Source organism: Pecten maximus, chromosome 2 (assembly GCF_902652985.1).
Source record: "Pecten maximus chromosome 2, xPecMax1.1, whole genome shotgun sequence".
In the NCBI taxonomy this organism is placed as follows: domain Eukaryota; kingdom Metazoa; phylum Mollusca; class Bivalvia; order Pectinida; family Pectinidae; genus Pecten; species Pecten maximus.
Window position 1 is genome coordinate 31,851,733 of NC_047016.1, and position 68,399 is coordinate 31,920,131.

The 68,399-nt window shown below is 35.1% G+C and overlaps 8 non-coding genes across 8 annotated transcripts; all 8 read right to left on the minus strand.

Moving 5' to 3' along the window:
- Nucleotides 1–22,144: 22,144 nt before the first annotated feature.
- Trnaw-cca lies at nucleotides 22,145–22,216 on the minus strand. Its single transcript has one exon. It is a non-coding gene; the product is annotated as a tRNA-Trp (tRNA).
- Nucleotides 22,217–23,700: 1,484 nt separating this feature from the next.
- Trnaw-cca lies at nucleotides 23,701–23,772 on the minus strand. The gene has a single exon. It is a non-coding gene; the product is annotated as a tRNA-Trp (tRNA).
- Nucleotides 23,773–24,158: 386 nt separating this feature from the next.
- Trnaw-cca lies at nucleotides 24,159–24,230 on the minus strand. The gene has a single exon. It is a non-coding gene; the product is annotated as a tRNA-Trp (tRNA).
- Nucleotides 24,231–28,204: 3,974 nt separating this feature from the next.
- Nucleotides 28,205–28,276, minus strand: Trnaw-cca. Its single transcript has one exon. It is a non-coding gene; the product is annotated as a tRNA-Trp (tRNA).
- Nucleotides 28,277–28,912: 636 nt separating this feature from the next.
- Trnaw-cca lies at nucleotides 28,913–28,984 on the minus strand. Its single transcript has one exon. It is a non-coding gene; the product is annotated as a tRNA-Trp (tRNA).
- A 711-nt stretch (nucleotides 28,985–29,695) lies between these two features.
- Trnaw-cca lies at nucleotides 29,696–29,767 on the minus strand. Its single transcript has one exon. It is a non-coding gene; the product is annotated as a tRNA-Trp (tRNA).
- A 363-nt stretch (nucleotides 29,768–30,130) lies between these two features.
- On the minus strand, nucleotides 30,131–30,202 carry Trnaw-cca. The gene has a single exon. It is a non-coding gene; the product is annotated as a tRNA-Trp (tRNA).
- A 2,338-nt stretch (nucleotides 30,203–32,540) lies between these two features.
- Trnaw-cca lies at nucleotides 32,541–32,612 on the minus strand. Its single transcript has one exon. It is a non-coding gene; the product is annotated as a tRNA-Trp (tRNA).
- Between the last annotated feature and the right edge of the window lie 35,787 nt (nucleotides 32,613–68,399).

Below are 68,399 nucleotides of genomic sequence, written 5' to 3' on the forward strand. Positions count from 1 at the left end.
AGGCCTGTCACTCACGATATCGGGGTATCTCCCCGTACTTAAAGGGGTGGTCGGGGATAAAACTAGGTCCTCCGATGATTGCGTGGACGTATTTAAAAACCAGCTGATTTAAACATTTCTTATTTGCAAACATACAGTTGCCCTCAAATATCGTCATCGGACATGGGGATGATGTTTTTCTGAACGATTTTGTTTCAGTGTCAATAGGAAAATTTATTACACTTTACTGTATAAAAAATCTTCAAATCCAAAGACATTTCTTTATACCGCCTTGATACACACCACTTCAGACAAATATTTTCAGAGGGTGTCTTTCTGTTTCGACAATAAATTTATAGTTTATAAAAAGTACTGAACAATAACAAAAAGCCGTGCTCACCGATTTGGAGAGTTGTAACTGCATAACGGATCAATTTGTCTTGTACATGTGTAACGAGCGATTCTATTGATACGGGTCTATCAGTTAGGGTACACGTGATTCAGACGCTCGACTCTGTCTCTAATATTTGTTCAAAAACACTCGACTTGCATATTTATGACGTTTTGTTTCCAACGTCAGACTTGATGTGTACTCCCGCACCGGGATACACAGAGAGTTGTTCATGCAACCATATGTTTCTAGAGAGCGCTTACCAATAACATCCAATGGCCCATTCGGTGTTGCTCTCACGACACAAGCACCCGTAAAACATGTTCCTGTCAAAAACCCTTGATTAATGACGACATCAATGGTATTTTTAATTACAAATGTAAATACGGGCTGCAAATCCGAACTGTTTCAGAATAAATTGTACAAGTAACCGGCATAGCAATAGTTATTATCGTAACTTTGTATGTATTTTTTAACATCTCTAAACATTTTTTTGTATGTATCATATGTCAGAAATATGTCAGAAACTTTGAAATGTAAATATATATTGTCCATATTACTATTTGCTTAAATTATCTTTTTTTTATATATCGGAAATCGAAAGTAAGAGCGAAAAGCGAGAGTGAGAAGGGGAGGGAGGGACACACAAACACATACACAGACAGAGAGAGAGAGAAAGGGGGGGGGGGGGGGGGGGGGCACACAAACACATATACAGACAGAGAGAGTGAGGGGGGGGGGGGGGGCACAGAAACAAACACACAGACATGTACAAAGAGAGATGAGGAAGAGAAGTAAGATGGGGAGAGAAACGTTTAGTAGGTGTATATATTAATACTACAGTGTATATATCATAGTGTAATACAGATGTACACACCCATACATACAAGTTACGTCATACATATATGGACACATTATATAATGGATACATATGTATGATTATAAATATAAACAATTGCCTAACACTTTTGAAGAGCATTCTTCCATCCGGGCTACTTTCCATTGTCTCTGAATAACCAACTGCTTCATGACATCACATTTCACTCCATTATTCGTTTGCCAGTGCGTTTAGACATTTAACTTTGCACACATATTAACTGTAGATAAATATATGTCGAGAAATTTAAACTCTACACAAGTATTAACATCAATATACACACGAAAAACAACGAAGTTTATATATATCAATTGACGGATACCTGAGAGATTAACAGGTGTGTACACTTAACGTAAACAAAACGATGAGTGTCTTTAATTTCTGTCAGCGTAGAATGGCATAGTAAGCACCTTTATCAAGACTAAGGTCGCACCTTTATCAAGACTAAGGTCGCACCTTTATCAAGACTAAGGTCGCACCTTTATCAAGACTAATGTCACACCTTTATCAAGACTAATGTCACATCTTTATCAAGACTAAGGTCGAACCTTTATCAAGACTAAGGTCACATCTTTATCAAGACTAAGGTCACATCTTTATCAAGACTAAAGTCACATCTTTATCAAGACTAATGTCGAACCTTTATCAAGACTAGGGTCACATCTTTATCAAGACTAAGGTCACATCTTTATCAAGACTAAGGTCGAACCTTTATCAAGACTAAGGTTGCATATTTATCAAGACTAAAATCACGCCTTTATCAAGACTAAGGTCACATCTTTATCAAGACTAAGGTCGAACCTTTATCAAGACTAGGATCACATCTTTATCAAGACTAAGGTCACATCTTTATCAAGACTAAGGTCGAACCTTTATCAAGACTAAGGTTGCATATTTATCAAGACTAAAGTCACACCTTTATCAAGACTAAGATCACATCTTTATCAAGACTAAGATCACATCTTTATCAAGACTAAGGTCACAAGACTAAGATCACATCTTTATCAAGACTAAGGTCACATCTTTATCAAGACTAAGGTCACATCTTTATCAAGACTAAGGTCACATCTTTATCAAGACTAAGGTCACATATTTATCAAGACTAAGGTCGCATCTTTATCAAGACTAAGGTCACATCTTTATCAAGACTAAGGTCGAACCTTTATCAAGACTAAAGTCACATCTTTATCAAGACAAAGGTCGAACCTTTATCAAGACTAAGGTCACATCTTTATCAAGACTAAGGTCGAACCTTTATCAAGACAAAGGTCACATCTTTATCAAGACTAAGGTCACATATTTATCAAGACTAAGGTCGCATCTTTATCAAGACTAAGGTCACATCTTTATCAAGACTAAGGTCGAACCTTTATCAAGACTAAAGTCACATCTTTATCAAGACAAAGGTCGAACCTTTATCAAGACTAAGGTCACATCTTTATCAAGACTAAGGTCGAACCTTTATCAAGACTAAGGTCACATCTTTATCAAGACTAAGGTCGAACCTTTATCAAGACTAGGGTCACATCTTTATCAAGACTAAGGTCACATCTTTATCAAGACTAAGGTCGAACCTTTATCAAGACTAAGGTTGCATATTTATCAAGACTAAAGTCACGCCTTTATCAAGACTAAGGTCACATCTTTATCAAGACTAAGGTCGAACCTTTATCAAGACTAGGGTCACATCTTTATCAAGACTAAGGTCACATCTTTATCAAGACTAAGGTCGAACCTTTATCAAGACTAAGGTTGCATATTTATCAAGACTTAAGTCAAACCTTTATCAAGACTAAGATCACATCTTTATCAAGACTAAGATCACATCTTTATCAAGACTAAAGTCACATCTTTATCAAGACAAAGGTCGAACCTTTATCAAGACTAAGGTCACATCTTTATCAAGACAAAGGTCGAACCTTTATCAAGACTAAGGTCACATCTTTATCAAGACTAAGGTCGCATCTTTATCAAGACAATGGTCGCCAGAGAGTAAGTGTTCGTTAGATATATCATTATTCCAGTCCAAATCGTCAGCTCATTAAATTCAATGTCTGGTTACAGTAGAGGGGACAATTCATCAGAAAGTGCTCACTATCCTCGCACTCTCTACCACACTGATACGATGAGTTGAGCACCAGGTGTAATAAAGGGGAAACAATAGCCCGGTTTCTTTACAGTCAGTGTAGAGCATTTGTCTTCCTAGGACCATACTTAGAAAAGACAGTTAGAACAAGATTTTGTTTTTTTGGGAGTAGTGTTTGTTTTAACAGATGGAGATAATCTATTTCAAAGACTACACTCAATCGTTATAAGGAGAAATTGTAAGATGTTGTTTACTTGATTTTGGAAGTGATCTCTATTTTATGAATCACAATCAGAAAAATCAAAACCTGAAAGAGGTAACAATGATCAAGATATTACGTCGCATTCATTTATGTATGTCATCCCCCCCCCCCCCCCCCCCCCCCCTTTTTTTACGTGTTTGCTCAAGGGATTGCCAGTTTAATTCTTGATACAGAAACATTTTCTTGGTAGAACGTTTAGTAAGTTGTTTTTAGGTAAAAAGTGTTTACAATACCAAATTATCCCAGACTTCACATGACTATTCTGATAAAGGGCGTATACAAGTCAAATAAAGATTTTGTCTGAGTTCTTCCTGCTAAGGGTACGTCAGTTTCCGTAACGTTGCTATATATTTGACAGCGTTTTCAACTATCTTGGCTATATGTACGCTCCAATTTCTATCAATACTGTCTGATAACTAGACCCTAGATATTTGTGATGATGGACAATAGGTATAACAGTATTGTCAAAGTAAAACTCTGGGTTAGAGTTGTAACCAATATTTCATATTATTATTTACTCGGTTTTTTAGGTTGAAATTCAGCAGCTATTTTTTTAGACCAAATGTTTTTAACTCTTTAAGGTTATGATTTTAAACACACTCGATATCACAGAAGTTTTCAAATGAATAGCTTACTGTAAACAATATCGTAATGGAAAGTAACAAGTGGAAAGTATCGTTTCATGTACAAAATAAAAAGTAACAGCCCCAGGACAGAACCACGATGAACGCCAGATTTCACTTTTGTTTCAGACTTATATCAGAATTATAGGTACTAAGAATCACAGTCTGTTTATTATTCGACTGTAATCGTCGGTACCCACGTTATTTGTCTTCGTATAGCTGCGATCGATCCCGTGGAGGCACTGCCACAAAAAGTTTCGTAATCTTGAATCATTCATGAACCAAGTCTAGTAATCTGGTTGGTTTCGTAGAAAATGGCTACGGAAATTCTGACCAATCAGAAACGTCGTTTTTAAGTTGTGTAAAGTTGGCTCAACATTCAACATACGACATTCAACACCAGAATTTGAATGTGGAGAGAGCTTAACACACGACATTCTGAATGTTAAATGGCGTTTTTTGAATGTTGATCCAACTTTACAGAGCTCTGTTTATATGTTCTTCGGTTTTTTGGTAAGATATCAAATAACAGACAATGCCGACACATGGGCGCAGCCATCTTGGTATACAGTTACTATTTTTTAGACGATATTATTTAGAATTTCAGATTTAGAAGCGTCGTCGGTGACCATGTGACCTTTCACTGAGTTAAACACATCTGTAGACATTTTGCCTTTTACCAACACCCGCATGAGTTTATGGATATGCCTTAGGGTATTTGAGTTTCTATCAATAAAATTGTTTATTTTTTTAAAATAAAATCTATTTTTGGCACATATTTACACATTGCTCATTTAATTTCTTAAATCTGGTATTCCATTGTACTGCTTTCTTAGTTTGTTTCTCTTTCTGATTTCTGTTCTTAGCTCATTCAGGGCTTGTCGTTGAGCCATACAGATATGTAAGTTAGGTTGTTTTTTTCTCAAAAATTTTAACTAGTTCATTTCAAATATAGTTTGCCACTTTGTAGAGATAACTTCGAAACACAAACTCAGCTAAAATTTAGAGTATTCTGAAGTCAGGTTCAAATGCCAGATGCATTTCTTTTTTATTGAGGTTTATAAAAACACCTAATATAATTTTCTTATTTTGTGTATTCAACTCAACCAAAATATCATAAAAGTATGATTATTCACGAGAACTGTACAAATGTGTCGTTTTTGACAGACATTATGATGATCATTTTTGTTGATTATGTAGATTTTTGATACGTTTGTCTCGTTATTTATTCTGTTCCCCGATTGTCATGCCAATTTGTGTCTGTTAATTGACTATGGATTTTCCTTTAGCTGTTAGATTCTACCAGTTTATCCTAATCTACATATGCTGATACTGTTAGTTGTTTCTTTTCGCGTATCTAATATTCCAAGTCGGATCCAGTTCATAGGTATTAAATTTCACGTAACACCGCCTTGTTAATATTCTGCAGCCAACTGTTACATTTGTGTACATATATTCGCTGGGTATTTATTTTTTCACTATATTTCTTTACCGCAAATATGGCGAAATTAAATTCACCGCGAATATCTCCAAATATCCCAGTATCCCAGTAGTGGAATTTTTTTATAATGGTGTGAATGCAATCTTTGTGATGAGCATTATTTTGTTTTGAAAGGTGCTATCATCTTATGTGTTTTTGTGCAATCCTTTGAGGTTACGAGTGGTCGTTAACATTGTCGGTAGATTTTTCAGTTCCCGAGGTTTATCGTAACATACTTATTACGTTTTAATTCCTTGCATAGTAACAAGGTTCGCAATACATACATGTATATAAGTGTTCTTAGTGTTCTTTTGAAATGAAATATTGAGAAAAAATGAAATTCATTGGTAGATATCAAATTTATTGAATCATGGGTCTTTTACATCTCTCTATCCTGAATTTGTCTTTCCTGTCCATCTATTTCGAGTTTTGTTTCTAGTCGCTTCCCTGGTCAGCTATTTAGACCATTTGCATCACTGACGAGTTTTAGAAGGAAGAAATAGCTGTTCGGTGCAGTTTTATTCATTTTGGCTCAACTGTATCTAGCTCCCAATTTATGTTTAAAGGTGATAATATCATGTGTGTAATCTGTACAATTATTCAAAGTTCAAAAAGTAAGTGCAGTCGATGTCATATTTTATAAAGACACCAGTGTGCCCCGTTAAGATGGATACCTTGATCATCAAATTAACGAAAATCTTTTGAACGGTGATCAAATAAGTTGAAACAATAGTTCATGGCACGCACCATACGCCCACTTTATGTCTAATGAAAGGTGTCTATTCCATACCAACGATATACATGTATACTTATATTGTCAATGAAACTCCTGCATATCTGGTACAACTCATACCTTCATACGATACAGTCAGCATGCTGTGCATGAAGGTCTCATTCAAAGGTGTTTGGGTGGTGGTGGCGGGGGTGTCACTAGGATGGAGAGCTTTTAAAGTTATCCTGTAAACAAACCCCCACCCCGTATCTTGTGACGTCATCATTTGAACAGCTGGTGCTTGTTAGTGTAAATCGCCTTACCTGGACAGATGGACAGATCCACCTGTCCATAATTTAACAGCTATATTTTTTTATAAAATCATATGAATGGTTTATACGCGTAGTTTACGGCTTTTCACACCATAAAACTATGGTTTTAATCCGGTTGACCCTCAAGTACTTGATCAGAACATTTATGATGTTTCAACATAATTTTGGAAATTTTTAAAATTGTGTGATTAATTCTTCAGTACTCACACGGGATACTGATTTAAACTATTTTTAAACGTTCCATTTTTAAAATGGAAACTATAAATGAAGTTAGAGTTGTAAGAGATATAATTTTAACAATATATGAAAACATGAGTATTGATCTTCCAATCTCTCCATGGCATGGTTTTGTTCTGTTATTGCACGAGTTATCTTTCTTAGCGGACGTGTTCCGCAATAGATCCAACAGCTGGCGTGTGAGGGTGAGTGTGAGTATGCGTGTGTGTGACATTCATTTCAAAATGAAAGGGAAATGAATCAAACACATGTTGAATGCATGATTATACAGTCAAACTACAAATTAATGTATTTATTCTGGGACACCTATCAGTAAGGGAATCAAAGTTTTAACAATGGATCCTTTTGTCCTATATATTACCATTTCACAATAACAATGCATCCTAAATGTATCAGTTAAAGTCATATATCGGAGATTCGTGATCAAAATAATCTAATTACCAGAATATTTGAATATACGCAACCAATGCATCATTTCAAAGTCAATTCAATAATTACTATGAATTTCAGATTTTATACTTATCGCTCGGTATACTTTAAGTTTGTTGACTCATAACAGTTTATACAGAATGTATATTATTCATAAAAAATCGTATTTAAGGAATTTTCCTTGAATTCTGTTATGCATTCCAATGGAACATTTTAACAACCATCTAAAATGATAAAATACTCAGAAGTTATCGGACAATATCCTAGAAATCAATACAGAATAGTAACACTACAATTATCCGGAAAACAATATAACATAATGGCAATAGCCATGACAAAGACAAAGGTAGGCTAGCAACCTCGTTGGGAGTGTTTGATTAATAGGACAATTAGAACGTCATTTCATACTAATTATTACCAGGTAAAATATAACACCTGGCATACAACTAACACTGTATGTGAATGGTATCATTATATGATCTATACAAAAGACATACAAGGTATTAGCACCATTTAAAACAATTAAAAGTTAGATAGAGTAGAGCCAAAATATATATAAGTTATGCTGTTTTGTCCTCCTAGGTCTCGTCAGTAATGCCGAGGAAATAAATTTTAAGATATGTAAATTTCCATGGATGTTAATATCTGTTCTAAGTATTAAAGTATTTGATGTTAGTATAAAATGACGAAATATCCAAAATACAGTTATTCATTTATGGGGTTAAATTTGTTCATTATAATGTTTATATTTAATCATTTTAGGGAAATTATGATTTTTGTAAATTCCTTTCGGATTTCGACATTTTCGATTTCTGACATCACTGACCTAAAGAATAAAACAGTTGTATGACGCAGTTATTTTTAGAATTAATATTTATGTAGTGCATCACCTAATTTTGGACTGATTTAGGGCACTACGGATGTTGACTTAGCAAAAATTATATATACCAATAATATAATGTAAAACACAAACAGAACATTAAGTCAAAGGAACATACTAATCAGCTCTTTTAGAGATGCATGTATGTAAATTATAAGGAAATTATATTCAAATTAAATTCTATCTAATTTTTACATCAAAGAAACATGATATTCATTATATTACGTATAACATAAAGTTTGTCAATAAAACAGTAAGGAAGGAGATATGTTGTTGAATAACTACCAAACGTAATGTGATAATTAAAGACAAGGAGTTTGCTACTTAATGTGACCATGGAAGACAAGACAAATAGTTTGCCACTTCATATGACCCTGAAAGACAAAGAGTTTAAATTGGATATTCATAAGTTAACTAAATACTAACAAAAAAGATGATTAAATGAATAATTTAATAGAATTTAACCATTTCGAAAGACAAATATAGTATGGCTATTAAAAAGCATCATTACATAGAATTAGCAATAAGGCACGTGTTAGTAGTTCACGAGTAAATTGCGTCATACACAAAGCCTAGAACCAACAGAGCTTTGCTATCTGGTTCAGCCTAAAGTTAGATAATTAAAGCTGCAGATTATTTTTGTTTAAAATAACATTAGTATTTTTTTCATAACTTTTAGTTCATAAAATTTCGAACATATATATATTTTTTTCATTTACAAACGTTTAAAACTGACGGACCTTGAGAGAGTTCCACCTTCAACAGATCCAATCGGTCACATCGCGATTTCCAGATTTCAGCCAAGTAGAATAAAGATATGATGATAGAGAATAGCGGAAATGTTTGTGAATATAGATTTCACTCCCCATAATTTGTTTATCACGTTTTAATTCATTCGAATAACGACACGGTTCAAAATATAAACATGTCCCTTACGTTATTTTGAAATGCAATATTGAAAATCATGAAATTAATTGAAAATAGTCGAATTCTTTTGCACCTCTTTTTCGTATATCTCTCTCGTTTTAGACAAGCAAATATTGCATTTCTTCACGTCTACATTAAAATGACGTCACGGCGACAATTCCATGACGTCATATACATAATTCAACTACGTCACGTCAACATATATTGCATTGATGTAACGTCCCTATTGGATACACAAGAGGGTAAACAGGGTAAGAGAAAAATAATCATTCATTCCAAACAGAGGAATCTCAACCTTGGGTGTAAGATTAATATAATGAAACAGAGATAGGGATAACTCAAGCCCAGGGCTGGATTATACTTTATCTCACCCAAGGGAAAAGACAAGCTACGCGTGCTCTTTTCACGTTCTCAACAATTGCATTTCATCACATTAACAATACCATGACGTCATGGCAACAGTAGAATGACGTCACGTCGACAATCCAATCACGTCGCGTCAACATTTCCTTGCATTGATGTAACATCAAAATTAGATATATAAGAGGGTAAACAGGGTAAGAGAAAAATAATCATTCACCTCCATGGAAGCGAGAGAGGGGAATCTCAACCCTCGGGGTAAGATAATGAAGCTGGCAAACACTCGGCAAGCCTCGTGTTTGACAACTTAAGAATCTTCCCCTCGGGTTGAGATTCCCCTGTCTCACTCCCAAGGGGGTAAAAGATTATATTAATCTTTTCCATAGCAACCGCAGGGTAACCCTGTGAAGTATGCTGCCAAACCCTGAGACTTGGCTTGCCCAAGAATCGTCCCCTTCGGGTTGACTTTCCCTTGTCTTACCTCTAAGGGTGTGAAAGATGCTATCAATCTTTTGTGAAATCATTGCTGGTGGAATTGTCAGTCCCCAAAGTTAACCGTACCACACTCATTACGTTTTAATTCATTTGAACAGTAGTACAGTTCAGAATATAAGTATTAACTTATTGTTCTTTTGAAATAAAATATTGTTAAAACATGAATTTATTGATTTTAGCAATTCTTTTGATCCATTTTCCAGTTTTGTTTTTGTCGCCTCCGATCATCAACACTTTAAGCCCTTAGCACCACTGACGAGTCCTAGAAGGGCGAACCAGCTGTTGGTTTAATTCATGTTGTTTCTTACTCTCCGTGAGCTCTGAAAGGTGCTAATATAGTATGTGTCTTTTGTACAATTCTTCAAAGTGAAAAAAGTAAGTGTAGTGGATGGAATATTTTACATGAACACATGCATGTCCCGTGAAACGTAATAAATCAGCGCAAACTAGGGGATCCTTAGAAGACTGAAGGACGTTCAAGTGGGTCATTTTCTTATGAAAGCGATATTTAAGATAAACAAACCTATTGAGCGGGCAGTATTTCTCCTGTATGTTTGACATGTTTGAAGGAACTATGTACTATTAACTAACATTATTATTACCAATGTATGTTATTCAACCTGACGGCCGCCAAGATTTAGGCAAAACTACACTATGTTGTGACTCTGTCGAAAGGCGGCATCGACACCGCGAGATATTAACATCTTTCGAAACATATTGAGAGCTAGATACAGAAGAGACAAAATTAATTAAACTGCATTGTGCGGCTGCTTCGTCCTTCTAGGACTCGTCAGTGATGCTAAGGAACATAGATACAAATTACAATTAAGGGAAATTGAACGTCCATACCGACTGTTTATCTAATGGTATTCAGAGACGACTTACCCGAGCTTCATATAGCCCTACTTTTTATACTTGAATAGGACGAGCTACTTTTTTTCTTCTCCTTTTCCAACAAGTTAGAAAGTACAACTGTACTGGTAATGGTATTCAAAATTCAAAGATGAATAAATTTCTAAATCACGTACAAATACAAATTAGCAGAACATATCTGGAACGGGCAGGAAGAAGGGTGGAATACATTAAAATTAAGTAGTTTGTACAACGCAGCAGGTTTGGTTATTAATTGTTTCCGGAAAGCGATGTCAGATGTCAACTGTGTTTGGCGGTAAGTATTCTTCCGCTGGCTAGAATGTCAAATTACACGTGTACCTGATAAAGTGATTTATCAAATTTAAATGAAGTCATGTTTGAGAACGAATATTCATACATTTAGTCTGATGTACATCATGCTAGGGTGATTTTTTGTCTATCTGGGTATCAGTGAGTTATCCTAGGAGAATATTCCACATGGGATTCGCGTATCTCACATAATCATGATGGCATATTTTTACTGAAATGTTTTTTCGTTGCCGCTATCTTAGAAAAGGCGTCTTGGTAAAGTGAGTGCTATGAACCTGGTGAGTATTTCTGAGTTTAGGAGATGAATATAGCATTTTAAACCAAATCATCAAATTATCTTCTCTAACTGATGCTAAAAGTACTTTTCTGTTTTATAATATATCTCTTATTGAAGTTCATTTATGTTCAAATACCTTGGCTTAACATCACACATGTGGTTTTGTTTGTTTGTTTGTTTTTTGTTTTGTTTTGTTTGTTTGTTTTAGTTTAGTTTAGTTTTTTTGTTTGTTTTGTTTTGTTTTGGTTTTGCTTTAAAAAAAAATATCCGTATTATCAAATGCAAATGGTGCGTTGAAATGCACTCAACATACATCCTAACATCATTAGCTTGCCTTCGTTGACCAAATTAATCAATCACGTATGTCGCGTGAGAATACATTCTACACACATCGTGTATCAATATAGACCTCTACTCGATTTTATGTAGGTTTTTTTTATCTATATGATCCCATTAACATTTGTATTAGAATGCAATGTGGCAATCACTCAACCGCATACTGTCTGAAACATGTTTCCACACATATCACTGGATTTTAACAGAACTAAACTATTTCAGGTCAGTGTCCATTAACAGAGAATATCGACACGTAAACGCATTGTAAAGCTAGTTCAAAATCGTTAAAGAAAACAACTATGCTCATTAAGGTCACTCTAGTGAGAAGAATGACTTTTGTTACAACCATAGTTTTCAGAATGTGACGTAACTCGGAATTTGACTTTGATTGGCATAGAAGCAGGTGTCGTCGACGAAGAAAACAAACTTACTCTACGGGAATTTGGTCTTACCATCCTTGTAAAAGGGTCTCCCTCCAAACTTATATTTTAGATCATATGTTGCCCTCGTTTTACCGGGTTTAAGTTTGAATGACGGTTTCGTTATCATATCGGTATACTCTGATTGTTGTAGGCAGTTGGTCTTTATATCAAATTTACTTTATTTGTAATTGTGTTGCACTGGGTACCAAAACAAATACCACGGTAGCCTTTAGGGCAAGATCGTATTTGCAATGATTACGATATCTTAGCAATAATTAAAAGTGAGACACTAAAAAGATATGATGAGCAAATATTAAAATGACGAATAAATCGAACCCACCTGATGGGAATTCGTTATCGGGCGTAATCAGAACAAAATATGACCTTGACATTAAATATTCTTTGCACAAAAGTACATGTACATCGATCAAATCATGGAGGTTATATGCGCATCTGATAGTACAGAAAAAACGGTATGCAAATAAGGCGAATATTACCGTTAGAGCATACTTAAATATGCTACAGCGCGTCAAAGTACACGCTGCTTGTCACAAAAAAAATGCATAAAACGGCACACACGGTATAATGATATACTAATTAACACCAGCAAATGAAAAAGATAAAAATGGAAAGATACGACTGAAAGACGACCTGATCCCGTAAGTGTTTCCTCTGTCATCTCTTTTTCTCCATTCTGTTCTATTAATTTATCTGTCAAATTAATTTTGCTTTTGCTTTTTTTTTTTTGCTATTGTCTTTTTGTTTCCTTGTTTGTTTGATATTGTTTGATAATATTTCACTCCTGTACTTTCAGCTTTGCTTTTTTGATACATTATTCAGTGTTTGTTAGAAATGTCTAATAGAATAGCCTTAAGATCAATCAAAATTTCTTACTTGCACGTGTATAATATACATAACATTTCTAATATAGGCTGTGTGGTTATAGCCGTATATAAATACACATATACGGAAATATCACTTGAAATACAACTCCCCAAATATATGTCGAATAATGAAAGGAGAATAAGACCAAGTGTTCTGGGAAGGTAATCGTCCTCTGTTACATAGCAGTGTATAGTGTGCATGTACAGGCAAATGGAAGGGAAACAGCGGTTTGACATTTTGTATATACAAAGTGTATATTGTATTTAAAATATGAATTTGATATATTTTCCAATGACAATGTTTACATCTGATACAGGCAATTTAAGAAAAATAACAAAAGTATGCATGTCACAAATATTAGCTTTCCATACATGAGGCATACATATAATGGTCTTTTTGACAAATACATGTACATACGTATATCCAGAATGTTTTTCTAATCACATATTACTGAATCCGCAAAGGATTTAGGAAAATATCAATTAAAATGGTTCTTTGTTGGGAGAGGATTATGGTTAACCATAAAACGTGAAGGTAAATGATACTCGATGATACAGTCCATATGGCATTTTAATGCCTATTAATGCCACCAAACCAGTTAAAAATGTAATGGATAATCCTGGTAATGTTTTACAAGATAGTTTGTCGCGCAACTTCCGGAATGCACGTGTAAAACAGCATTTATAATTAGATGTGATGACTTATTGATCATATCAGCAGAATATGGACAACGACTCTTGATGGCGTAGTCTTTTAAACAATGTACGTGTCAGTTTAATACTCGATATATCAGAATGAATAGAGAAAAGGTTTGGTATTTAATTTTTATTCTATCACAAGAATGGGGATATGTGAGTACATGTATTGTCATTTTATTGCCTTGGTCGTAATGGAATTTAGAGATAATATGAACTGAGCAGATGAAATGCACGTGTATATGATACTTTTCACTTGAGCACTTTTCATAATACAAATTCTTTTAATGATATCTATTTGATTTTTTTTTTTTTTGAATTTTGAATTAACTAAATTAGAATTTATTTTGTAGACAATATTTACCTTCTTTATGTATAATCAGAACTTCTGATACTAACATTATTTCGAAAGTACATCTTGCTATGTTTGTATCATAGATTACCTAGCTTTAAGCCTTTGTTATGGCGCCAAGTTGAATTAGCTACAGAATCACATATCAGGGTAGAGGTCCGTTTGTATTGTTAATTCATGACCAGAAAACAATATACCTTCCCCCGATAGCCGTAAATCCAAATTGTAAATTTCATTAAAAATGATAGTTGGAAATCAACATCTATTATAGATGCACATAGAGTCCTGGCACCTGTGTCAACTACGGGCGGATGCGTTTGGCTGATCATTGCCGAACCTTGCGTCAATTTGATGAATTTAGATCATGTCGATACGGACGCAATGTCTATCCATCCCGATGAAATATTTACAGTATATATTGAGGACATTATCTTTACGGCACGAAAGCAACGGTACCAACATTCTATACAATTAATTATACAGTTGTGTATTTATTTTAATAAAAGGCTTCCACTTGACGCGCTCAATCAATTATTACCGTGTCAATACAGTGCATGGATCGGTACCGGGAGAATAAGTACTTTGGGGATTGTGTAAAATCTGATATTTATCTTTCTCATCAAAAGACATAAGCGTATATATACACTGGATGGATAACAGTTTATTTAAAGACAGCTTGGAAGTAGACATACCGACAAGCTCTAGCTTCCATGCTCTTGATTTTGTTTTACCTCCATGGCAAATGTTTCAGACAAGATAAGCCTGTAACATTGTGTAACTGAATCAATGAACATCTCAGAAACACCTACGTCCTTTCTTGGCCCTTGTTCCTTTTCTAAGATTTATACAGTATAGACTTCCTAACGATAAACAACTTTTAGTTTTTTTTTTATAGCCCCCTTTATTTACGATAAATCGTTAATGTTTTCGCTTCTATGTAATGTGTACCTGGACTCCATTGGTAAGTACAGCCATCCAATTATCGGTTTATCAGGACCTCTGTTACAATGGTAACGAGGTTATCAGCACATCATTGGTAACGAGCCTGTCTCCGAGACATTCTCAACATCAAATTTAATCCCAATACATGTCGGAGTTAAAACGATTTAATATTAATGCTATTTTGATATGGTGCGGTTTCTATAATGCATTCCGATATTATATCATGAACAGATAAGCATTCCTGTTGATTTTGTGTTCAGGCATCCGTGACCAAAATCAACTAGCGTAGAAGCTGTGGCATATCAGACATATTGTGTTAAAACAGAGCTTTTCATTGCGACTTCTTGAGGCTCTGATTCCCGTTGCGTTCGATGATTTGATATTCTGGTCCAGCATTAGGGATTAAACACAGGTTTAAAACTCTGAATTGTTTTATAGATACAATTAGTGCCAAATAATGAATGAAACATGTGCCTCCAGCAACAACAACAGCAGCAGCAACATCAACAGCAACCCAAGATTTTAATACTGACCTAAACCGACTAGGCCCAGTTTCATCAACATTTCTTAACATGGGAAAGGATTCTTGGATTAAAGGGAAGGTCTTAGTTTCCTTAAATTTGTTAATGCTTTTCTATAGGAAAAATACATAAAAGAATTTCCTTAAGGTTAGGAATATAGATAAAACTGGTGCCTGGTATAACCGTATTGTACATTTAAGTTAGTAAGCTTTCAGTTCCTGGCCACAGATACAACAATGTTCTTTATCTGAATGTCGGTTCAAAAAATTGCCATCGGACAAAATCACAGAATTTAAGGAAAGTTTCCTTAAATGAGATGTTCCTTTACTTCAATAATGCTTAACTTAAGGAGCAATGTTGAAAATAATGTCAAAAGACACACGGTATAAGGACACGACAGATATATATAAGTAATAACTGGTATATTTTAAACAACGTAAGAGACATTCATAGATAATTAAGGTTATTTGAAATAATGTATGACAGACGTAATAAATAGTTACTGGTGTGTGAAATTTTGTAAAAGAGAGAAATAAAAATTGTTACTAGTATGTGAAACATTTTAGACATAAAAAGAGAAATTATTACAAGTGTGTGAAACAATGTAAGACATACATATATAAATAGTTACTGGTATGTGAAACAATGTAAGAAATACATATATAAATAGTTACTGGTATGTGAAACAATGTAAGACATACATATATAAATAGTTACTGGTATGTGAAACAATGTAAGACATACATATATAAATAGTTACTGGTATGTGAAACAATGTAAGAAATACATATATAAATAGTTACTGGTATGTGAAACAATGTAAGACATACATATATAAATAGTTACTGGTATGTGAAACAATGTAAGACAAAGAAATATGTGAAATACATAGAAACCGGAATGTGATATAATGTTTAGATATATATTAATACCAGTTCTATACGAATAAATTCCTATAATTTGACAATATAGTGAAAGAAAACAAGTTTAAGGCTTTATATTTTTGGGAAATCCACACGACTGGTCTTTATTGAGATAACGGTATGTGTGATGATACATTCGTTGTGGTAGATCTTACTTTGCCACCTGTGTATCGACATTGCAACAGTACATTTCTTTAAAGACAGAATTATGACCCATCTGATTATGACTGTGTATTTTACTTTAACACATACTACTACTAATTTCTACCCCCTAGAGATGTTTTTTTTTTTTTATATCAAATGCTATTTTTAGATACCAATAAATACGATCTACATAGTTGAAATTCATGTTGAATTCATCATCGGTTTTTAAAAAATATTTAAGATTCATCCATCAAAGTTATAATAGCAAAAACACGTTAACAAGACAAACACAGCTATGTCTTAATGTCTCACCGAGCTATCCACACATCTTAATGGACAGTGAGTGTATAACTCCTATCACGTGATCATTTCTTCTCGTTTGCATATACATGCAAGTGATGACTGTTGAGCGAGATCTGCTTTTAAGAGTTGGATCATTAAACTGATTATAGGATTTTAAATGTAAAATTGACATCCCTAATCTGATAATTTCTACATTTTATACCATTTAATTGATGAATCTGACTGGGACCGAAGAATGATTTCATGACTAGTGATTGTAATACAAAAGTGTATAGGAATTTAACGGTTCAGTTTTAGTTCTTATCGTGTATGAGCTGGTGACAGCTCCGGTGTGACATTTATATGTACATGAAACATCATATGATTTGAAGTAACATCTTAAAGCAAACATTACTTAGCGTTATTACACCCCGATATTTTAAAGTGAATATTTTAGATCTACTGGGAGCATTACGGTGATACAGTCGTATGTAGGAGGCTTAAGACAATACCGTGTGGAACAACATCTTTTGTCTTCGTCTTATTACGACAATATATGATGACAAAATATGAGTTATAAAATATCCAATATTATATGTAAGTTTGTATCAGAAAATATACAGAGTAGCACAGTGGTAACATACTTGCCTTCCACCTAGGCGGCCGGACTTTTTTTTTTGAAAAATCACTAACAAGGGTGTGAAAGTAATACCATATAGAAACAGCCCATACGTTTGTGGGACCTGTTTCTACCCCAGTGGAAAAGCTATTCTAGGGATAAATTGTTTCTTGAAAACGTGTGTTCTTTCACATTATAAGGTAGGGTGTAATGATATGACTCTAAAGTGTAATGCCGCTTATTTATATGCAAAACCGCCAATTCTAGAAATGTGCGCGGATATTACAATTTATTGCTAATCATGACGAACAATGAGCAAGTTCATTATTTTTCAAAGCAATCGATTGATAGAAATCTATATAACATGAAGTATAGTAAAAACAGTTACGGACTATGTTTTGCATGTGTCATCATTTCCTCGACCCCGTGAAGTGGCCTTCAAGTGTTAGCCAATCAAAATGCATTGAACCATGGTTAACTTATTATCAACATCAGTCTGACAGGCTATGATATCCGTCTGGGAAATATAACAATGTGGCTCAATGTGAAACAAACTTTCGTGATACAGATGTATTCATTTAAAATGTGTTTGATAATATACATTAAACGCTCTCGTTAACTTTTTTCAGCAGGCATTAACATAAGTGTTTCCCTTTTAACTCGTTGCGATTTAAATGTTATTTCTCAATAGTATAACATGAGAAAATGCATTCTCAAATAATCTGCTTTGCTTACTATTTATTATTCATTAATATTTATTTATTTATTTATATTTATTCATTTATTTGTTCTTTCATATAACGTTATTACTTTCCGTTAAAACATGCTTATCAAAATAGATTTCTGGGCCAAATCGACAATAATATGTTTATGAAAAATAAAAACATATTTTAAAATAATAAGATTTTATTTTAAGATAATATAAATGACAGCGATTTGTCATGATTTATTACCTTTGGCCACATACTTACACATTAAACATTCGTTAATTGTGCAAGTTTATTGTGATAGTGATGTCACGGTAGTGTTTTTAAGAACACAACGAGACATTAATTCATTGTGTGCTGTTGAATATTCGGTCAGTTATTTGGTGCCAACTTTCCTTCTGAGTTTTCATGCTTTTTATGAACACTTTAAGACCTTAGCCAAACAGACGAGTGCGAAAAGGTTCTGATATAGGAAATTTTTATTCCGATTTGGAAGGTACAGCACATTTATCTTGTGTGTGATTTGTATAGTATATATCATGGAATTATGTCGCTCCTTGGTATTACCGACGAATCATTGAAGGACAAAGCAGCTGTATGGCACAGTTTTGTATTCATAAGTGGCATTAACTGTACACTGTAATGATCAAATTCATTAGACCTGTGTTATATCAACAATTAATTTGAGGATTACTCTAACAGTATATCTAAAAAAATGAAAATATGTCATTCCTGTTATTCCCATGTAAAGTCATTTCAATGTGGACGAACTAACGTTGAGTTTTTGTTTTTGTTTGTTGTTTTTTTTATATATTTTATTCAAAAACAATATTCAACATCAAAAATAAAAATAATGAAAAAAATCGTAGTCGGAGTATCTTTTATTGTTTGTACAGTATAGCTTATATGTAAAATAATGCGTGTGCACTTATTGCTCTTTCATCTTTGTTAGATTTCTTCTTAAATGCAATACACCCAGTTCAAATATATGTCGTCATTTTTGCCATTCCAGGTATTCCACTACAGTCCATCGTGCATTTCATAGATACTTTAGGGTCACAGTTATGTAGCTGTTATTTTGTAACTTGTAATATTAGGACGTATTTGGTGCCAAACATATTTTATCAAATGCTACTTTTCAGACCAATAACAATATATGTTTACGAAACCCTTTCCCCAGTGTCGAAACACTGTGTATAGGGCGTAAGATCTGTACCTGTTGTCCCCATAGTATCACTCGTAACACGAACTAAATTTAAGATCTTATCTTTTCTCTAAACAACTTCCTTCTTCCTAATGTCTCCTTTAACACTGTACTTCCTTCCTTTTGATCTTTGGCTAAGCGTTCGTCCTTGTGAGGAAGTATTTGGGTTCTGTCCCCTGACCGAAAGCTACCAGATGGTGGTTAGCGCTCGGTTTTTTAGGAGTTGGACGACGGTTCGCCCATTGTCAGTATAATGTGTTCGGTTGGATATCTGGCAGAATGCTATAGTTACGCGCCTCCTAACAGAGGATACCGTCCTTTTAAGACCATAGCTGTTGATAAGATTTTATAAAAATACAAAACCTAACATCTTATTGTTTACTTGCTTACCGATCTACTTCCATCCTTTTTAGTCTGATAGGAAATGGCAAGCGAAAAGTAAATGAAACACATTAAAGCATCTCTATGTTTTAATTAAAACCGGAAACTACCTACTGATTAAGGGGAATCTTTCAAGCGGTGATTCAGTCTATATATATAGGTGAGTCGCAGATGATATGCCATGCACGCGTGCGCAAACTTGTTTTGAAGAATGGCGGACTGGCGATCAAAGCCATACATCAGAAGACCGACGTCGGACAGACGTACTGGTTACTGCCCGGCGAAAAAAAAAAAAAAAAAAGGATTGGGTAAAATCACAACACCTTCTACGACTCACAGTGTCAACGTGAGTCTATTTGTCAAAAATAAAAGATAGGATAAGGGTGAAAAGTCACCATGATTGACAGTGAAACTTCTCGGCATTTGATGAACAAGCCCATGCTTTTCTGTTAATCATCCGGGGGTTCTATGTCTAGATGTCCCATAGGGAATCATGATATATAACTTTATAAAGTTTTATATCCATAAGCAAAGAACATGGATATCTCTTTTGTCATGATTAATGATTTATTTAATCAACTCACATAAATTCACAATAAAATATTTGCAACATAGCACATCCAAAATAATGAATATCCGGCCAAATGCTGATCTTTGATATACAATAAAATCACAATATTTCAAATCAATAAAGTATCGCAAATACTTTTGAATAAAAAGACCTACTAACGTGTTAGTGAGAACATCTAAAAGTTTATCAGGATTGTGACTTGTAGCTGTAGAGTTTCATAATAGCTCAATGGATGTCTTATTTTGATGTTAATTAAGAACATGTATACGTACCAAGTGTTTATGAGTTGTAATCACTGAGTTTCATGATAGCTCAATGACCACAAATACTCTTTATATTTAAAGGAAGTTTTTTTTCCTCTCTATCAGTAAGAACTTCTCTTAGTAACTAAGGATTATGACATGTAATTACCGGATCTCATAACTTAATTGACAACAAGTTGTTTAAAAGTTGTGAGCAGGTGTTTGTTGTTACATCATTTATTTGTGAGAGTAACGTAATACATTTCTGAGAAATTAAACGACGTAATTTTCTCACACAAAATAATGACGTAACACTCAATACCTGCTCACAAGAGCAGATAACTCTACATTACGAAAAGACAGAGAAATTCTCGAACTCTCTGTGGAGTATGACTCCTTAGTGTAGAGAAGGTGACTGCGAACCAAGTTCAAACTACATACATAACTGGTTACACGAACCACTGACACACAAAATGGCACCTCTGTACAAGAAAGACATGTCCATTAACATAAGTAAATATATTACATATGTTATGACATCATCAAGAAATAATACATATTTATAAGCATTGTCTCTCGATAATATATTATAATGTATTAATGATCTTTCATTTGATGTGTCATGTGCCAACCAGCCTGCATATCAAAACAAAATGCTCGTCAGATGGTATATCCTGTTTATTGGAGGAATTCGACTTGATTTAAATATGGAGCATTCTGGTCATGCATGCAGTCCACCTACGCACTAAATGTACTCGTTAGCGTTTTCTAACGTCGTCAACAATTACAGACCAGTATCATACCCTTGGCCAGTAATGTAGGTTCTCAATACAACGTAATTGTTTTTCGATATATACATATATGTATATAGTAGATAATTAATTAGTAAGTAGCAAAGACCAAAATGGATACCATTGATGTAAGTCTAGACTGGGCAGTGTGTTCTCTAGGATTTGCCTGATTCTAGTGACTGGTCAGATACGTACGAGGTTTAAAATTGGATATCCAAGACACTTGCGGGAGATAATCTACCTAGTATTAGAATTCAGCTAGGTTTTTAGGATTTTTTGGTTACAGATACTTAGGGGCTTAGATATATCAAATACTGAATAAACGCGGTATAGAATTATGCCGGGGACACCACAGACGGAATGGAGGAGCTAGCTTCGTTTTCTTGGCATAAGCCTAAACTTCGTTAATAAATTTTAATGTTCCTGGTAAAACGCTGTAGAATGCAAAACTGCTGTATACCTCACTTACAATATTCCAGGTTGATGGCGGAACTTCATTTCACCATTTGGTTATATTCGTCTCAATTTTCGAATTTAGTGTTGTGATGGTGTAAATGAAATTTGAAAAATGAAAAAAATTAATGAAATAAAAGTAAATTGACCCCGACGTGATTTGAACACGCAACCTTCTGATCTGGAGTCAGACGCGCTACCGTTGCGCCACGGAGTCGTTGTAAAATTGATCGCAGTGTGGTACTAAGTTCTTATAACGTATTATCATACAACCGTACATCCAATGTATGATGCAATGTTTTACATTAAAAGGTTTTTATGAAATAAAGCCAATATTTCATTGTAAATAATATTCACTGAACCAAGTATCCTGTACATATCTGATCCATAGCGTGTTTGATCACATCATCAATTAGAGATCATATACAATAACATTATATAGTTCTATTAAAAGTAGTTATCTTAAAACCATTTTATTACAAACACGTGATATTTTGTTCGGATGTGGGTCTGGGATAATAATGTATCATGTTTTAATTTTAATCCATCTAAATGAAAAAGTAATAAATGAGTTTATCTTAATTTCTAGCTCGCGTGACGAAGCCCAATGGAGCTATTGATGTTTGAACATCTGTTGATCATGTATAGTTTTCTATCCCAAACCTGAACGTAACCATATAACCAAAACATGTAGAAATAGCTACACTATATTGACACTGGATTTGGGAGTGGGGCTATTAGTTAATGGTGATTGATTTGGTATGTAAGAAATGTAGCGATAACAATATTTTTTGAGGAATACGAAAACTAAAAAATTAAAAAAAACAACAGAATACCACCAAATAACGAAACAATGTTTTTATTTCAAAATTGATTAACAAAGGCAAAATATAAGCAAAAATGTAGATTTGTATGGGGACATCCGAATGTTCCGGGAGAGTAAGCTTGTCCTGCGTCATCGACGACACCTGCCGTACAAGTCTAGGCCAGATCCAAGTTAAGTCGCAATCTAAATGAGAGTTAGGAGGGTGACAACGGAACCACTACCATCTAGTTTTTACATTATAATATTTGTATCATTTACTTACATATCATAAAACAATCAAAATGCTGATGGTATCGTTTACAGGGATGTAGTTACCACACTCAAATGTGGCTTAGAATAAAGTCATCATGCTTTACTATTCCTTGTAAAAATCAAAATCAAACAAACAAAAAAAAGGGTGTAATAGTACATTGTTGTATTAAGCAGGTAATCAATAGATGTACATCTAAAAAATCAGTTTAAAGGAGTCGGGCCTTGCTATAGCAACTGCGGCCTAGTGTCAATTAATGGCCTTGTAAGTCCCTGTTCATATTAATTAACCAATCAATAGTGGATTCAGAGCGATTGTGTTATACGTGGTGGCTGAATGTCGATATCTTAACTGTTCTAATCAAATACTTTTATGATGTTCACGTGATAGTATATTTATGTATGTATATTTATTGACATATGACACTTCAATAAAATAACTCTTGTGCTTGTATTGTTGTGTCCGATTGCAGATGTTACGGATGTGGCTGTTCTATAAATATTGCTGTGATATTTAGCAATTAACAGGTGACGTGCAAAATACACCGCACGTGTTCATTGTCAAATAGGAAGCATAAAATGCAAAATTTTAAAAGTTGGTCATACTATATTAGTAAAAGACAAAATGACCCCGACGTGATTTGAACACGCAACCTTCTGATCTGGAGTCAGACGCGCTACCGTTGCGCCACGGAGTCAACTTATTGAATATAGTGAGTAGGACAATTTAACTGCCTTCCAGTATTGCTTGTTATACAAATAAAGCATTATGATGCAATCTTTGATATCTATATTTAGCCATAAAATGATTTTCGAAATAAAAGTGATTTGTGTTTCATCATACAGCATTTCCATCAATTGATAAACTTTAGTAATGTTAGAGTTTATAACATCTTATTGGTATTTCTTTAACATGTGTGATTTCCAAATCTACAAGTGTGTACAATATATTGTTCATGGGTAAGCTGGAAAGTAATCTGTAGTCCAATACGTTGAAGAACTTACGCAATATAAGAATTAAAACGAATTTAATCGAATGGAGTAAAATGTAATAATTACATCATGTCAATCAATAAAATTGCTATGACCCCGACGTGATTTGAACACGCAACCTTCTGATCTGGAGTCAGACGCGCTACCGTTGCGCCACGGAGTCCACTTGACAGTTCCGTTTATCAAGTTGGCCACTTATACATGTATGTCTGGTTTAAGTACTGCGTGTTATCTATACGCTAAGAAACATCCATTTATAGATAAATATACTACAATATGACGCAATCTTTTTCGGCATAGCTTTTGGTCCCGGATATGACGCGACTGGTGGCGTTACTGGTCAAGATGAAGTATGTGATTGGTCAATGTAGCGGTAAATGCAAAATGCAGATATGCAGTTATAAACGAAACAAAGTTAAGAATGCAAGCTGAATATCTCTGCTGAAACGTTGATTTATTTCACCAGCAGTTTTACATTATAACCACCAGCATTAAAACTATGCCGCTTATCTTAAATGAAATTCATTCTTACATTAATATGCAGTTTTTTTCTTTAAAAACTGTTCATTTTTATATTATGATTATGTGATTCGTATGTGTACACAATGTGGTTTCATAGCCTACAACTTTGTATGAATGCTTCTGTGGTGTCCAAACAATTGCAGAATAAAACAATTAAATCGAATAAAAAGGTAAAGATGTCCAAAAGTTCCATATCGTGTGTGTCATATATATATATATGTACATCTATACTATACAGTATGATGCAATGCTTGACTATTGGCTTAACATGTACACAAAACATATCTTTTATTTTTGTTTCATCATATTTACCTTTAAAAATTATTGATGCTGATGTTTTAAAGCATTACATTAGCTCACTATAGTAAAGAACGTGTATATGGAATTATGGATTGTACAAAAGACATGCAATATATGAACACCTTTTAATACAATTAAGAGTTAGATACAGTAGAGACAACCATGAATTAAACTGCATCATACAGCTGTCTCGTCCTAGGATTTGTCAGTGATGTCATGGATACCATAAAGCTTCTCCATCCTTCAAGGACTCGTCAGTGATGTCATGGATACCATAAAGCTTTTCCATCCTTCAAGGACTCGTCACCGATTCTAGAGACATCATACATCTGTTTGGTTCTTCTGGGACTCGTCAATGTTGTTAGGGACATCATACATCTGTTTTATCCTTCTATGACGTGTGAGTGATGTTAGGGACATCATACAGCTGTTTGGTTCTTCTGGGACTTGTCAATGTTGTTAGGGACATCATACAGCTGTTTGGTTCTTCTGGGACTTGTCAATGTTGTTAGGGACATCATACATCTGTTTGGTTCTTCTGGGACTCGTCAATGTTGTTAGGGACATCATACATCTGTTTTATCCTTCTATGACGTGTTAGTCATGTTAGGGACATCATACATCTGTTTGGTTCTTCTGGGACTTGTCAATGTTGTTAGGGACATCATACAGCTGTTTCATCCTTTTACTACGTGTGAGTGATGTTAGGGACATCATACAGCTGTTTCATCCTTCTATGTCTCGTTAGTGATATCATACAGCTGTTTCACCCTTTCATGACTCGTAAGTGATGTAAGGGACATCATACATCTGTTTCCTCCTTCTAGGACGTGTTAGCGATGGTAGGGACATCATACAGCTGTTTCACCCTTCCATGGCTCGTAAGTGATGTTAGGGACAGCATACAGCTGTTTCACCCTTCCGTGTCTCGTTAGTGATGTTAGGGACATCATACAGCTGTTTCACCATTCCATGACTCGTTAGTGATGTTAGGGACGGACATCATACAGCTGTTTCACCCTTCCATGACTCGTAAGTGATGTTAGGGACATCATACATCTGTTTCACCCTTCCATGTCTCGTTAGTGATGTTAGGGACGTCATACATCTGTTTCATCTTTCTAGGACGTGTCAGTGATGTTAGAGACATCATACAGCTGGTTCACCTTCCACGACTCGTTAGTGATGTTAGAGACATCATACAGCTGGTTCACCTTCCATGTCTCGTTAGTGATGTTAGGGACATCATACAGCTGTTTCACCCTTCCATGTCTCGTTAGTGATGTTAGGGACATCATACAACTGTTTCACCTTCCATGACGCGTTAGTGATGTTAGAGACATCATACAGCTGTTTCACCTTCCATGACTCGTTAGTGATGTTAGGGACATCATACAGCTCTTTCACCTTCCACGACTCGTAAGTGATGTTAGGGACATCATACAGCTGTTTAACCCTTCTATGACGTGTGAGTGATGTTAGGGACATCATACATCTGTTTCACCCCTTCTATGACTCGTTAGTGATGTTAGGGACATCATACAGCTGTTTCACCTTCCATGACGCGTTAGTGATGTTAGAGACATCATACAGCTGTTTCACCTTCCACGACTCGTTAGTGATGTTAGAGACATCATACAGCTGTTTCACCCTTCCATGACTCGTAAGTGATGTTAGAGACATCATACAGCTGTTTCACCATTCCATGACTCGTTAGTGATGTTAGAGATATCATACAGCTGTTTCACCATTCCATGACTCGTTAGTGATGTTAGGGACATCATACAGCTGTTTCACCCTTCCATGTCTCGTTAGTGATGTTAGGGACATCATACAGCTGTTTCACCATTCCACGACTCGTTAGTGATGTTAGGGACATCATACAGCTGTTTCACCCTTCCATGTCTCGTTAGTGATGTTAGGGACGTCATACATCTGTTTCATCTTTCTAGGACGTGTCAGTGAAGTTAGGGACATCATACAGCTGTTTCACCCTTCTAGGACGCGTAAGTGATGTTAGGGACATCATACAGCTGTTTCACTCTTCCATGACTCGTTAGTGATGTTAGGGACATCATACAGCTGTTTCACCCTTCTAGGACGCGTAAGTGATGTTAGGGATAGCATACAGCTGTTTCACCCTTCCATGTCTCGTTAGTGATGTTAGGGACATCATACAGCTGTTTCACCCTTCCATGTCTCGTTAGTGATGTTAGGGACATCATACATCTGTTTCATCTTTCTAGGACGTGTCAGTGATGTTAGGGACATCATACAGCTGTTTCACCATTCCATGACTCGTTAGTGATGTTAGGGACATCATACAGCTGTTTCACCTTCCACGACTCGTCAGTGATGTAAGGGACATCATACAGCTGTTTCACCCTTCCATGACTCGTCAGTGATGTTAGGGACATCATACAGCTGTTTCACCCTTCCATGACTCGTTATTGATGTTAGGGACATCATACAGCTGTTTAATCTTTCTAGGACTCGTCGGTGATGACAGTGACACCATACATGTGTTTTATCCTTCTGAGACTTGTCTGTAAGGGCCTAAAATGTTGACAAATATGAGTCTATGTCAAATAAATGTAAGAATCTGGATGATGAGGTCAATGGTTCAAATATCTTAACAAAGTATGATTACACCAATAGTTATGGAGGCCGGGACTGATATTTATAACACGGGTACGTTAGGTACAGTATCTATGGAGGCCGGGACTGATAGTTATAACACGTGTACGTTAGGTACAGTATATATGGAGGCCGGGACTGATAGTTATAACACGTGTACGTTAGGTACAGTATATATGGAGGCTGGGACTGACAGTTATAACACGTGTACGTCAGGTACAGTATATATGGAGGCCGGGACTCATAGTTATAACACGTGTACGTTAGGTAAAGTATATATGGAGGCCGGCACTGACAGTTATAACACGTGTACGTTAGGTACAGTATATATGGAGGCCGGCACTGACAGTTATAACACGTGTACGTTAGGTACAGTATATATGGAGGCCGGGACTCATAGTTATAACACGTGTACGTTAGGTACAGTATATATGGAGGCCGGGACTCATAGTTATAACACGTGTACGTTAGGTACAGTATATATGGAGGCCGGGACTGACAGTTATAACACGTGTACGTTAGGTACAGTATATACGTGAATCCTTTTTTCCATTGATACGCATGCGGCATATCGTGGTATCTTAACATTCCTGGTTTATATCAAAAGTCCTTATAAGTGATGATTATTTACAAATGTGAAAAAAATATATCGGTCCAATTGTACGAAAAAAGTTAACATGACCCCGACGTGATTTGAACACGCAACCTTCTGATCTGGAGTCAGACGCGCTACCGTTGCGCCACGGAGTCCACAGTTCCTGGGGTCTACTGGGTTGTACGAGCTATCACTGTGTGGTATTCACCTATAATATATATATATATATATATACACATATACACATCTATACTATAAAGCATGATGCAATGTTTGACATTCTTATTTACATGTACATCAAAGATATCTTTTATTTTTGTCACTTCATATTTTCACTTTCAAAATCAAAATGTTGATATTTTAAAGCATTACATTAGCTCACTATAGTAAATGAATTGTCAGACGCGCTACCGTTGCGCCACGGAGTCCAAACCTACATTATTAGACTGGGTTGTACGAACTATCACAATGTGGTATTCACCTATAATATACATTGTATATGTACAGCTCTACTATACAGTATGATGCAATTGTTTGACCATCGCCTTTACATGTACATAACATATATCTTTTATTTTTGTTACTTTATGTTTTAACTTTCAAAATTATTGTTGTTGATATTTCAAAACATTCCATTAGCTCACTATAGTAAAGTCGGTGTATAATTATTTATTTATTTATTTATTATTTCAATAAATACAGTACAATCTTTACAGATGCCATTTGGTCCTGATAAGTTATGATTATGTCCAGCTGTGAAAAAAATAATGAAAGGTATGTAAAACATTACATGACCCCGACGTGATTTGAACACGCAACCTTCTGATCTGGAGTCAGACGCGCTACCGTTGCGCCACGGAGTCTATATTAACAGTAAGTGTATTGGATAGGACGGCTCTCACAGCTTTAATCACTGTATGGTATTCACCTATACGCCTAAACTGGCAATGTTGATATTGTGATTATTAAGTTCTAATACATAAGAGGAGACAGAGAAAACTAATATAATGTTGAACGAGATGTCCAAATCTGGATGTTATGGTTCTATTACCATTTAAATCAATATGTTCGATGTTGGATTTCAAAACAACATCAAGCACATTTGTGTATTCAGTACAGAGTCAATATCCAAATTAATTAAAAGTACCATACGAGTAACGATATACCTAGGACACAATTCAATCCACCAACAATGTCTACCACCTGGAATCTCAAAAGCTTGTACAAAACACACAACATATAAGCAAATATTAGTACAAATGGTGTTACTTAAAAACAGAGAAGTCATAATTAAACTGTGTCAGCTGTTTAGCTTTTCTAAGATCCCTAAGTGAGCAGGTCCGATTCCAAGGATGTGCTGGATGAAACTCAAAATAGAAAGTGATGTCAGAATCTTTCAAGTGACGGATATGTCATCAGGCGACATACACGTATACGTCGCATGCATTTTAATATACGCGAAACGGCAAGAGCCTTTTTAATCGATATCAATAGTCCTTGGTAAGTGCACTACATAACAACTTAATTTTTTTTACAAAATATGTAAAAATATTGAAGCAAAACAAAAATAGAAATGACCCCGACGTGATTTGAACACGCAACCTTCTGATCTGGAGTCAGACGCGCTACCGTTGCGCCACGGAGTCTATTTATAAGCATATTATTGAGTAGGATTTAACTGTCTATACCAGTATGATGCAATCTTTGATATCTATATTTAGCCATACAATGATTTTCAAAATAAAAGTAATTTGTGTTTCATTATACAGCATTTCCATTTAAAGATAAACTGTAAGTCATTAAGTGTTTACAACATCTTATTGGTATTTCTTTAGTGTGATTTCGAAATCTACAAGTGTGTACAATATACTGTTCATGGGTAAGCTGGAAAGTAATCTGTTGTCCAATACGATGAAGAGCTTACGCGATATAAGAATTAAAACGAATTTAATGGAATGGTGTAAAATGTAATAATTACATCATATAAATCCAATTAATAAAATTGTTACTGACCCCGACGTGATTTGAACACGCAACCTTCTGATCTGGAGTCAGACGCGCTACCGTTGCGCCACGGAGTCTACTTGTACATATGTCTGGATTAGTACTGCGGTAAGAAACATCCATTTATAGATACACTATACTACAATATTACGTAATCCTTTTTATCCTTATTTAACAATAAAATGTTTTTTTTTCATCTTATATGAAATTAATTCTTATATTAATATGCAGTATTTATATGAGTCCGTTTGCAAAGTCTATGTTTCCTTTTGTATTGTTTGTTGTCTATGTATATACTGCAGTATGGTGCAATATTTACTTTAAACAATCAAAAGTATACAAGAGGATTTGGTAATAATGATGCAATAGTTGATAGCCTTATTGAGTTGAATCGTTACAACTGATCACAGGGATTCTCAAGTCCCTGTGTAACTGACCTCCAGCATTACGATGATATTCCTATATCAACCACAGGGACTTGAGAATCAGTCTTATTCTCAAGTCCCTGTGTAACTGACCTCCAGCATTACGTTGATATTCCTGTATCAACTGTGAGTTTTTTTCCATCATACAAAATATTCTATATTTCAAAACACGCCATTATAAGCTCATCCTTATACGTTGGAAATTCGCTCACTGTTTTTTCTCCAAAATATAAATCATAATGCTCATAATATTTGTGGTGATAGTAATATACGCTACATAGTTTAACAATGCTATTTTTAGCCCTCTTTGGTTTAAAGTATTCTGCTGAAATATAACCGCGCTAATAGCAATTTCTTTATCAGCGATCGAGGAAATCGTTGTGTGCGCGTTAATTCATGATTGCGGTAATTTGTTAAAATTAGAGAGCACTATATTTTAAGTGCATTATCAGTACAGAAGTGCCGTGAAGACGACTGATATGATACATATTTAACGACCTTGGCATGATACTACGACTCTCACACAGGTATAACAAGGTAATTAGGGATAATTAATTAAAAAATTCTATAACACGATTCTTGACACTTTTAGAGCTTAATTATTTCTACCTGAACATATTACGTATGGTTCGCGCCTAGGTACCCAAGCCATGTATTTAAAGAGAAAGTAGTACATACGTAATCAGGTATTTCATGTTTTATACGGTGCTATAACAGACGAGGGTTGTTTCGTTATTTACTAATGTACGCTATAAATAAATGCAGCATACAAATATAATTATTAGTAAGTTACAATTATAAAGCTATAGTGTAAATAATTTTGAAGTGACACATGCGTAAATTACAAAATGTTTCGACATTGTTTATATTATATAATTACATTTAAGATGCTACACCTCCGACAGAGTGTAATAAATTGTTATTATTTTGACAATAAATGACATTTAGTCTATATATGTATGTCTATTTAAGACATACAAATAAATATTATCCGTCGCGAGAAATCACGCTCCTCCGCATGTTGTCAGCTGCGAAATGTAAAGCCTTCTTAGTGTTACCCCTTCGGCCCCATTTCGCATGATTGATACAAATGTGATTTATCAAACAAGTTTAAGCCAGTGAATGGTAAATAGTCAATCTGCAATCAATACATATCACGAAAGAAGTCTTAACCATTTATTCAATCGCATCATATACTTACAGTTTTCAGTAAAGTTGAAATGGCTTCATAAGTTGTAATAACTTGTGCCAAATCCTATTTGCAAATATGTGTAAATAAATTATGTTTAAAGTAAAGTAAAGTTGACAACAGACGGAACATTAAACATTGCCTCTCCAGCTAAAACTCTGCCATTATCGTGCACCTGTTCCGATTCTATTGTCGTTTTTTCATAATTCCACCTGTCTGTGCAGTCTCCGATTGAAAGCCTTCCCTTTATTCGTTTTCATAATCTAATTAACACTTATTTCATTCTTTTCTGGCCTTCCTCGCTTCTTAGTACGATCGCAATTACTCGTTTGTGTTTCTGTCTTCGACGCATGCGCAATCAGTATTTCATTCAATATGGAGGCGGAGCGAAAAGGAATGTCTTCGGGACGCAATTAATTAGTTTTACTGTTTTATTTTTGAAGACATATAAGAAGATGACAATTCATTGGGTGGTAATAGTGTAAAGTGAGTAACTTTTATTGCTGAAGAAAAAATGATAAAAAAATACTATTTGTCGGAGGTGTAGCAACTTTAAATGAAAAAAAAACTAAATGATCCCGTTAACAATAGTTATGGAGGACGGCGCTGGTCGTTATAAAACCTGTTTTGGTATGCATGGGAATCATTTCATACATTGTTATATAATATACATTACACATGCGGCATGTAGTAGTATCTAATATTACTGATTTTTATCAATATCAATAGTCCTTATAAGTTATGATTATGTACAAATGTAAAAATATATATATCGGTCAAATTGAACGTAAAAATTGCATATGACCCCGACGTGATTTGAACACGCAACCTTCTGATCTGGAGTCAGACGCGCTACCGTTGCGCCACGGAGTCCATATGTATACGTGGTCGGACTGTTCTAACAGGCTTATCTATGCGTAAATGTGTGGCATTGGTACTGATCTCTGTAGAATATTTACACTTACTCACTAGTATCTACCGTACCGTGCCGTACACTAGTAAAATATGAGGTCACACTCATTTTTAATCCCATTTAACACTATAAATCAGTAATTGAATTAAAACAATTTAATTTTCTAATAATGTAAATAGTATACAATAAATACATTTATGACACAGTGAATTCGAAAAAAGTTTGTCCTTTCTGAGCACTTTTTGTTTTAATTTTGACCTTATTTAGCCTTTATTTTACCGATTTTTAATGAAAACTACGATTCCGTTTTCATGTATTTATTCGCTTTTTATTTTGTATCCAATCGGACTTTTTATCACTGACGAATCATTTCAAGAAACTACAATTAACTGAATAACAGAGAACACCGACATTAAAACGAAGTCGTAATTCTAACTCAAAATAGACCAAACGGACAAAAAATTAGATTTACATGAAAACCTTGAAAAAGTACAAGGACAAACATAACCAGGTGTCCCAGCGAGAGTACATGACATATAAATCTAGGTCAAATCGACGACACCCGCCACGCAAATCTAGGTCAAATCGGCGACACATGACATACAAATCTAGGTCAAATCGACGATACCCGCCATTCAAATCTAGGTCAAATCGACGACACTCGCCATACAAATCTAGGTCAAATCGACGACACCCGCTTTACAAATCTAGGTCAAATCGACGACACTCGCCATTCAAATCTGGGGCAAATCGATGACACTCGCCATACAAATCTAGGTCAAATCGACGATACCCGCCTTACAAATCTAGGTCAAATCGACGACACTCGCCATTCAAATCTAGGGCAAATCGATGACACCCGCCATACAAATCTAGGTCAAATCGACGATACCCGCCTTACAAATCTAGGTCAAATCGACGACACTCGCCATTCAAATCTTGGGCAAATCGACGACACTCGCCATACAAATCTAGGTCAAATCGACGACACTTGCCATTCAAATCTAGGTCAAATCGACGACACCCGCCATACAAATCTAGGTCAAATCGACGACACTCGCCAAACAAATCTAGGTCAAATTGTCGAAACCCGCCATACAAATCTAGGTCAAATCGACAACAGCCGACGTCCAAATCTCGGTCAAATTGTCGACACCCGCCATACAAATCTAGGTCAAATCAACGACACTCGCCATAAAAATCTATGTGAAACCGACAGCACCCGCCGTACTAATCTAGGTCAAATCGACAATACCCGCCATACAAATCTTGGTCAAATCAACGACACTCGTCATACAAATCTATGTGAAACCGACAGCACCCGCCGTACTAATCTAGGTCAAATCGACAATACCCGCCGTACAAATCTAGGTCGAATCGACGACACTCGCCATACAAATCTAGGTCAAATCGATGACAACCGTCATACAAATCTAGGTCAACTCGACGACACTCGCCAAACTAATCTAGATCAAATCGACGACACTCGCCATACAAATCTAGGTCAAATCGACAACACACGACGTTCAAATCTAGGTCAAATTGACGACACCCGCCTTACAAATCTAGGTCAAATCGACGACACTCGCCATTCAAATCTAGGTCAAATCGACGACACTCGCCATACAAATCTAGGTTAAATCGACGAAACCAGCCATACAAATCTAGGTCAAATCAACGACACTCGCCATACAAATCTATGCGAAACCGACAGCACCCGCCGTACTAATCTAGGTCAAATTGACGACACTTGCCATTCAAACCTAGGTCAAATCGACGACACCCGCTTCACAATTATAGGTCAAATCGATGACAACCGCCATACAAATCTAGGTCAAATCGACGACACTCGCCAAACTAATCTGGGTCAAATCGACGACACTGGCCATACAAATCTAGGTCAAATTGATCACACTAGCCTTACAAATCTAGGTCAAATCGACGACACCTGCCGTACAAATTTAGGTCAAATAGACGACATTCGCCAAAAAATCTAGGTCAAATCGACGACACCCATTTTACAAATCTAGGTCAAATCGACAACACCTTACATACAAATCTGAGTCAAATCGACGACACCCATTTTACAAATCTAGGTCAAATCGATGACAGCCAACATAAAAATCTAAGTCAAATCGACGACATACAAATCTAGGTCAAATCGACGACACCCGCCATACAAATCTAGGTCAAAGCGACGGCAACTGAAATACAAATCTAAGTCAAATCGTTGACACTCGTCATACAAATCTAGGTCAAATCCAGGTTGAGTCACATTCTCAAAATATGAACTAGTGTGTTGACAACGGAACCACTAAGTCGTCCCTGTTGGTTAATACTATAAAGATCGATGTAAACAGTTGATGTTGAAGAGTCTGAAGTGTCATTTATTTCAAGTTCTACAGAGTATATCCGATCGACAAGGTTTAATGATTTTTTGTCTTGAAAACTAGAACAAAAAACAAGACGGCCAACATAGGGGAACAGTTTATCGCCATGGGTTTACCAACCTCTGATGTATGAGCTGGTCACCATAGAGTACTCAACAAAGATGCTGTCGATTAGACTTATAACGCCGTTCGTAAAACAAAGCTCTCGTCACAAGAGAACTGCTTCCCCTACCTACGATGTCCCAATTACTTAGATATTCAAAGACATGTTCCATTTTCACGATTTCCGTGTCCAATGGCGATTACTGACGGAAAAATAACATCATCAGATTAGAGAGATGTTGGTTGCTCTCTTTTTTTCCAAACTTTGAAAGATAATTACGGTTTTGTTATTACTTCGGTATTCTCTGTTGTTTTTATGTAAAAACGTATGATAAAAAAGAAGCAGGTGTTCTGGATGCATCTCTGTTTTGAACATCTATTTTATACTTAATTGGTCATGCATATCATTATACCCTAATAGATATTCAAAAGTCGTATATCAGTGTTGATATTAATACATAGATAAAGAAAATTACTTGATACTTTTACATGATAATATACACATGTACAACGGTAATTTCTCTGATATTATATACAGTGTATACAGACTATCTGTTTTTGAAAGACCACCCAAATCAGCATTCCGTGGCAGTTCGAAGTGAAGGGATGTAAAAAAGGTGTGCCCAGGAAAGCTGTTTCTGTTACATTCGCTTCGTTATCTAAAACATTGATTGTAATATTCTAGATAAACTTCAGAATTGTCAGTATGTTTATGATTAAAAATGTCGTATTTATGATCACAAATCCTGTTGTAAATGCGTTATAATTTTACAGACAATAAAACATCTAACATTATTTTGGGGATTACATACCTAGTACATATGACGGAACTGAGAAACAGCAACACTAAGTATGTACTATGTAGCAAGATCTTTGCTTTCCTTAACCAAACTCAGATATCTTGCGTCACCTTGGGAACCCATAGAGTAGACCTAGTTACCTTGCCGTCGAAACGGGAACCTAAACTAGACTTGGCTACCTTGCCGTTGCCACGGGAACCTAAACTAGACCAGATTACATTGGCGTCGCCACAGTAACCTAAACTAGATCTGGTTACCTTGTCGTCGCCACAGTAACCTTAACTAGATCTGGTTACCTTGCCGTCGCCACAGTAACCTTAACTAGATCTGGTTACCTTGCCGTTGCAACGGGAACCTGAATTAGACCTAGTTACCTTGCCGTCGCCACAGTAACCTAAACTAGACTTGGTTAACTTACCGTCACCACAGTAACCTTAACTAGCCCTGGTTGCATTGGCGTCGCCACTGTACCCTAGTCTAGACCTTGTTACCTTGCCGTCGCCACAGTAACCTACACTATACCTGGTTACCTTGTCGTCGCCACAGCAGCCTAAACTAGACCTGTTTACCTTGTCGTCGTGGTCAGGGGAACGTAAACTAGACCTGGTTACCTTGTCGTCGTGGTCAGGGGAACCTAAACTAGACCTGGTTACCTTGTCGTCGTGGTCAGGGGAACCTAAACTAGACCTGGTTACCTTGCCGTCGTGGTCAGGGGAACGTAAACTAGACCTGGTTACTTGGCGTCTCCACGGGAACCTAAACTAGACCTGGTTACCTTGCCGTCGAAACGAGAACCTAAACTAGACTCGGTTATCTTAACGTTGCCATTGGAACCTAAACTAGACCTGGTTACCTTGTCGTCGTGGTCAGGGGAACCTAAACTAGACCTGGTTACCTTGCTGTCGTGGTCAGGGGAACGTAAACTAGACCTGGTTACTTGGCGTCTCCACGGGAACCTAAACTAGACCTGGTTACCTTGCCGTCGAAACGAGAACCTAAACTAGACTCGGTTATCTTAACGTTGCCATTGGAACCTAAACTAGACCTGGTTACCTTGCCGTCCTCAGGGGAACCTAAACTAGACATGGAGGTATTGACGTACCCATGGGAACCCAGCTCAAACCTAGTTCCTTCAGCGTCGCTTTTACCGGTATATTGCGTAACCCTGTTAATATAGAGTCAGAGGTTCGAAACACCTGTGTGATGGTTTCAATACCTAATTCATATTTAAAGCATTTTCGTTTGAACAATCATAGCGTTTCTTGAAGTTAAAGTAAGTCTTTGATTTACAACGGTATTCACTTGGTATATCTTATGATAATGAATTGATTACAAACAACAAATAGATCGAAACATTTTACTTATTTTACATATCCTTTATTTAAAGCAGGTACCAATGAATTTCATTATGTTATTAAGAAGATATTATTGAGCAAAAATAGACAATAGATCTATGTGTTCTACTCTCATTAGGTAAACACCTGCTAATATTGTACCTAACGTAACCCTGTACACCTTAACACGTGCAAATAGGCATAAAAACAAGTCATCGCAAAATTCAATATTATCAATGCATCGTCATAAGAAAACAACTCCGAGTGCTGAACACGAAATCATATCTGTTATATCAATAATCCTTTTAGCAACGTTCTAAAGCAATAAAAGTTTTTGTTTTAATATTCTAGTCGATTTATCAAAGAAATCGCCAAACTTCTGAGTCCACGGATAGTTTACAGAACTGCTTTCTAGTCAAACAAACTAACACAATACCGTTAACTAAACAACAACAAACAACAGCAACACCAATTAAGGGTAAACTCTGAGCTCAGAAACTTTCCTAAATTGTTTTATGGTCTCTTCTATGGAATATTTAGATACATAATTTCCTTAATTTGAGGAAAATCGGTAAAACTAGAAAATGTTCCTATTTTAGTTTGGATAACATGTAGATTACTTGATTGAAGGAATTATTTAAATAAAAAGATAACTTCGCTGTAGATATTCTCTGTGACAAACAGTGTGCTGTGTGACACATCAATCACAAGCTCTTTTGTTCAATTGACATTTATGTAAAATAGTGTGGTTTTTATCTATTGCATATATCACTTATAATGAATCACCAGTTAAGATTTCTGTAATATCCCATCTACGATAATTTGATTATGACGTATATCCGGAGATCGGTGGACTTTGTTTTATTTTGTTTATTTTTTAGTTTGTGTGTGTGTGTGTGTGTTTTTGATGTTTTTTTTGTTTTTTTTTTTTAAATTGTTTTTTCTAGGTTTAAATGTACACAACTGATATCACTTATATACAATATAACAGCTCACAATTGTATTGATTAAGTCGATGTATGGAAATTTTCACAAAATCAACATTTTGGCTTTATTCTCGGGATTCGAACCCTGATTATCAGCACATCGAGGTGCAAAATAAACAGTCTAAACACCCCAGACATTCTGATTCACTCAAACTACAGTGAATAGTGTATATCCAGGGTTGATGTATTAGTGATATGTTATATTGTATTTTGGGAAAACATAGATATAAGTGTTTAATGATAAATGATGAGATCAATTTAGTTCAACTGAAGCATAAATGTGGTTCGGACGTTGAGACAATCACCACTAGACGATAATATGTACATGAAGTGTTGGAAAGTTTGGGTTTCCAGCAATGTTATTTTCCCATCAGGGTTTGCCTAAAGAATTTTTACACTTGGAGACCACTCACCGATACATTGTTTTGTGCCATCAAAGTTGGTTCCCTTTGCTATACATTAACCCAAATTAGTCGATGATACACTTGCCTAATTAACTAATTACGTAACTCAATTACCAAACTAAGAACGCAGATAGTAACAAAACAGATGAAAAATAAGTATTTGTTTTAACGAAATAGGAAAGTTTGAATCATAACTAAATACAGTGTACAAAAATGCTAAAACAGTAAGTACACTGCCGATAATATTCATTTTTAAGCATTTTGTGCAAAAATCGTCAATTTTTTGTTAACAAATGACATTTTGAATGTCTTTCATATTCAGTCCATTCAAAATTATTTAGCTTATAGATAGCTTTATCACTTACCCCAATCTTGCCCTAAGATCAAAACTTCACCATTTGTGCAATGTGTTGATTTTTAGCTTTGTGTCACCACAATGATTTGTTGAACGATAGTGGACATAACAGACCACCCTTTAACACTCCAGACCCCAATTACACATATGCCTTTCCTTATATAACAACCCATAGAACACATACAAGTAATGCCGACATGTGTAGGCCACGTCTTCAAAAGACCCTCGCTGTTAATTATAATCAGGACGTTCATTTATTACATGACCGATAGTGACTAAATCAATATTGCAACAATACCCAATATACCCCAATTTCCCTGTTCTTTTGACATAACTTTTTACATTTTCCTCAAGTAAATAGCTTCTATGTCCAGGAAATATTATATTAAAGTGCTTCTATCCAATTTAAAAAATCTCATCTGACGGAGACTTTAAACACCTAATACAATATGGTTCTCACAATGAGAGATAGGTGGTGTGGGTTGTGAAGTTGTCTTTGGGAGAGACATTAAAACCAAGAAATCTGCTAGAAATCCTAAGACTTCCCTAGAACAGTTGGTTGCTTGATGTTTTAAAAAACAGATGGCAATAACTTTTCTGATGGTTAAGAGATTGACATGTGTGCGAAGTGTTTCAAGAATTATCAGAAACGAAAGTCCCAACCTGAAGAAACGTGACGGAACATCCCATTATTATCCATAGAAGATATATGTAATGCTCATTCTTCCAACTTTGAATTCTGGATCACAACACAGTGTTCTCCGAAGCTTTTTTTCAAGCAGACGACTGTTATACTTGACATTACATATATCTTTATTCTTGAGTTCTGATCACAACCTCCAGATCTCCTATTGTGGCCCGAAGAAGCAGAACTAGTTGAAGTTCATGAGCATAGCTCTGCCTGATGGTTACATTCTTGACATAGAAGGACCTTTTCCTGGAAGCGATAATGATGCGAAGATTACAAAAGCCATCATGGAGTCTGTCATGGCTTGAGATGATGAAAATGTCGACCCTGATAGAGGGTTTAGGGATGTTTCGCCAGGTTTGGAATCACTTGGTTTGACAACAAAGGTGCCGTTTTTATCTAAAACCTGGGTAGACTCAACGTGACGACCGACAAGCTAATCTTGATAGATCCATATTTAAATCCAGATGGGTAGTGGAGTCATATCACACACGATTTAAGCACTGGATGTTATTCAAAGCTTTTTCATTGATGTCATCGAGTCACTTGCAAGAAACGTAACAGCCTGTCTCCATAGAATCCGATGACCCATATATGTTTGGACACAAGAGAGAGAGATGCATTGGCTACGGAGCAGGCTACCAAAATGAAAGTGCCTTAGTGTTCACAACACCTTAGCTCAGCGTGTGAAAGATCAGCCATATCTTACCAGAAGGGCCAAGTCACTATTTGTCAAACTAACTGCAACTGCGAATAGTTTTGACTTTCCAAAGTTAGACGTGGGATACCGTCGGACAATATACTGTGGCACATACCAAATATCAGTGGCAGCAGGCTACATCAGTGAGCACCTCAGTGATGATAATGACTACGAGATCTGGATCTTTCGGCACTCACCGGACATGGTACGATGTCGGATACACTCGAGACATAAGATCAGTGTAAAGTACAATGTTTGGATCCAGCATGGCAGCTCCGACACCATTAACTCCATAAAGGATTAGTATTGCCAGTGCCCTACTTGACAAGGAACTATGGGGATATGCGCCCATTTAGCCAGTATCCTATACTAATTCGGATACTACATGTATTTGGAAACCAGTAAGCCTTTGCATCCAAAAGTCCAAACCTCAAGTAATGAAGATTTCGATACAAGCCGTCATCTTCCAGTTATTAGGTATGGTCGACTTGGAAAACTAGAACTACGATATAGACTAAAACTGACATGGTCAATCAGATTCTAGGGTGTGGAAGCCACATTGGATTCCGAAATAGGTGATTTAATGTGTAAACCAATATAAATCTATCATGTAGCGTTCTGTCAGAAAATTGATTCGGCAGTTGTAAAAACATGTAATATTTGGTTACCGGTGATATAGGGGTACACGTTGGACATTTTGGAAGTGGACATTTCACGTTTAGTTGGTTATTGGTGTAGGTCTCTGTGTACTGATTAAACCAAGTAGAATATTCTATTTCAGTCCACATAACAGTATTTCAATGGAAAACATATTTTCCCCTATGCTCGTTTTTCCCTTAAAAATCACATAACAATATTCTCAAGCAATATTAATAACATTGAACCAAACTCTTATTACTATTTTTGGGGTGATTTATTACATATGTTTGAAGATGTTTTTATCACAAAATTACGAATGGACTGCAATAGGGAGTTGTATGTTTCACCTTCAGAAAATTTCGCTTAATGTTAAAAGAACGAGTTCGCCGCAGCCAAAATGAGCCAGATATCTTTCGTATGAACTCGCTCCAGATGCAACAAAGAACTAACGTCATCAAACTTCTGACACGATGGGGGTATGAGACGGCATGCGTTCCTTTATCGGGTTCCTACCAGTTGTACCGGTACGAATCTGTTGTACTTATAATGGAACGCACTGTATCAGCAGAACCGAACTGGTTCGCGTCGGTCGTTGTTTCAAACCTAGCACTTGGATAAAGTATGACGGAACTGTCATTCTTCATATGTCAAGCAAATCGCACATTTTGTTAAAAACGAGACGGGGACTCTCCATTTGCGATGAAATTTTATAAATTTGTGTAATTCGACGTTTGACGGAACTAGTCCGTTAATGATTTTACATCCTTTTCGTTGTAAAAAGGTAAAATATTCATTTTTCATGTCTGAAGTGAGCTACGCCTGCCATTTTGGGAACTCACTTGATATTCAATTGCGTTCCATTATATGATATCGTAACAAGTCATGGGAGGACAATCTAGAATAAGAATCGTTTCGGGTATCATTCTTTATATTCTCCAACTGCTATTTAATATCCTATACACCACTCTTCCCGGTTATATTCATCTGATATATCACTCATGTGTAGCCTTTCATTTTTCATAGACCGTAACATTCAGATAGATAATAGCAGACTGTGGAATATATTACTTACTATCTAATATCAATAAATAAAGTCATACTCGATGGCAAAACTTGTGTCATTTCATTTATTGAGTTTATTTTTCTGCTATCCTATAAACAATCATTTCTGTATATCTACCCAGCTGATAAACATGGTACACAACCGTCACTCGTCATGGAACATATCCATCCCGTAACTTCTTTGCCTACAATATTGTACAGAGTTCAAATTCTCTCAACGTATCAACCAGATTCTGTGAGCCAAATCACTGCCAGACTAAGGTCTATGGTATTATATTTGTAAATTTAAAAATTTTATAAAAAAATTGTAGTGTTTGTGGTTTTTATTAATACAATATTTGTTTAAATGACCCAGAGCAAATATTCAAAGACGACGTCGTGAAGTCGAACGTCACAACTGAATATTAGACAAATGATCAGATGTCAGATCCAATTATCGGTACTTTCCTGGACTTCGTAGGTATGCGACCATTGCTTATAGTGATGGTAAAAGTTCACCTTAAGATTTGTTCATTCAAAACACCATGTGTTTCAAAAAATATTTCGCAAAACGAGTGTTGAGCAATGTGTGTGTTTTTCACATGTTCAGTGTGTTTACATGGAATCTACTGCAACGAGGAAAGTGAGTACAACGTGGAATTATATATGATGTGTTTGGCATATAAATTCGCAATAAAAATAATTTGAATGATTAGAACGTGTTTGTTTTGTTCTACTGGCGACAAAATGCGCAACGAGTGACACCAATGTACCAGGAAAATGGAAGCTGGAGGCTTATAAGGCCTACGTTAGATGTCGCGAATGTTCATTTGGGGTCAACTGCATATCAAAGGTCACAGATATTTAGTTTTGGCTAGTTCGTTATGTTCAATGTGATATTTCACATTCATGAGTAGTTTACCATTATTAAGTTCTATTTCATACGACTCAAAGATACCCCTTTCATCCAGTTACGCTAACGTTGACCGTTGGCAAATCCTAGAAATGTGGCTATGTTGATGTTTTCGATCGATAGACAACAAAAAGATGTTATCTATTGATAACAAACGACATCAAAAAGAACAAGCGACGGTAAAAGTTGTCCGCGATCAAAGGCCAGAGGTTAGCCAATCAAATTGTTTTGGGGTATCAGATTTGCTGGAGGTCAGAATAGACCAATCGGAGTGTGTAAACAAAAAACAATAACACACTGTTACGAAGTTTATCACGTGGCATATCAGTTGTGAAACGGGGGCAGTTACGGGTTAAACAGGGTTACAACAGGGCTTAGTCGATCCCAAATAGTCTAAAACTTGTATAAATTGCTTATTTCCGCAATTGTTGTAAAAAATAAAGTTTACATAACATTTCTTTAGTTATTTATAAACAGTTTTCAGTTGAATTTAAGAATCGGATCATATTTAACGGTTTCAATGGTAGTAAATGACATTTGAGAATAAATATTTTCTTTACTTTCCGAAAACATTCCTCGATATAACATTGTAGTAAATTAAGTTTTATATAGAGGAATGCAATGGGGTTTTCTTTCTTTTTATCTCTTTTATTCCTCTTCTTTTTTTGTCTTGTTTTGTCGACGTCATGATCTTAATATGAAATATTCTACATCCTGGTGCGATATCAAGACAAACTACTTCTCTAGATTTGTATGACGGGTGTTGCCGTGACCTAGGTTTGTATGGTGGGTGTCGTCGTGACCTAGATTTATATGGCGGGTGTGGCCGTGACCTAGATTTGTATGGCGGGTGTCGCCTTGACCTAGATTTGTATGGCGGGTGTCGCCGTGACCTAGATTTGTATGGCGGGTGTCGGCGTGACCTAGATTTGTATGGCGGGTGTCGCCGTGACCTAGATTTGTATGGCGGGTGACGCCGTGACCTAGATTTGTATGGCGGGTGTCGCCGTGACCTAGATTTGTATGGCGGGTGTCGTCGATGAAGCAGCAGACGTTTACCCTTCATGAACTCCTGGTCCTTTTCTCGTTTACTTTCAGGGTCTCCATATAAATCTTTTTTTTTTGTTCATGTTTTACTCTCATTTGATCGATTTTGTTAGAAATTTTCATTACAATGACTTTTCACAGTTGCAGTGAAGGTCTGATAATGAATTTTAACTGCTGTGATAATACAATATCTATCAAAATTACAATGGCCTTATTCATTCTTTGATAGTTTAAATGTTCCGCTAATGAACTTATTATCTTACCTATATCACATCGGGAAGTGGGGATACTACATGGATATCTAGTTCTGTGTATTTTATAAACCTCTAATCTGAATCTTCCGATTTCTGAGTTGAAACAGTTGTATGTCGCAGCTTTTACATCGATCATTAGCATATATATACTGTAGGTATTTTAATATCTATACTGTATGTATTTTAATATATATACTGTATGTATTTTAATATATATACTGTATGTATTTTAATATATATACTGTATGTATTTTAATATATATACTGTATGTATTTTAATATATATACTGTATGTATTTTGATATATATACTGTATGTATTTTAATATATATACTGTATGTATTTTACTGAATTTACATTCTAAGGTGTTTCCGGTTATGCATAGTTTGTTGTGGTGCTCCCAATATTTCCACTGTAGTTTGAATATCAAGTTCACGACGTAATTCTTGTTGATCCCGTTGAACTGATTTCGTTGTACTTGAATATTGGTTTGTCCTTGTATAGTGTCTTTGGTGGTAAGTGTACATTATTTTTTATATGCGAGTGGTTCCAAATTTGTATATTTCACCATAACTAAGATTATACCTGTACTTCCTCACATCTCTGACAACTAACTAGAACAACGTGCTAGATCAAACGTTATTAAAACAAATCATCACACACAAAAACGTCACTGGGATTAAACAAATAATCACCTACAAAAGCAAACTCATTAGGAAATAGACTTTGTCCTTATGCGATATGAAGATAGAAGTTTTCCATGCTCGTTACCTAGTGATTAGATTTTGACAACTAGGGTTCTCATTTTGAGAACACTACATTACTTACTTTTGACAAAGGTTTACATTGCGGGGGTCGTGTCGTCGATGAAGCAGACGAGGCTTTACCCTTTGGAACAACTGGTCTAATTTTAAGTGTACTCATGTACTCATATTTTGTCCTCATTTTGTCGATTTAGAATTAGAGTTACGATTTGTGGCTCCGATTGGTTCTATGGTTCTAAACATTTCAAGATCAGGTTCGTTGTTATGAACAATTGGAGCAAACTGAGGTCGATGAACTCACAGGGTCATACGATGCTTTGTAAAGTAATATCTCAATCAACGTTGTTGGTTCAAAGCGGTGCATCTTACACCAGGAAAACATATCATGTATGTCACTGATGAAAGTAATATGTATCAAAGGATGTGGAATTTAAATTTATGTAAATCGTTCTAAATCTATCAGCTCAGTATTCTCAATGACATCATGAATGGATGAAATATTTGTCATTACAATCAGGAAGGCTGAATTTATGATTTGATGAAAAACATAAATGTCATTTTTGTTGCACGCCTATATATCATAGTAAGATATTTATGACATTTTCCACAGTTATTGACGTCCCCGGACACCCGATACCGATGTACGTTAGTTGTAATGAATTCAACACTTATATATCCTGTTTCCATGATAAATGTCGATTCCTATGACACGTAGTATTGCGCATGTGTCGTATCCCACTACCATTCACGAGCCCCCGCTATTTCCCGTATTTGCATGTATCAAACAGCCATCTATCAGCCGGAATCGTTGACGAGGTCAGCCCTCTCCGACCCTTCCTGTCACTACTTACGACCTCCGGAGCAGGTGTGTGTTTGTTTGACGAAATCTGTGTCAATAAGACGTTTGTTTCTCAACGTCGGCATGGTAGAATATGAGTCATATATATTTTATAAGCGTTTTCCATCATTCCAGTGTTATATATACAAACGAACTTATTTCACCGTGATAAAGAAATACTTGGCTGTCCCGCCCATTTCCTTTCCGTGTAAATTCTACAGGTGTTTGTGTCCTAGTCAATAGTTAAAGTGTTCAGTTCGTAGACAAAAGCGCATACATTACGCATGACCGAAATTCAAGACGGAGTAAATGGAGCTAGGAGCTGATAGTTTCGAAGTGATTGTAAATTCGCACTCTTCTGATTTGACTGAAGCTGGGTCTTTAAACAATAATTACCCCACAAAAGAATCTGACACCACGATTTAATTCTCTTTCATAACAGGTGTTGACATCTAAGGTATTTTTGTACATTTCAAATTTTACATAGTAAAATGTTTATTGATTTGCTAACAGCTAATTATCAGAAGGTAATTGTACTTTGCCGTCACAAACATGTGTATCGTTTCACATATTGCTCTTTTGTTTGCCTAACTGTCCTAAATTGTCTCCCGCGGAAAGTAGACATACCGTCCTGAGGCGGACACCGTCTTACAGGCGTGCCAACCATATGTACTTTTCTATTAGTAATGGAGATACTGTTCAAATATTGCATATTTGATTGTTAATTAGCTTTATTGAAGTTTTTTAATCAATTCTTATTTTATTTGATCAACCATTTATGAATCCCATTGAAGACTTGGATGAAATTATGTCATTACTTTCACGAGAAAAAACTAATACTTCAGTTTGATAGTTCAACATAGCAACCGTCCTCATGATAATTGATTTACATTGTTTTCCGACTTAATTCTGAGATATTGTTGAATATGATAATTCATAGAATATGGAGGCATGTCCATTGTTTTCGTTTTCGGTATCAACTCTATCCGAAGGATAGAGTAGGTAGTGTAGGTATTTCCTCATTCGGAAATAAAATTTGATTTATATCATACCAGTGTTTTACAGAATTACACGTCATATCAATAGTAATTAATTTCAAATAACTTTATGTTTTTGTATTATTTACAAGATATATTGTTTAAAAATAACGAAAGTTATTATGATATGGTAAATACTATGGATGCAGGCAATATGACTCTATATCCATATCTCAATTATTGAATTAAAATTTTAATGTTTCTTCCGGATGTGGTGTTATAACCCACTAAATTATTGTATTTTAGTTCAAGGTCCTTCCATATTATGGTGTCGTTATTTGTTATAAAATGGGGACAGAAGACTTTATTGTCCAATCGAAAAAAAACGTTTAACGAAGATGTAGCGGATATTATCAGGAGAAATTTTCTACAAGGAAAATATTTATATGTTAACATTTTTTCACCAAGATCACTAAATTTCATATTCAGCTGACCACACATATTTCGCGATAAAAAACTAAAAGCTTTATATCTATGTCATGGACGTATGAAAAATGAGCATGCTTTTTTTCCAACAATTGTCCGAAAAATAAGAAGGACTGCACTGTAACAATACGTCCGGACCACGATGGAGATAATGGGTGATACCGAGGGAAAATATTCATATCAGACACGGATATTCTAAAGGCTTTTAATATCAATTTGCGATGTCTTTTTCATTGCCTGGACAACAATTACATCCCTTCTAAAATACATTTAAGCGGCGACATAGACAATGTTTACGTAACTTCACAAGAACGAGATGTTTGGGAACGTACTTCAATGGTTTTGGTTTTGCATTGTTTTACGTCATATCAACAACCATGATCAGTTAAGGATGTTCCCTGCCCGCCTGTGGTAAGTGAGTGCGTTTTGGGAGGCGGCGGTATATTCGTATTGTCTCCTTGTGACAAGCCAACTTTATAGTGCTACCTCACTGAAGCGTACTGCCAAAGACACCCAGCAGTGCACTACATCCAGTCACAGTTATACTGACAACAAGCAAACCAGCCGCCCCACTCCTAAAATGCTGAGCTCTAAGCAGGAGTAGTAACCACTGGTTTTTATAGACTCTGGCATGTCATGGGACAGAACACAAAGCCTTTCTCACAGGGGCGAACGCTTCACTAAAGACAAGGCTTGAGGACTGTGTTATAGAAGTTATCAGGAAGATAAGAAAAGCTTTTCATAAGAATGACAAAATATAAAATAAGATCGCCTCTTAGTCGCCTCTTACGAACATTCTAATATCCTACATTGCAGGACAGAGGCAAATCTATGCATGTTTTGATATAAAGGATTATTTTGAATTCGACAAATCCATCTATGTTTATTTGTAACCAGCCCATGATAAACATGGCCAACGGTACATGGTTTCTCAGTAGGTCAACCATAGGGAACAAGCCCTAACGAGACTAACACTTCAGAAATTAATTGATATCATACTCTTATATATATATATATATATATTTTTCATGTCATTTTGATATTATTGACAAGCATATTCAAAACATTTATATTTTGTTTAGAATTACTATTACTTTCTTATATATCGTTAAGGTATATATATCAATAGAATTTAAAATTTAAGATTCTGTATGGTACGTTGGGAAAGTGAAATTGTTGCATCAATGAAAATATTTTATACTGAACCGAAAATATTTTTAAATCGATGAAAATATTTCACAAACGTTCAAAATAAATCGATTTAAGCACCCACCCAAACGTGTTTGTATAGGTTTTATTTGTAAACATTTAAATTCTAAAACGGGAAGCAATATATCAAAAACCACAAAAATAATGTTGATCATTTCTGTTGTTAAAACCACATATAGTATGAATTGTGTAGCTGATCGACCCTTGTGTCTACCCGAGATTGTACACCCCGGCGTGTAATGCTGTCCGCCACGGACGGGGATCGTATATACTGTCATTAGCTAACCATTAACATCTCCCGACACGTGCAACGAGGCCTCGGTAACAATGGCAACGGTTCGGTGTGACTTTTCAAAAGCCCAGAGGGCTGGGGCTGACTGGTACATCGTTTAAGTTGAACATAGCCACAATCACGGCCGGTTGCAAATGATACGGGTACGATTTTAAAGCTGGTATTTGAACCTGGGTAATTAAAGGATGCTCACGTGGCAAACCTCGGTTGTCGAGAGTATTAGCCATAATTTTCCGGGTGCGTTGATGCCGTGAATTGTAGGCATCAGTTGGAAGAACTGCTGCCATAAATCAGAGGTTCACGGCCGTGGTTTGTCTTCGTGTCCCTTCACCACACCCTGGGAGCCTGTTCGTCAACAAGTCATATTAGCGTCTAATTATAGTAAAGAACTCCTTCGAGATACCCGTGGTCAAGGTACGAATTCGAGGTGAGCGGTACCATGAAAGTAAGGATAACTGAACAACAATCCAGGTTTATTCAGACATATTTGCTATCTTGCAACCAGCTTTTCGGTGTCTTTGCAACGTCTTAGGCCCCTTAACGACCCATGGAGTGGTTTCAATCTGCAGCACGCGGTATGCCACTGAGCACGTTATAATTGCCGGGTGCATGTATAGGAGGAGTTGAAACCAACCCCTGGATCTAACCTCCAGTCTAATGTGCAGCACACGTCTTCACAGCCAGATATATAACTCCGTTAGGGATATGCATCGTTAGTTCTGACATCGCACACAATGTAACAGGCTTTTGGGGCACAGACGGATGAAACTGACGAGGATAATTGACGGACACATGTTGAAGGAGGAAAGCAGAAGTAACATTAACGTTTTGTATGTAAATAATAACAACAACATTCCTCTCACGTTTATACCTTAATTAGAATAAACAATACGACTCATTAAATCAACGTTTTTCTCCATTCCTCTAATAATCATAATTATCCATTATGTAATTCATGACTACCGAAATGCCAACTGCTAATGTATAAATAGTTAGCAACACCACGTCAGTTGGTGGCAGTTCCTCAGCCGTCCTTATGTATGCTGATTAAGCTGGTCCGCTTGTACTAAAATATAATCAATAACTGTCGATACTCTTAATGGAATAATTTCATAATATTCAACTTTTATTCCGTACGTTTGACAATTTATTGGATAAATATAACTGCAGTGCTCTATCATACCGAAGTCACATTGACTTGACATCTCTTCCGTTTCTTTGTACACCCCTTCTTTCATTGCTGTGCCTCAAGGGGAGACATACATACATACATGTTGTTATGACTTAGGTTTGCCATGGCTTAGGTACAGAACGTATATAGCCTTCATCACAACTTATCTCAAAGACCGAAAGTAGTTTATTATAAGGAGAGATATTTGGAAGCGAAATCATGCAATGGAGACAGCAGGTAAAATCTCACGCCCGACCAGCAGGACGATGGCACGACTGATATAGAAATAATGCTGATATAGGGCATGGCACTGTTAAGTTACTATCACTTTAAAGGTTCATGTTCATGGTGTCACCATTTGTTAAATCTCAAAAAAGTAGACGATCAACGGGCAATTATCAGAGTTTGTTATGAGTGTGTATCATTTCATTATTTTAAGAAATTTGATAACTGGTCATTCTCAGTAGAAATATTTCAGCTTTACTTGATGTATTTTCTATGATACGTTGAAAAGTGTAATACAAAGGGAAAAACAATATATTGATGTTGCCTGTTTCGTTGACAATCCCAAATATTCTGAAAGTAAACTAGGTGGAACTGGCAACGTTTGACCACAGACGTGAAGTAGACAGAAAAATCTTGGCCACAAATCCGTACATTTTTTCTATAGTCCATGCTTGTCAGCAAACGTATTTCAATAGGTGCTATCGTTCAGTAGGAATGTCAGGGTTTGAGACACCTTTATACCTACCTCCATAAACGACTCCTTAGATATACGTTATGATTTGAGATTTGTTCATACACTTGTAGATATACCTATATGATTGTACTTGATATTTGTATAGTGGAACCCATTTGCAGATCTATTATACACGACACAAAGGTGACTACAATAGCGTTGAAGGCCTAACTGCCAGTCCATCACAACTGCTGATAATCTTTCCCGCGCTATCAGGCCGCAGATGATCGCTGTTTACATTCGGAATTTCTCATCCATATGGATAAACATAACACTAAGCTCGGGTCACGTAATCATTTCGATCGAAATACGCCGATAGCGTTTGATGTTTTGACCTGAAACTTGACCCGGAAAAATACCTAGATTGTCTTACCCACAATCCCTGACACGCGAGCGCGTCGATCTGTTAAAACGGTGAACAATTTGTATTTTCTTGGGTGAAAAGTTACAAGAGCCTAAACGACACAGATCAGGATAGATATGCATTCTCCGTGACCGGATCCCGATGCCGATCCTGATAACGCTTGGCAGAGGTTCGAGTTTCTGAATTATCGTCTGGTTGGCTACATGTCGCTATCGTGCGGGAATGTGTATTGAGTGGAATATACCTGGGACAATCTGTTGTTTTACAGTAATTGTGGTTACAAGTGAATTGATAGGCCCTTTTTAATATTATGTGTCCTCAATTATTGAAATATTGTCTGCTTAATAGGTATAAATAGTGTCCCTATGTAAAGATTCGTATACGGTAAGAACATTCACCGTGTCATAAGCATGTTCTGATATTTGATAAAATATGTATTGGAATTATACGCACACTATGAGAAAAACCAAATTTATCCCCATGAAGGGATAAAAAGGTATTCAAATCAATATGTTGCATTTAACTTTCCGAGGTTGAATATATTTGTTGCCGTTCTCTTCGTAAGATAAGACGTTCTTATACGTATTCATTCATATAACCTTAAAAAACTGTAGGTAAGATCATTGATACATAAAGAAAAAGGTAGCTGCATGATAAATTTTTCAATTTCATCATTCTAAATTTCCATTTATGAGTAGTAGCATCCCTATTTCACAAAATTTGGTTGTAAAATATGCAATCTGATTAAATATTCAAGGATTTTATCCCAGTATCACCTCTTCCGTGTTTGTTGCTAGATTTTGAATGTTTACAAAGGAGGACGGTCGGGTGGCCTGGTTGTAAAATACTTGCCTTTCACGTAGGTGCAAGGGGTTCGATTCCCGTTTAGGACGTTGAAAGGTATTGGGTAATCTGCCAGACAACGTGGGTTTGATCCGAGTATTTCGATTTCCTCCAACAGTAAGACGCCTCGTGCGCTTCCATCCGATAAAGATTAAGACAATGGAGACGATTTATTGTCAACAACATGCCAATATAGCTCAAATGCAGATAGTTTCACATCCTCAAAATTAGAACCAAGATAGTGTCGACGAAATCAACACGAAGATCAACGATCATTGAACCACGTCGAGCTTGATATAATACGAGAAAATGTAACATTCAAGCATAAAACTACTTTCGGTTGACATTCATAGGTCCATGAATGCCAATCGAAAGCAGTTAAATGCTAAATTTATCACTTGAGATTTTAAATACCATCTGTCTATTTAACGGAATTCAAATGTTCTTGCCTTTATCGTCCACGAGTCCTGTCAACCCCTATCAGTGTTCTTCCGCTTATGAAATAGTCCGTGGAACAATAGAATACAAGACAAGAGTAATCAATATAAAAATGACATTTAATACATGTGGACATGAGGATAATACATATTACACTTATTAAATTTAATTTTCTAATGCAGAAGGTTTATTTTCCATTCTTTTATATTGATCACCCTACGATATTGTTATATAACCTTCCAACAGTAGTTGAGCACTGCCATCTCATAAACTGCCAACCGGCGCATTAATAATGTGTCCAGTGAAGCACAACGATGTTGCTGAAAAATATTAAATACACATTTTCCTTTTGTAAAACTAGACGGACAGATTATATTTTATGTTTTTATTATCTTAATTTACATCAAATATTTGTATTACAGTTATTATTCTTGTCTAGTTTTCTATTATCTTACTTAATATTTTTTACGCGGAGCAACATAGTAGAACTGTTAACATGTTCACACTCCAGAATGGAGGGAGAAATTTGAATTCCGTTAATTTTAGTGATTTTTGTTCAATCGCAAGTGGTAAATAAAGGCATTGAACTGCTTACAGTTGGCAGAACTGAACGCAGTTCAGGGTTTATATGCATACGGTAACGCCCACCTACATCCGGTAATGTTATATGATGGTAATGCCATACAGGGGGTAACTATTTCGCAATGAGATCACGATTACGACCATAAAACGTTTGCGTCCGCATCAACCGTAACAAGTTTTCTGCTGGCAGTAGATATCATTGACTCTATAAAACATTTGTTCTTCAAAAGAAGCATGCGGTATCGTCAAGCAATTCAGTACACATTTCTCGAATGGGAGCCTCCGCACTATCTATGAAATGAATATAGACTATACCACTAGATATGATTTTGTTGTTACTGTTGCATTCCAAATTTTGAGCCAAAAATATATATATCCCAATTAAGGCTTTTGCGGGATGAGGCAAAGTTGATCCGTGGGATAAGCTGGGTTAGTGGCGGAAATAGTTAAATTTACATAGGTTGTAATCTCCTATAACATTTATTAGGCAATTATTCCTTTTTTTCTGTGACCAGTCCCATAAATTTCAGAATAAGATAATTTTGCGTAACATAATGATAACAAATTGATGAAAATGATATGAATTTTAAAATGGCAATATTTCAGTCCGTGCCGCTTTGCTTTTGTCACAATGCTAGTGAAGCCATACAGTCATGACGTCATCAATCATAAGTCCCCTGGTTGTTCTTACATTCATTTAATTGAGGTGGGTGAACCTTCCACCACAAAGAAAAATAAACACATATTTAATCGATAGATGTCAAACATTTTTTTTTATTTTTCAGGACATACTTCTTTTTTCCAAATAACTGTTATAGATATATTACCTACATTCATACGAGACCTTCTCACCTTCACCTTGTCCTATATAACCTTTTTTTGCATATTACTTAGCTATCCGATCCGCTTTTCCTGAGAAAGGCTTGAAATTCTTCCTTTTAGGCGGGTTTCTATCAAACGCTGAAAAAGAAAGAAAACAGTTATCTTCAAACTGCTGTCATTGAAGCATGTTTGTGTGATTAACAATATTACATTATATGAGTGTGGTGTTGACATATACCTGGTTCTGTAGACGGCGAATGACTATAGATCATGTTCTTCCTGCCTTGAGAATGATGGTCTCACTACTCACCAAAACCTATTTGTCATTCGCCGTAAATTTCAGGTTTCAAATTCCTCTATATAAATTACATCCCGGATAAAAATGTTTATAATATGCAAATTAAACATAATTGTATACAATATTCCAATGATTTTTTTTTTACAGATATTGCATATGTTCAAGATGCAAATGCCTTCAGATGTAAATACAAAATAGGTTGATGGTTTTTCATAGATTTTCGTAAATTTTTCAATGTACATTTTTTAATTATCCTAATTAACGTGACTTAGCAGGACACCTACTTATTTCATTACTTAGTAGGACATACATTAATTTATATGACTGAGTAGGGCAACTATTAATTACATAACTAAGTAGGACATAAATTAATTGCATAGCAAGGTAGGACAACTACTAACTATATGACTAAGTAGGACAATTCTAATTATTTGACTAAGTAGGACAATCCTAATTATATGACTAACTAGGATTTACATTACTTGCATAACTAAGTAGGACAACTACTAATTACATGACTAAGTAGGACAATTACTAATTACATGACTAAGTAGGACAATTACTAATTACATGACTAAGTAGGACAATTACTAATTACATGACTAAGTAGGACAACTACTAATCACATGACTAAGTACGACAATTACTAACCACATGACTAAGTACGACAATTACTAATCACATGACTAAGTACGACGTAAATTAATTACATGACTAAATACGACAACTACTAATTACATGATTACGTAGGGCGAACATTAACTACATGACTAAGAAAGACATACATTGGTTAATAAAACGAACACATCTACATATAAATATTGTACATGCATCTATGATACGAATACATCTTCATATAAATATTGTAAATACAACTTTAACATATACATCTACCTATTGTAAATTCATCTATACATACATTTATGTAAATGCATATATTTATTGTAAGTACATATATATATTGTTAATAAATATACGTATTGTTAATACATACTCTTATTGTAAATATATCTGAATATCAAAATTACATTTACTTTTTGTAAATATATATACTTATAGTAAATACATATCCTTATTGTAAATACATATTCTTATTGTAAATATCTATACATACATTGTCAATATATATAAATATTGAAATACATATACTTATTGTAAAAACATATGTATATACTTAACTAAAAAAAGCATATGGTTATTGTAAATACATATGTATATACTTAACTAAAAAAAGCATATGGTTATTGTAAAAACATGTATATATTTAACTAAAAAAAGCATATGGTTATTGTAAATACATATAATCATTATATCATAATTATTGTAAGTACATATATCTACTTATTGTTAAAACATACATTTTCTGCGTGATTCATGTACCGGCTGCTAACAAATATACTAATTATAAATACATAAACTTATTGTAAATACATATACTTATAGCAATTATAAATAAGTATTGCATGTACATATACATATTGTAATTATATATACTTTTGTAAATACATAATCTTATTGTAAATAGATATCAATATTGTAAATATATACAAATATTGGAAATATATATACTTATTGTAGATATATAAATACTTATTTTAAAATACATGTGGTTATTGTAAATACATATAACTATTGTAAATACATATAATCATTGTAAATATTCATCAAAGTACAACTACGAAAGGGAATTCAAATCTTTACCTTCGGATCAACATCACATAGTGCATATGATACATTGTGCCAATTATCAAATAAATAACAAAGTAACGTAAATAACGAAGGAAGACAAATTCATGACTCGTGGCCTGATCGGGCCTCGGACTCACGACCTACGGCACCCAGTCGCGTAGCCAGAGATACCCATTGCTTTACTTATTGTAAATGCTTATATATATACTATTGTAAGTACATATGATTATTGTTAATACCTACATTTTCTGTATAATTAATGCACAGGCTGTTAACACATACACTTATTGCAAATACATATAACTATTGTAAATACGTACGCTTTTTGTTAATATAGATATATATATATATAATTAAAAATATATAATGTCCTTGTGATGGATATACATAGTAATAATAATAAAAAAAAAACACAAACCAGAAATTCACACTAGCGCTTTCACATGCTTTGAGAGCAAGCTCTTCAGGTGATAATCACCTGAAGAGCTTGCTCTCAAAGCATGTGAAAGCGCTAGTGTGAATTTCTGGTTTGTGTTTTTTTTATTATATATATATATATATATACATTTAATAAGATGTTAGAGTGACCGCTCTCGAATAATTGTTCATGGCAAATACCATGATAAATCGATCATCCGAATTTCCTAAGTTTAAAATGTAAGGTTGTGTCGTATATGAATATATGCAACAGTGCACGTGTAGATTATCATAAACTGGTATTCCTCTGCAGGTATTAATGTCATATTTATTCTGCTACCTGTTGTTTTGCATTTTGAATATAATACTGCATTATGCATGATTTAGCTGTATACCTGTCAGCCTGATTATGGACAGAGTGATGCATTTACGGGGACTGTACATTTGGTAAAGAGGATAGTGATGTGTTTTATGCTCCATATTACATTATCAATGAGCGAACTTCACTATTAACAGGTATACATCAATCATTTTAGCTGTAATGTGTGACACCAGATTGATATTTATATAGTATTAACTTGACAAGCCTTTTATCATCACCTTAACTGCGTCTACAACTACATATCTACACTATATATATATATGTATATATATATGTGTGTGTGTATCTCCTGCATTGTATGCAGTAACGTTTGGAGAATGTCAAATTGCTTTAATAGAGCGAAGCTCACTTTTATTCTATTTTAAAGAGCACCTGCAATAATGGTAAATTCACAATATGAACATAAGCTCCAAACACAAGCTTCAAGCATCAACACGAACATGCAATCATTTTTGATTTATTCCATCAACACCAAAGGTTATACTCGAGATCAGAGTAAAGGCCGATATATATTCTTTCTAGGATTTTAGTGGAAATTTTTAATTTCAAGAATCGCTTTCACTGGTTTTGTGTCTATGTATATTGACGCCGTAGTATGCATTCCAATGTGTTAACATTTTGTCTTCGTGTGATGAGGTATGTTATTGTAGACGTTTATATTTTTGCGTTATTTTAGCGATTTTTGTGCTAGTAACATTGCGATAGAATATGATGCGGTAAAATTTTATTATCCCAAATAAAGATCGTTTGCAGTACGTGATTTATTCAAGCAAAAAGGACAGGAATTCACGAGACCTCAATAAGGCTCTACGGAAGTCCGAGATATATTAAGAAAACATATTTGTTCATGCCCTTACTGACGAGTTCTAGAAGACAAAACAATTGCAGGATGTCCCTAACACCACTGACGAGTCCTAGAAGGACAAACAACTACATAATGTTCCTAACACCACTGACGAGTCCTAGAAGGACGTAACAACTACATAATGTTCCTAACACCACTGACGAGTCCTAGAAGGACTAACAACTACATAATGTTTTTAACACCACTGACGAGTCTTAGAAGTTCGAAACAGTTGTACTGCAGTTTAATTTATTTTGGCTCTGCTGTATCCGACTCGTAATTTGTGTTGAATTGTGTTATCCTCATAAAAATGTACTTGTCCAATATATTTGAACGTGCGCGGGTAGTTTGTGCTCCAATCTTGATGTTTCCTATCAAATATAGTTTGCCGAACCCTTATAATCCTCGTTGTATTTTTTATTATCTATATATGTTGAATTGTTCTTTTTTCATTAAGATAGAGGTGTGTTTTTGATAACAGAAACACTTTTTTTAAGAAATACCGCATAAAGTTTTCGTCTAGAAAGAATTATATTATTTCAGCTTGAATGATATTTCATTATAGTTGTATAATGTTAATGCAAAAGTCTCATTGAATTTAATATCATCTTTAATTATATGTATTAATATGTCGGTAGTCTATGTTGTTTTAGTAATATAAACAGTATATGCGGAATAATAAAGGAAACTGCAGGTGTCTCGGCCTTTTACGACTCTTCAGTGATTCTAGGGACCAAAGATATGGAAATTCAGGAGAAATACAAGCCTAAAAGCGGAAGGTGACCAACCCCATAGTTTTATCAATTTTGCTATTCTACAATAACATAAAATAAACGTGTATATATTCTGAAACAGTGAGTAAATATACACCATCCATCAGCACACTTTTCTATCTAGCTTTCTAAATTTGCGTAAAAAGAAGAACTTTTTGCAAAGCACACAAATAACTAGTCATAAATCACTCGTAAACATGTATAATCAAAACAAAACTACAAACTGTAAATTGAAAAAATGAAACAAAGAAAAATAAAAAAAAGACACAAAAATAAAACAAACAAAAAAGAGTAAAAAACAACAAAAACAAAAAAACGAGAAAAACCAATGAACATTTATCTAATAAACACAGACATTTCAAAAGGTAATAACCTTCATGACATAATCACAATTAATAACGAAATACAAAAATATATCAAAAATGTTAAATACATAAATAATTATGCATAAATAAATACAATAAAGTAGTCATTTTACTGTCATCTGTGCATCAATAAAACACAAAATATCAAAAATAGCTGTTCTTATAAATCATATATACAATGTACATATCTAATCAATAACCAATTACACAATATCAAAACAAAATAATCACTTACCAAACACACGTAAATAAGTTTACATAATAGACACAGATATGAAATAACAAAACATCTCAATAAATGTATACACAAATAAATTATGAGTTAAAACACCAATGACCTTTAACCTTATATGTATAGAACATAGATATAAAGTTACAAATCACTTTAATTAATTTACACACAAATAAATTGTGAATTAAAACACAAATGACCTTTAACCTTGTATATACAGGACACAGATATACACAAACAAATAAAGTAAATACAAATGTAAAATAAATAAACAAAATACTAAACCAATACTAAATAGTTTAGCACACACAAGATCACACAAAAGTCAGTTATAAAATTCACAGATATAAGATTTAAAAACACGAAAACACATATAAAGCCTATTTCATCAATTCTGACATTACTATTTCATCTAATGCTGTGACCTGTTACTGGGAAACACATTAACGATGACTTAACATCTATGTTTTCCTCTCTTTCATCATTTCGCATGCGTTATCTACGTTAAACCGTTTTTGCAGGATCTTGTGATGAAAGGGTTGAGATTGACAATAATATGACACGGTTGATCGGCGGTGAATACCCGCCCCTCACCAGATACCCGGTCCAGGCAGCGATACAATCTCTACCGCCTTCCACACGCCGCGCCGGATGAAATATCACACGTGCTTGCGACAAAACCCTACGTTTGTCAGCTACCATGAACGAAAACTCTCACTGCTAACAACAAAGGGCGACAGAGACCTAATTTTCGGTTTCCTCATATCAGTAAACATATGGTTTGGGAGTATGATCATATATCTTGTATCGCTGTTTCAGTCAAAGGACTTGGCAAACCACATTCGGGTTTTAGCGTCGGTTTACTACTATATCGCCATCGTACTTCCGCACAGGATTAACAGTCTGTGGGCACACTAGCTATGCTGAGGGTTAGTTGTTTGTTAGGATGGTAGGTTCTTTGTTTGTTTGTTTGTTTTTTGGTTGATTGGTAGGTTGGTTAGTCTAAATCGTCCCTCTGAGATTTGTCCTATCTATCTATACGTCCACAGGGAACGAGACAGACATGGAGATGCGGCGAGTTGGTCCTTGAAGGAGTTTGTGGACAAGAATTTTTCAACACTGAATAGCTTCCAGCTGGTGTTCATATGCAATATAGGTGCCAACTGTACCGAAACATGTCTCCAGTCACGTTTAGAGTGTAAAATGATTTTGTCAATATCTCACAGCATGTTTAATGCACTCAATTATCAAATGACATGCACGATATTTCATTAACATTTACATACATGAATTTAGTATCGGACTTTTAACAAAGTATTGGTGATAGACATCAGGTGTGAAATAATCATTCTTTGGATAAAATACCTTGTCACACCACTCAGACGTCAAAAAGTAATTGAAAAATATTGCATAATTTGTATCCTGTGATATCTGAAATTAGATTATTGAACATAGATTCAAGGATCACCTCAATAGTTTATCAGGAATATCTACAGACACATTCCAGAATGTTAATACGAAGCATACATTATGTATATTCGGATTCATGAACAATTTCTGGGTAAATAACACGTTCCATGTACGAGCACCATTTATATATGGACACAATCTGGGTATATACGGATTATATTGAGTTGAAGCGACACATTCTGGGTATAAATATAGATTATATTGAAGGGTAGATAGACACATTCTGGGTATAAATATGGATTATATTAAAGGGTAGATAGACACATTCTGGGTATAAATATGGATTATATTAAAGGGTAGATAGACACATGCTGGGTATAAATACATGTATAGATTATATTGAAGGGTAGATAGACACATTCTGGGTATAAATATAGTTTATATTGAAGGGTAGATAGACACATTCTGGGTATAAATATGGATTATATTGAAGGGTACATAGACACATTCTGGGTATAAATATAGATTATATTGAAGGGTAGATAGACACATGCTGGGTATAAATATAGATCATATTGAAGGGTAGATAGACACATTCTGGGTATAAATATAGATCATATTGAAAGGTAGAGAGACACATTCTGGGTATAAATATAGATTATATTGAAGGGTAGATAGACACATTCTGGGTATAACTATAGATCATATGAAGGGTAGATATACACATTCTGGATATAAACATGTATTCTATTGAAGGGTAGATAGACACATTTTAGGTATAATTATAGTCATATTGAAGGGTATAAAGACACATTCTGGGTATAAATATAGATCATATTGAAGGGTAGATAGACACATTCTGGATATAAATATAGATTCCATTGAAGGGTACATAGACACATTCTGGGTATAAATATAGATCATATTGAAGAGTACATAGACACATTCTGGATATAAACATGTATTCTATTGAAGGGTAGATAGACACAATATACGTATATATTCATTTTCAGTGTATTTCTCTTGGTTCGTTTGGTCCTAACAAAAATAAACAGATAAGATCTAGTGATATGTGGCATGTAGGTAAAGTCCAACGATGACGAAATGAATTATATACAGCAGTAAGTATTTTACAAGACTGTCTCTAATGAGCTCATACATTGCAGTGTCTACGTTTCGTAAAGTGATATCTCTGGTAAGTTTACTACACAAATCCTTAGCACATTGTTTTGAATTAATGATAGAATGTCGACAAAGAGACGATACAGACAAAAGTGATTCTGATATATTTGTGATACTTGAGGTAACATTTGTGTAACAAACATTTTGTGGCAATACCTGAGGTAACATTTGTGTAACAAAGATTTACCTGTGATACCTGAGGTAACATTCGTGTAACAAACATTTATCTGTGATACCTGAGGTAACATTTGTGTAACAAACATATACCTGTAATACACGAGGTAACATTTGTGTAACAAAGATTTACCTGTGATACCTGAGGTAACATTTGTGAAACAAAGATTTACCTGTGATACCTGAGGTAACATTTGTGTAACAAAGATTTACCTGTGATACCTGAGGTAACATTTGTGTAACAAAGATTTACCTGTAAAACCTGAGGTAACATTTGTGTAACAAACTTTTACCTGTGATACCTGAGGTAACATTTGTGTAACAAACATTTTCCGTAGTGATACCTGAGGTAACTTCTGTGAAACAAACATTTTCCTGTGATATCTGTACAGATTCCCCGTTTACATTACGGGATCTGTATCGGCGCTATAAAATAAATTTATGTTCTCTTTCCAAAGAAATAATTTATGTCAGCATTTGAACTCTATTCGATACCTTCGCCAACACCTGACAGTAGACACAAGGTTCCGTGGGTAAAGGGGTAGGGGTCACCATTACCATAATTGGCGAAAATGCAAATGTTCTCTTTTATCTTTTATTATCATATATTCCTATCTTATCTGCTTTCAAAATCTTGACAAAAACTATCTGCAGTTTCCACACAGGTATGTAACTATTGGTGTAATGGTACTTCAACGTCACGCTACATATCTCACACAAATCGCTGCCTCAAGTCACGGATAATTTGACATAAGTTTGTGGCCCATGAAATTCGGCAGAATATAGAAGTGAAAGATGTTTATGAAGTCTGATGGCAACTGAACAATTTCCTCACTCAATTTATGTGAAACATAGTTCAAACTAACACTTTTATATGGAGGGTGTTGACGAATTCCTATAAAGAGTCTCTCTGTATTGTTAGAATCAACTGTCAGCAAGGAGCGCGCATAACAACACATGCTTTGAGTAATACTCAACGACAAAAAGCAAAAAAAGATTCTGCATTCTTATAAATGATATACAAGCATCTGTCTCTCTGTTAATTGCTATGTGTTCTTTCATCTTTTTATTATATGGTATATTTATTCATAGCTTTCTCCATGTATAGATGTTTTAATAGTTCTCCCCCGTTTGATCATTCAAAGTTGTACACATTATGTTGCAAAATGTTTACGAACGTACAAATTCTATAGAATTAAAACAAAATTTAATTTCTGCTATATCATAACAGAATCAAATTCATAACTATGATATATAATCAAATTATACTTTTCATTTATAGGATATTGGCGTGTGTTTTGGGGTTTTTTTGGGATGGAGGGAGGGGAGAGCGAGGGCAGTTTGTTTTGTTTTTGGTTTTGTTCATGTTTCTATTTTGTCTCATCATTCAAAGTGAAGGACTGAGAAGTGTTGTCACAGTTTATCTTATTCTTTGAACGAATATTGAAAACGCTGCAACATTAATGGAATTGAAACATATGATTTGACAAAAAATGGCCATTGTGAACATTAATGGTCAGCAATGCTTTCTTTACGTGTGTATTTAATAAATATGCTGAATGTAACATATTTTATATCTAGAATTACATAATGAATAGTTTAGAAATGACGATGGCTGAATAGATACTATATAGGCTTTTGAAGTACCGGATTTCGATGTTGATATAAACGCAACTGCGATGCCGACGACGAACGAAATTCGTTTCTGGTAGCATATGACGTAACATAAGTAGCCATGATTTCGATTTCCTTCGTCACAAAAGTAACGACTAAAATGACTGTGATTCTATATAGGTCATGTACTGTCGGTGATATTGTTCAGATGTTGACGACAATCGTGTGTCCTGATAGGATGTCGTCAATATTGTGTCCCAATAATATGATGACGAAATAGTGTGTACTGATCAGGTGTAATCAATAGTTTGTCCTGATCAGGTGGCGTCAATATTGTGTCCCGACCAGGTGATGACGTCATCAGTGTGTCCCGATCAGGTAATGACGTCAATAGTGTGTCCAGACCAGGTGATGACGTCAATGGTGTGTCCCGACCAGGTGATGACGTCATTAGTGTGTCCCGATCAGGTAATGACGTCAATAGTGTGTCCCGACCAATTGATGACGTCAATAGTGTCTCGACCAGGTGATAACGTCATAAGTGTGTCCAGATCAAGTGTTGACGACAATCGTGTGTCCCGAGCAGGTTATAACGCCAACTGTGTGTCCCGGTCAGATGTTGACATCAATAGTGTTCCCCGACCAGGTGATGAAATCTGTAGTGTGACATAAGATGTAATTAATTTAACTACACTTATAATGAACAGAAGATGACTATTGTTATTAAACTATTGCTATAAATTCATTTCCTCCACATTGAAAAAGTTTTTCTCGCGTAACATTTTAATATAATGACTTCATTATTGTAACATTAAAGAACAATTGCTAGTGCATCATGTATATCATAAGACAGGAACAAGTACCAAGTGGCCATGCGCATATCAATATGTGTTAATTGTATAATCGGGACCAAACACGACCAATTTTCCTACTTCTCATTAAATATTAAACGAGTTGAGATTGAACACCGTTATTACCGCCAAGGCAATAAATACTTTACTCAACATTCAATACTTTATTTAAATCGTACATGTAACTGTAGAAAAATGTTCAACGTAAAAAGGTGTTAATATCATTATTGACAGACTTTAAAGTTGTTAAACATCAAAACATCGGGTTTATCATCGATTTATTGCCACCAAAATAGAAATAACATAATAAAATAACACATTAGCAATGCCTAGCAAATCCTGCATATGTAGATTTATAGTGGATCAAATTCAAACATGTCGTCCCGGAGACGAATTAGCGTGTTTATTGATGCGCTTTCATTGCTTACCATTGTTACAGTATCGAAAAATACTAAGATTTAATATTTTTCCTACATGACTGTCGATAAAAGTCCCGTATAAACAACACGTGCCTCTCTGTACAAACATGTTCTGGCAGAAGACCTCGGCATTGCTGGTAATAAGTATAATTAATATGTTTCGCTCGATAAGCTTTCCTGTGTAACAAATAACGTCATGATTTGCATGATCAGCTTACAGGAAGAAAGATATATCTGAGGAAGAAAATACAAACTTAACGATACCTGAAAAAGGGAAGGAAAAATTAAAACTAATAAATGGAAGATATTTAGATACATTACCATAATCTTTCTATACGTAACCAACTGATAAAGATACCAATTAAGTTTGTGTTCGTTTTAGATTACCTATTTCAGGATGAAAACCTGGAAATCACATGAGGTGACACATATCAACGTGTTAACTCATATACAGCTTCGTGAGTCTAATAGTATATACAGCTTGAACCGACAGTGACCTTGTGTTTGGGTTGTGTCCGAATGGCTACTTTTTATGTTTAAAAGGAGAGTACTTCCGAAATAGTTCTAACTAACGGGTTTAAGACGGTTAATGTTTCTGAACCATTTTTAAATAGCAAGAATAAGACGGCAAATAAATTATTTGTACCTCAATCTGCATTAACGATAATACTAAAATGCTCGTCGTTTATTTGAGATTTAGCGGAGATTTAACTAAAACATTTTTGCTTTCATTTTTTTTATCTTGCATTGTATCTTTGATTAAATTCACAACTATTTAAAGTGATATTCACTTGTACGCTTTTTGTACAATCTTTTTATTTCGAAGAATTCCTTAGTCTATCTGCAATCATCCCTTTCTTGTAAATGAGGAAATAATTCAACAAAGATAAATATATGTTGTTTTATATCAAATAACGGGGCATCATTAAGTCTGTTGTTCAAAGAAACTCACAAGTAGAATTTTTTCCAACATTAGTGCATTGATATCTCTTCCGTATCAACAATACTTCCTTGGTCTTTTGTATTCTGATATTCCTCAAATCATGCCGAAACCATGTTCCTAACGGTCTGACTGCATAGGAGCGCATCAACAATTTAGATAAGGAAATATTAGTTTATCTTGAATCTTGAAGCGAACCTGATTGCCGTAATAAGAAACGTGTTATTGGGAAAGGAAGAATTATAACGAGTTTGTAAAAAAAAATATGGAAACAAGCAAAAAGTAAATGTACCATAGGAGTATCGAAGGTAAGAATACAACAAAGAATTTTTTTTTTTTAATTTTTTTATTAATTTTTTTTTGTATCAACGAGGTGCCTAATCATTTAGAGTATATGCAAGCGTCAATTTGGACGCCAAATTATGATCTTATATGTCTAAAGTGCATTCTGGTACAGCTAATACAAATTCTTGTCGGATACACAGTCAAAGCCTTATGACTAATCAGGTACAGTGTATATTAGTATACACGTCCGTGAATATTCATACGTAGTTTGGTTGTTCTGGTCATCGTGACATACATATACAGTTATAGTGGACATTGCTTCAATACATTATAAACAAATCCGTAAAGCTTAAAAAGAGTGAAATAGAAGGGGTAAACCTACAATTTGTTTATCAATCCCGGTTTGGTTGTTTCCTTACATGTGATACTGTATCATTCACATTGATCTGAAGAAGAGTATTCACCACATAATTTACCTGTTATTCAGTTAATTCGACCAATTAAATTGTTTTCATATGCAACTTATATCATATACGCTGGAGCGGTTTTCAATGGCTACGGTAGTCAGAAATCCATGGTGACGTCATATATTTTAATATGGTCAATTACGTTACGTCAGAAATTCAAAATGGCTGATGTCACTAGATTCTGTCCGCCATATTTTGACTTTAAAACCTGTCAAAATGTCAGTTTACTGAGTTATGTGATAAAATTTTGTTTTCATCTGAAATGAGATTTTCTAAAACTCGTCTCTTAGTTACATTTAATGCTCCAAAAGGCACACAAAAATAAAAACTTACAAGACTCGTTTCGTAATATTTCATATGAAATAAAATTTCATTTAAGATCCTGCATGTATTAGTCACTGCATGACTAGAAAAGCCAGTACCATGATCACACTTATTTTAAGTGCTTTGCATATTTAAAAGATATTTTGATAGTACCTAAATACTTCTCTCCGCTTCATTGATCTCCAAGTTTCCCTTCCATACCTAAACTTTCAGTGGTTATGTGACATCATAAAACCAACCTTTTTCTGTGTCAATAAACGAATGCGAACTACCAGTATCGTTGTTAGTAAGCACACTCAAAATATATGTTTACAGATCAAACAAGGACACATACTAGAAGCAAACGTTCATAATTTCCAGGGCCTGTATGTAAAGATATATTTTTCACTCATTCCATTGATTTTACGGTTTCGTTTGCATACTCTCTTCTGTTTTTTGTTTGTATTTTTTATGCTTAAACATATAATTCAACGCAAGGACTTCGAATTGAATACTATGTTTTACAAATGTAAATTAATTTACTTTCCAAAAGAAGAATAAATATCGGATTGTCTATCATACATTTCGGACACGAAATGTTGTGCATTAAACACCTCGCTGTCTAGACTGATCAGCATACTTACAAGGCTATACACCATTGTAGAGCCGTTCTAATCTTATTTAGCTCTTTAAAATTAACAAATTTATTTAGTACATAGCGTGCGGTTAGTGGATCAGATTAAACATTTTACCGTACTTATGTACAGAAGACTTTCTCTAACCCTCTCATGGTACTGTTTATTAGCGTGAAGGGGAACGCTTGATAAGTCTCGCTATCAATTACTACAACAGGCCAGAATTAGATCAGTTTCAAGAACAGTCGTACTTTATTTATGTTTTGATATTCTGATGTGAGACACTTAAATTAAACCTCATTTGATTGATGATGTAATTTAGCATTCAATATTCGATATATACTATATGACATATTTATGATGTTATTCACGTGTGTCTTCAATCCCTTGACAACAACAGCAGCACATTTGCCATATATTCTAATGGATTCAAGTAAAAACTTTAAGTGCAACAATTCCTCATTTTAACACTGTTTTATGTGCTGATATCATTTTTTTTAATCATTTTTTTTCTAGTTTCTGTATTTTTGTGTGTCCTGGAATGTAATTAATAATGATAATAATATATCTATATATATATATATATATATACGAAATGTTCATGCCTCAAATGTTTAAAATGTGGGAAGGAATGTAATCTAAAGCTCTATTGCCTATATGTTTCGTCATATGTATATTCAAGAATGAAATAAAATAAACAATGTACAAAAACAAATATTGGTGTTATAAACACTAGCTTCATAAAAAAAACCCATAAAAATACTAGTTTTATGGCGAATACGCGATAGTGTATCCTTTAAGAAGAAATACATTTCACTAGAGTGACTATAATTGAAAACATGCGCCATACATATCACTAGATACTTAATATACAAAGCAGGTAAACGTCTTCTAAACACCTATGTGCGCTTGGAAGAGTTTTCATGATATTCCACAGAGAAACTTAACATTTGTGGTAAGTACTCTCTACCAACCAATCACAGCGAATATCTGAGGTTGTATCACCAGTGTCGTTTAGGAGATATCCATTCTCTCACACAAGCACACATAGCCCCAACCATTCTATTCACTACTAAGATATCTTTGTCTTTAGTTCTATTTTTAAGATTTCCTGAGCTCTAATTAAGCTTATTAGCATGTATAGACTTTCCTTAGAGGACGTGCTTACTGTCTGTGATTACCATTAAACAGGCGATGTTTGTAACACACTGCCTGTTCAGTCAGCTTACTAGTCAACTATTGGCAATAGACGTGTAAAAATGTAGATCTATTTACATTGCTGTTATAAT